The 72,089-nt window shown below is 44.1% G+C and overlaps 2 protein-coding genes across 2 annotated transcripts; one reads left to right on the forward strand and one right to left on the reverse strand.

Annotated features, from left to right (window-relative positions):
* Positions 1-475: 475 nt before the first annotated feature.
* On the reverse strand, positions 476-39,072 carry PIK3CG (phosphatidylinositol-4,5-bisphosphate 3-kinase catalytic subunit gamma). Its single transcript, XM_070947819.1, has 11 exons — positions 38,992-39,072; positions 20,049-22,043; positions 17,416-17,481; positions 14,121-14,346; positions 13,050-13,153; positions 12,137-12,283; positions 9,900-9,990; positions 6,650-6,780; positions 4,841-4,952; positions 2,984-3,141; positions 476-764 (listed from the first exon to the last, which is right to left on the reverse strand). Exons 2-11 carry the CDS (start codon positions 22,029-22,031, stop codon positions 483-485), a joined length of 3,300 nt encoding a protein of 1,099 aa, XP_070803920.1. The 5' UTR covers positions 22,032-22,043; positions 38,992-39,072; the 3' UTR covers positions 476-482.
* Positions 39,073-51,993: 12,921 nt separating this feature from the next.
* On the forward strand, positions 51,994-54,969 carry CCDC71L (coiled-coil domain containing 71 like). The gene has a single exon (XM_070947629.1). The coding sequence runs from the start codon at positions 52,910-52,912 to the stop codon at positions 53,675-53,677; it is 768 nt and encodes a 255-aa protein (XP_070803730.1). The 5' UTR covers positions 51,994-52,909; the 3' UTR covers positions 53,678-54,969.
* The last annotated feature ends 17,120 nt before the right edge of the window (positions 54,970-72,089 follow it).

The following is a 72,089-nucleotide window of genomic DNA, read 5'->3' on the forward strand; positions in this document are numbered from 1 at the left end:
GAAATCTTTTGAGTTAACTTCAGAGCAGTGGTGGGATTTAGCCGGTTTGAGCCAGTTCGGGAGAACCGGTAGTTAAATTGCTGGCTGGCCTTGCCCGTTTCTGCCCTGCCCCTTCCCGGAGTCCCCACGCACCCCTTTTTGGCTCCCAGGTAATTGCAGGGAGGCCTCCTACACCCAAAACTGGGCACTGAGGGGCAGCACATCCCCCCGCGGCCCATTTTTGCTCCCAAGGGGTGCAGGAGGCCGAGTTCTGCCTGTCACACCCCCTGGCCACGCCCACCAAGCATGCCCACGAAACTGGTAGTAACAAATTTTGAATCCCACCATTACTTCAGAGGATTTGTCGTGTTTGAGGAGCTGGGTCAGAACAAAAGATGGTGAAATGGGACAGAGCTCACTTAACAACTGCCTCGCTTAGCAACTGAAATTTTGGGCTCCAGGGTGGTCGTACGTCGAGGACGACCTGTACCGTCATACCATGTTTAGGCAGAATGCTTTTCAACGCCCTGTTTGATTCCGAGCACAAGATGGAGGAACCAGTTGAACTGCACAGTCCAGCCTTTGTCCCGACAAACTTCGATCTGATCTAGAAAATACTTCTTAGCATCCTCTTCGTGTTTGCCGACCGTCAGCGCATCGCGGATGTATTCGATGTCCTCCTTGCTGGTCAGCTGGGGCATCCCCGTCATCAGCATCATCGAAAAGAGGATGATGAGGAGATTGGTGTGTTTCCGAAGAGCAAGGTAAGCCCGCACGCAAATATCCTGCAGAACAAACAAAACACCCAAGGCAAATTGGAATGGAATGGAATAGAAATAGAAAATATAGAATGGAATGGAATGGAATGGAATGGAATGGGATGGGATGGGATGGGATGGGATGGGATGGGATGGGATGGGATAGGATAGGATAGGATAGGATAGGATAGGATAGGATAGGATAGGATAGGATAGGATAGGATAGGATAGGATAGAAAAGAAAATATGGAATGGAATGGAATGGAATAGAATAGAATAGAATAGAATAGAATAGAATAGAATAGAATAGAATAGAATAGAATAGAATAGAATAGAATAGAATAGAATAGAAAATATGGAATGGAATGGAATGGAATGGAATGGAATGGAATGGAATAGAATAGAAAATATGGAATGGAATGGAATGGAATGGAATAGAATAGAATAGAATAGAATAGAATAGAATAGAATAGAATAGAATAGAATAGAATAGAATAGAATAGAATAGAAAATATGGAATGGAATGGAATAGAATAGAAAATATGGAATGGAATGGAATGGAATGGAATGGAATGGAATGGAATAGAATAGAATAGAATAGAATAGAATAGAATAGAATAGAATAGAATAGAATAGAATAGAATAGAAAAAATGGAATGGAATGGAATGGAATAGAATAGAATAGAAAATATAGAATGGAATGGAATGGAATGGAATGGAATGGAATGGAATGGAATGGAATAGAATAGAATAGAATTCACTTAACAACTATTATACTAACTTAACAGCTGCAGTGATTCACTTAACAATCATGGCAAAATAGGTTGTTAAATGGGGCGAAACTCACTTCAATTTCTCCCTTACCAACAGAGATTTGGGGCTCAATTGTGTTCGTAATTCGAGGACCACCTGTCTCCCATTATTCCTTTTGAAATCTCAAACAAGATGTCTCGTGCTTATGAAAAGAAGCCTCCGAAAACAACCTGCCTCTTTCAAAAACAATATTTTTTTAATCCCATGAATGAGATTATATAACATTTTAACTTTCTGTCAGGTGACATCACCGAGGTGTCAGGCCTGGAAGCCATCTTTTGTGTTGGGCCTTCAGGCCTGTCACATTTACTACTGTGGGAAATTGGGAGGCGGGATTGTACGGAGCGTGAGTGATATCTAGTCATAATCAAGAGGTGGGATTCACATACTGTAGCAACCGGTTCGCCCAGCATCGGAAACGTGAGAGTGCGCGTGCCGTCCGCACATGCGTGCGGCGTCAGAAAACACGGCAATTCGGTCGCGTGCTCTGTCCACGCAGGCGTGTGACATGAAACAACACAGCAATTCGCTTGCACGTTGCTGTCCGTGCATGCGTGCGGCGTCAAAAACATAGCGATAGAGGACGGGATTGCACCCGGGTGGGTGGCCCACCAATCCCACCTATACCCATTCCCATAGGTCGCCAATACCGGTTCGCCTGAACTGGTCCGAACCGGATGAAGACCACCTCTGGTCATAATAACATTCCTTTCTCAGAGAGTCAAGGACATCTTGCTCTGCACATGGGGGGATGAAACTCTGAGGCATCTTCAGTTAGGACGGTGGTTTGATTGGGCCACGCGATGGAACATGTGGGTGCTGGGCAGGGACTCGGACTTTCCTTTGGGTGGGGAAAACCTGGAAGCTTTCCGATTCGGGTTTTCCCAGATCAGGGGTGGGTTCTAAATTTTTTTACTACCGGTTCTGTGGGCATGGCTTATTTTGTGGGTGTGGCTTGGAGGTCATGTGACTAGGTGGGCGTGGCTAGCTGGTCAGAGTCATTTCTGGAAGGTCCTCGCACTTACGACCAGTCCTCGCACTTACGACCCAACTCATTTGTTTGCTTTTAACACTGATCAGCTGTAGGGCGGCCCTTTGAAGCCCCGCGGCAAGAGTTTAAACAGTTTTTTCCCCTCTAGTCATCAGCTGGGACTCAGGAGGCAGCAATAGATTGGGGGTGGGACCAAATAAAAGATAAGAATAACGTGGGGGGGGAAGGCGGGGGGGAGAACCGGTTCGGTGATGTCATATCGTCACCGCTACCGGCTCGGCCGAACCAGACCGAACCTGGAGGAACCCACCGCTGTCCCAGATGTGCCAATATGCCATCTCTAATAAAATGGAACTTTGAGGAACTTCAAGCCTCGGAGTCTTCTTTCGTTGGGTGTGTTACTTGGAACCCTGACACAAAGATTATTTGCTGGCCAGCTTACCTGAAAATTCTGAAAGCGCAGACTTGTTTTCTTTCCAGATGTCCCCATGACGAAAAGGAAATCGGGTGTTAAGACAAAAGGAACTCTTTCCTTATTAATTCCAAGGAAGCTTTTGTAATTTCCAAGTATATGGCCAAAGTCGATATGAAAGAGATTACCTTGGAAACAAAAGGGGGAAAAAAAATCCATATTATGCCGGGTAATTAAAAACACATCAAAAAGGATGACTTTTTACCAAAAAAAAAAAAAAAAAAAACTTTTTTGGGCCTTCCATCTGTATGTTTGCTTTTATAATTGAAGCTCTCCAACTTTTGTCAAAATCTGCTTTTCTTCTATAATCAAAGGACTGCATTCCTTGCCATCAGTTCTCTTCGTTCGTCTTACACAAGTCGTCCTCGATTGACAACGGTTCGTTTAGCGACCGTTCGAAGATACAACAGCACGAAGAAAATTACTGATGACAATTTTTCATACTTAAAACCAGTGGCGGGATTCAAATAATTTAACAACAGGTTCTCTGCCCTAAAGAACGGTTGGGTGGGCGTGGCCATGGTGGGCGTGGCCAGGGGGTGTGACAGGCAGCACTCTGCCTCCTGCACTTCCCTGGCAACAAAAATGGGCTGGGGGGAGGTGCTGCACCCCCCTGAGCGCTGTTTTGGGCCTAAAAGGCCTCCCTGCACTTACCTGGGAGCCAAAATGGGGTGTGTGGGGACTCAGGGGAGGGGAGGGGCCAGCCAGCAATTTAGCTACCGGTTTTCCCAAACCGGCTGAATGCCACCACTGCTTACAACCATTAGTGCATCCTCGTGGTCATGTGATCAAATTCAGATGCTTGGCAACTGACTCCTATTTATGACGGTTGCAGTGTCCCGGGGAATCACGTGAACCTCTTATGACCTTTTGACAAGCAATGGGGAAGCCAAGTTCACTTAACTGTGTTACTAACTTCACGACTGCAACGGAGAAACTGCAATGGTCGTAAGTATGAAAAACGGCCGTAAGTCATTTTCTTCAGTGCCGTTGTAACTTTGATTGTTCCTCTTTTCTATTATCCAATGTCTGCAACCGTGCGACTAACTTAACAACCGCAGCCATTCGCTTAACAACTGTGACGAGAAAGGTCGTAAAACGAGGCAAAACTCACAACTTGTCTCACTTAGCAACAGAAATTTGGAGCTCAATTGTGGTTGTAAGTTGAGGGCTACCTGTATTCTCTCTTTTCCTACACTACTTGGCCATCACACTGCTATTTGCCATGCTAACAGCAACTTCTGGAGAGGTTTCAAGGGTAGCCCCACGGACATCCCATTGCAGTACTCAAGTCAGAATATAACCAAGGCATAAATAATCAGCACCAAACCCAACCAGTTAAGGAATGATGCCTTTCTTGATGGAGTGGTGCAAATGGGCTTTTTGTCATAGACTAGACCAGGGGTGTCAAACTCAAGATCCGTGGGCCGTATCCGGCCTGTGGGGTGCTTAGATCTGGCCCGTGGGGTTGCCCTGAAAACAGCAAAGGACCGGCCCGTGGTGCCTCTGCCAGCAAAAACAGCTCAGGAGGGAAAACGGAACTCTGTTTTCACTGGCAAAGAGTTGCAGGAGGCCGTCGCAGCCGAAAACGGAGCTCGGGAGCCCGTTTTCGTTGGCAGAGGGTTGCAGGAGGCCGTCGCAGCTGGAAACGGAGGTTGGGAGCCGTTTTTGCTGGCACAGCCAGCACCGGTGCCCCCGACATGAGTGACGTTCAGCTGGCCACGCCCACCCTGGCCCCTCAAGGTCAAACACAACCCTGACGTGGCCCTCAATGAAATCGAATTTGACACCCCTGTCAACGCTGTCACTCATTCAATCAAAACGTACCTGATCCTGTGATCATAATGTTGTCGTTGTGCCTATCTCCTATGCCAAGTACGAAGGTTGCCACACAATATCCAGCACAAGAATACACAAACCGCTCCACGGCTACCTGAAACTGTTAAGGAAATGGTTCAGATTACCAGCTTTGTGCCAAACTGCAGTACAGATAGTCCTCACCTTACAACGGTTCATTTAGTGACCGTTCGAAGTTATAACTGCTGAAAAAATGAGTTTCACACTTACAACCGTTGCGGCATCCCCACGGTCACGTGATTAAAATTCAGACGCTTGTCAACTGACTCCTATTTATGACGGTTGCAGTGTGGTCCCCTTTTGCGACCGTCTGACCAGCAAAGTCAAGGGGGAAGCTGGATTCACTTAACAACCGGGTTACTAACTTAACAACTGTAACGATTCACTTAGCAACTGTGTCCAGAAAGGTCGTAAAATGGGGGGAAGGGAACTCACTTAACAAATCTTTCACTTAGCAACGTAAATTTTGGGCTCAATTGTGGTCGTACCTCGAGGACTATGGGTATATGCAAGATCAATTTAATCAAATGGTTTTGATTTCAACCAAGATTCTACCTCTTATCAAGTTGGTGCTGGCAACTCAACAACCTTCACATTCTTACATATCTGTGGATTGGATGGGCTGCTAGGGGTTCGTACGGGTTCGGGAGAACCTCTAGCTAAGATTCTGTGCAGTTCGGAGAACTCCCAAATCCCACTCCTGGCTGGCCCCGCCCATCCTGCTCCTCCCAGGAGTCCCCACGCAGCCCGTTTTGGATGCAGGTAAGTGCAGGGCACGCACGGAAGCTTAGGGATGGTGAAAAATGAGCCTACCGGAAGTTTGGGAAGGCCAGAAACGGGCCTGTTTCCAGCCTCCAGAGGGCCTCCGGAGCCTGGGGAGGCCGTTTTCGTCCTCCCGGAGGCTCAATGCAAACTTTCAGAGCCCGGGGAGGGGAAAAATGCCCCACCCGCCATGGTACAGGAGGCCGACTAGGCCACGCCCACCATGGCCACATCCACCATGGCCACGCCCACCCAGCAACTGGGCAGGGAACCCCTTGCTCAAATTTTTGAAGCCCACCCCTGGTTCTGATTGTTTTACAAATGATCAGGCAAGACAGAGGATTTACTAAAGAAAAGAAAAGCAAATGTAGAGTGTTTATCGACTCACAAGGCATAGTGAAAAGAATTTTTTTAAAAAAATGATCTAAAACAAATACAGAGCAGTGGAACATATAGATACTGGTATCCGGTATGCTAAAAGTCACTCTCTTTCTCCCTCCTTCCCTCCCTCCCTCCCTCTTCTTAAGTGAATGTTCCTATATCCATCCTGTCATTTTTTTCCCCCGAGTTCCAGATAATCCTCTTACGCTGGCTGGGGAATTCTGGGAATTGAAGTCCATATGTCTTAAGAGTTGCCAAGGTTGGACACCTCTTGAAGTACCCCGTAATGGCTTACAAAGAAATAATACTTTTTCAAACAGAAATAATAGCAATAGCAGCACTGGTGGAATTCAATTTTTTTTTTTACTACTGGTTCTGTGGGCGTGGTGTGGCTTGGTGGGTGTGGCAGGGGAAGGATATTGCAAAATCCCCATTCCCTCCCCACTCCTGGGGGAAGGATATTGCAAAATCTCCATTCCCACTCCACTCTGGGGCCAGCCAGAGGTGGTTCTCAGAACTACTCAAAATTTCTGCTACCGGTTCCCCGAACTGCTCAAAATTTCCGCTACCGGTTCTCCAGAACCTGTCAGAACCTGCTGGATTTCACCCCTGAGTAGCAGTAATAGGAACACGTACCTTTTCTTCAATTACACACTTCTCCTTAAGCCACTGGTTTAGTATTTCGTCTTTAAAGGCCCCAGTGTTCCCAACTGTGCTTTGCTGGATTTTGGCAATTGTATTAGCATCCTTTACAATTTCAATCATTCCTGTTTAAAAAGAAAAGAATGTAAGGTTTGAACCAATAGCATCACTGCAGGGTGGAAGAATCACGCCATTTCTTTCTCTTCTTCCTCCCCTTCCAGATGTGCTACTGTCAGTTTTATAAAATAGACCAGACTAAGATAGTGAAAATAGATCAGGACGACAGGTAGGCCTATCTTCGAGACCGCCTTCTACCGCATAGCTCCCAGCAACCGGTAAGATCCCACAGAGTTGGTCTCCTCCGGGTCCCGTCAGCTAAACAATGCCGGCTGGCGGGCCTGCAGGGGAGGGCCTTCTCTGTGGCTGTCCCGGCTTTCTGGAACCAATTACCTCCTGAAATCCGGACCGCCCCCACCCTATTGGCCTTCTGGAAAGTGGTGAAGACCTGGCTCTTCCGGCAGGCCTGGGGGCATTGATCTCGCTGTTGCGATCTTGCGAGATCCGGCCATGAATGGTGTGAATGAGTTTTAATGTTTTAATTTTTAAATGTTTTTATAATGGTTTTTTTAAATGCATTGTAAGCCGCCCTGAGTCTTCGGAGAAAGGCGGCATATAAATTGAACTAATTGAATTGAATTGGATTGATTTACAAACACAAGTTTGGGGGGGGAGTAAAATTGAGGGGCAGGGAGGGGTACGTTCAGACTTGCAAGTTTCTATTACTATAACCTCATAACCTCATAATAAAGGTAGTGTTGCTACTCCTAGTCATTCTTGTCTAGACTACCTCGTAAGTACTGAGTCACCTTATAGGCAAAGTGAGCGGAATAGACGTTTAATAGATTGAGAGAGAGAGAGAGAGAGAGAGAGAGAGAGAGAGAGAGAGAGAGAGAGAGAGAGGCAGGCAGGCAGGCAGGCATAGGACAGGATGGATGGATGGATGAACAGATAGATGATAGATACCCTGTTTCCCCGAAAATAAGACATTCCCTGATTTTAAGCCCAATTGGGCTTTTGAGCGCTTGCGCTAAAATAAGCCCCCCCCCCCAAAAAAATTTAACCATATGCACAGCTGGTCTCCGCCATTTCCACTGGTTAGGGTTAGGGAGACAGAGTTGGAAATCAGGTAAGACAGCAAGAGGAGCCCCATCTTGCTCCATGCGCCCCAAAATAATAAGACCTCCTCAAAAATAAAGCCAAGTGCTTATTTCGGGGTTCAAAAATATATAAGACAGAATCTTATTTTCGGGAAAACACGGTAGATAGATAGATAGATGATAGATAGATAGATAGATAGATAGATAGATAGATAGATAGATAGATAGAGTAGATGATACATATATAGATACTGGAGAGAGAGAGAGAGAGAGAGAGAGAGAGAGAGAGAGAGAGAGAGAGAGAGATTAGAGAGAGAGAGAGAGAGATTAGATAGAGAGAGAGAGAGAGATGAAAGAGAGAGAGAGAGATAGACAGACAGACAGATAGAAGTGTGTGTCTGTGTGTGTGAGAGAGAGTGACAGAGACAGACACACACAGAGAGAGAGAGAGATAGACAGACAGACAGACAGACAGACAGATCTTCCCCCAGGGAAGATGCTATCTAGATGACTTCGGGCCAATTACTCTCTTTCAACTCAATCCAGCTCACAGGACGTTAGATAAACTGCCTTGAAAACTCAGAATAAAAAATAAATAAATATGCTGTCTGTGACAACATCCTTCCGCCACAGCTGTGGCCCTAGCTGAAATATCACCTCAAGGAGGAAGAGACGAGGGAACATGTCGCAATTCATCACTCAGAACATGAGCAATGGTGTAATTATGTCCCCATAATGCCGGGATGGGAAACCATGACCCCTTGAGGACCTGTGGACTTCAACTCCCAGAATTCCTGAGCCAGCCAGCCATGTTGGCTCAGGAATTCTGGGAGATGAAGTCCATAGGTCGTAAAGGGGCCATAGCGGCCCACCCCTTTCATAATGTAAATTCAGTTATACTGAAATGAAAAAAGAAATGGAGACACAAAGTGAAAGATTTAATTTCTCCAGAGCAATAGGAAATAAACCAGTCAGGCACCAAGTTAATTTTTTTGGGGGGGTTTAAATACCCCAAGTGTGTCATTCAGGTCAAATGAGAAGCTGACAAGATTAATTGTCATGTGTCATGTCTCGTTATTTATATTTACTTAAATGAAGAGAGCTCCATATAAGACTGACATATTTTGTGAGATGGCTACCTATGCAATCCACAAATCCAAAATCTCTGGGTACCCCAAAAATGAAGAAGTTATTACTATGAATGTTCAGTGAAGCTTCTTTAGAGAAAATACTTCAGATATAAAAAAGTAAAGGTTCCCCTCGCACATATGTGCTAGTCGTTCCCGACTCTAGGGGGCAGTGCTCATCTCCGTTTCAAAGCCGAAGAGCCAGCGCTGTCCGAAGACGTCTCCGTGGTCATGTGGCCGGCATGACTAAATGCCAAAGGCGCACGGAACGCTGTTCCCTTCCCACCAAAGGTGGTCCCTATTTTTCTACTTGCATTTTTTACGTGCTTTCGAACTGCTAGGTTGGCAGAAGCTGGGACAAAGTAACGGGAGCTCACCCCGTTATGCGGCACTAGGGATTCGAACCGCTGAACAGCCGACCTTTCGATCGACAAGCTCAGTGTCTTAGCCACTGAGCCACCGCGTCCATAGTCTACTATACTTCAGATATAAAAAAGCCGAAAAAAAGCTTGACTTTCATCACATCAAAATATTTCAACTCCTGTGGGAACTGAGCCTAAAATTTATGTTGCTAAGTGAGACATTAAGTGAGTTTTGCCCCATTTTACGACCTTTCTAGCCACAGTGGCTAAGTAAAATCACTGCAGTTGTTAAGTTAGGAACCCGGTTGTTAAGTGAATCTGGCTTTCTCCATTGACTTTGCTCATCAGAAGGTCGCAAAAGGGGATCACATGAACCCGGAGACTGCAACGGTCATAAATATGAGTCAACTGCCAAATGTCTGAATTTTGAGCACGTGACCACGGGGAGGCTGCAACAATTGTTAAGTGTAAAAAATGGTCATAAGTCGCTTTTTTTTTTCCAGAGCCGCTGTAACTTCAAACGGTCCTTAAACGAATGATTATAAATTCTGGACCAAGTTGTGATTTTTAAAAGCTCTGCTTCGGACAAATACATTACCTATTTTATTCCCTGTAGAAATACATCCGTAGGGTAATAAACATAAATCTAAGGACTCTTCTTCCCATATTGACTCCATGATTCGAAGTATCTAGTAGAAAGAAAAGGCAAACCACATCAGGGGACTGTCAGATCTGCCATCGCATCGCTTCAGCTCTACTTTGCTTTGATGGCGGCCTGCCATAAACTACGGGGAGGGGCAGGGGTGGGCTTCAAAAATTTGAGCAAGGGGTTCTCTGCCCGGTTGCTGGGTGGGCATGGCCATGATGGGCGTGGCCTAGTTGGCCTACTGCACCATGGAGGGGGATGTGTTTTTGCCCTCCCCAGGCTCTGGAGGTTTTCCTCGAGCCTCCGAGAGGGTGAAAATGGCCTCCCCAGGCTCCGGAGGCCCTCTGGAGGCTGGAAACAGGCCCGTTTCTGGCCTTCCCGAATTTTCGGTAGGCCCATTTTTCTCCCTGAGCCTCCGCGCATGCCCTGCACTTACCTGCATCTAAAGGGGGCCGTGTGGGGACTTCTGGGATGGGCGGGGTGGGATGGGCGGGGCCAGCCCGGAGTGGGATTTGGGGGTTCTCCGAACTGCACAGAATCTTAGCTAGAGGTTCTCCCGAACCCCCAGCAGCCTACCCCTGGGGAGGGAGGAAGGAAGGATACTGGGAGGGAGGATGTCAGGAACCAGAAATGCCAACCTCAGACAACTGTTGAAAGGTCCAGGGACATAGGCATAGGAACGGAAGGAAAATGTCCGCCCAATAGCAAGAACACCCAGGAGAATGGGAAATTATTCAGTTTACCCGGGAAACTTTCAGATCTGGCTTTTCTTACAGTGTAACCACTTGACTTCAGTTAAAATATATCTTTCATTATGAATGGAGTAAAGGGTCTTTTTTTTCTAAATGCCCAAGCTGGTCCAACAGGAGCTATTTTTGTCTTTTAAAAAAATCTTAGAAACATTCATATGAATTCAATACGTTATTTCAAATCAAATTCTTCATTACAGGACAGTGACATGGACTCACTAAACTTACTACCGTGTTTCCCCAAAAATAAGACCCTGTCTTATATTTTTTTTGAACCCTGGAATAAGCGCTTGGCCTTATTGCCATGCGCTCAAAAGCCCGATTGGGCTTATTATCAGGGGAATGTCTTATTTTGGGGGAAACAGGGTAAATGAAAGCTACAGAGTTGAGCTGCCAAACAGAACGCACAAAATCAAACAAGCAAGTTATTTCCTTATGACCCTGCCCAGGGACCCTGTCTGAAGGAGATGGATGGTTAAGAAATAGGAAATATAAATAATAAATAATATAAATATATAGTAAGTAAATACAATTCCTGCAGGCAGAATGAAAATGACAGCCTCCGTTAGCACGGGGATGATCGGGGAGTGAGTTTGATGCAGTCCAAACATCTGGCAGGCCCTGGGCTCTGAATTATACTATATAAATGTTGCAAAACAATCTTGACAAGACAAATAACAGAAGCAGCTTGTGAAGCAGAATTCAAAAAGAAAAAAAATCCGGTTCACTAAAACGCATAAACATCCTGCCTTCTATGCTCGTTTCCGTCACCTTCATCTCGGTGAATGAGATAAAAGGTTTGTTGAGTGACAAAAGAAGAGATGAAGTGTGCTTTCTATCACTAAGCTGAACATCTGGACACATCCATATAATTTCAATGGGTAGAAATAAGGAATGAAATGCTCCCAGTTTGGACCGGATCGCCCGATCCAGTGGCAATGGCGGTGGGTGATTCGGAGAACCGGTAGCAAAAATCCCTGCCCTCACCCCCGCCTAGCTGAGCCACGCGATCATCAGAGGCTTTTTTTTTTTTACTTTTAAAAGCATTTTTTCTTTGGCCGAAAAAATGCTTTTAAAAGTAAAAAAAAAAAGCCTCTGATGATCGCGCGGCTCAGCTGGGATCGTCAGAGCCTTTTAAAAGCATTTTTTCTACAACTTCTTTGGCCGAAAAGGTTGTAGAAAAAAATGCTTTTAAAAAGCTCTGACGATCCCAGCTGAGTTGCCTGATCGTCAGAGGCTTTTTTTCTTTAAAAAAAAAAAAGCCACCACAGGCGCCCCCCAACACAAGGGACGTCAAGATGGCCACGTCCCCCCTGCTTCCTGCCCCCCGAGATCAAACACAGCCCTGATGCGGCCCTCAATGAAATCAAGTTTTGACAACTCTGTCTGAGAAGTTCTCCTATCTCACTCGCTTCCCTCAGTGTGTTGTATATATATTACCTGTAAAATGAGCATATCCTGTCTCAGATCATCACCATGTTTGAAGATGATGCCGATGGTTTCGCTGGACAGAGAGGTTGGATCCGCGCATTTGAATTCTAGCCACAGAGGTTTTTTCTTGGAGGCCATTACTTTACATTTTTCGATCTGCGAGAAAAGAGGGACACTTATAACTACACTGTTCACCGCCGGAATTGACATCTCATGATTAAAGGCCAGGACCGAACATCTCCAGATAGTCCTCGACGTATGACCACAATTGAGCCCAACATTTCTGTTGCTAAGCGAGACATTTAACTTGAGTTTTTCCCCCCATTTTACGACATTCCTTGCCCAAGTTGCTAATTGAAACGCTGCAGTCGATAAATTAGTAACCCAGTTGTGAAGTGAATCTGGTTTCCCCATTGATTTTGCCCATCAGAAGGGAGGCAAAAGGGAATGACGTGACCCCGGGACACTGCAACAGTCATAAGTACATGCCAGTTGCCAAGCTTCTGGATTTTGATCACGTGACCACAGGGATGCTGCAATGGTTGCGAGTGTGAAAAACGGTCCTACGTCACTTTTTTCAGGGCCGCTGTGACTTTGAAAGGCCACTTAAATGAACCGTTGTAATTCGAGGACTACCTGCAGTCTCAAACCGAATGAAATTAAAAATGTGAAACACGGAGTTTGAAATCCATCTTCTTGAGATCAACCTCATCCCTTACGGATACATCAGTGGTGAAATCTAAAATTTGTTACTACTAGTTCGGTGGGCGTGGCTTGGTGGGAGGGGTAATGTGACTGGGTGGGCGTGGCCAATTTTTTTTTTTTTATCTTTTAAAACCATTTTTTCTACAACCTCTTCGCCTCTAATCCCACTGACCCTCATTCATCCGACTTTGCTAAAAGAGAAGGAAATTATATTTACCACCAGTGCTCCTGCTTTCAGTCCGGGATCATAGGGAACTCTAAAACATTCTGGAAACCGGTTGTCCTGTAGCCTCTCGAGTTTTTGTTTGAGCTGCGCGATGACTAAAAAAAATGAGAGTGGGGGGGGGGAAAGTTTTTTTAAAAAAAATCAGAAACATAATTTAATTAGAATGAAACTGGGTGAGGAATTGCTGGTACATCCCCCATTTCTCCTTTAGGACAGCGGTCACCAAGCTCAGAGGGTACCAAGGACCCCACAGTCTTCTCCCTCCTCCTCCTTCTCTTTCTCCGTTCTGCAAACCCCACTCCCTTCTAGCACTGATGATGTTACCTAGTTTGGTAACAAAACGTCTGCGAGAAAACCACCAAGCTCAGAGAGCACCAAGGACTCTACAGTCCTCCTTCCTTCCTTCCTTCCTTCCTTCCTTCCTTCCTTCCTTCCTTCCTTCCTTCCTCCCTCCCTCCCACCCTCCCTTCTTTCCAACCTCCCTGCCTTCTAGCACTGATGATATTACATAGTTGGGTCATGAAACGTCTGCAAGAAAACCCCCAAGCTCAGAGAGCACCAAGGACCCCAGAGTTCAACCCTGAGCTACACCACAGTCCCCTCCCTCCTCTATTCCACAAACCCTACTCCCTCGTAGCACTGATGATGTTAGGTAGTTTGGTAATAAAACATCTGCAAGAAAACAAGCAAGCTCAGAGAGCACCAAGAGTCTCAAAATCGTCGTCGCCATCCTCCTCCTCCTCCTCCTCCTCCTCCTCTACTTGACAAACCCTTCTCCCTTCTAGCACTGCTGATGTTACCTAGTTTGGTAACAAAACGTCTGCGAGAAAACCACCAAGCTCAGAGAGCACCAAGGACCCCAGAGTTCAACCCTGAGCTACCGATAAAGTCTCTTCTATGAGGATCTTTTTAGGGTTTTTTTTTTTAAATCTGATTCGCAACCGACGCATCTGGAAACCACAACTCTGATGCAAAGATACCACGGACTTTGCTGCCGGCGACTAAAAACGAGGGAGGCGAACGCCTGAGATCTGAAACGACGCTTCTCAAGACATCGCCTACCTTGAGGGGTGACGTCGTACTTCTCTGCAGAAATGGTTTTGATCTCCCTGGTGACCTTGTGCAGCAGCTCCGTCACTTGGACCTGCCTGAGGAAGTCCTTCAGCATCGCTCTGCCACAACCTCTCAGATACGCTTCTAAGATCACGGCAAACCTCTGCTGGTAGTGCATGGATTGAGCAATCTCGCTTCTCAAAAACCAGAACAGGAAGTGTCCGATCCGCTTGTTCTATGAATGGAAAGGGTAGCATCTAAGACGGGTTCTTAAAGAGATCTGATCTAGATTAGATCTAAAACCAGAAATATTCTTGTCGGGGGTTTTACCAGCAAAGTACAATAAAAAGGAATACATATTTAATTTTACGTCTGTTAAAAGCAGCGAGAATTGCTTTTGCACAACAGTGGGAAAATGAAGAACAGATGAAAGTGTAATTAAAAAAATATATATTAGAATGTGCAGAGATGGATAGATTAACACTTAAAATTAAGGAGAAGGAAGAAGCAGAATATTTTTGAACATGGGATTCGTTTTACCAATGGTTAGCTAACAGAAACAAAAGTTAGAAACTTAAAAAGTTTAAGAGAATGACTAATTATACAATGAAGGTTTATTAGTATGGATAAGCAATTTTTTTTTTTTAAATTTGATTTATATGCCGCCCTTCTCCGGAGACTCAGGGCGGCTTACAATGTGTTAAGCAATAGCCTTCATACTTTTGTATATTTATACAAAGTCATCTTATTGCCCCCATAATCTGGGTCCTCATTTTACCTACCTTAGAAAGGATGGAAGGCTGAGTCAACCGTCAATATTATGATGATGATGTGATTATTATCAATGGTATGAATATTATTGCTGTTATTACTATTATTATTTCTCATAAATATCTGTACCCAGACAACAGACTGTTCATGTAGATATTGAATTTTTATGTTTACTAAAAAAAATGTATAAATAATATATACCCTGTTTCCCTGAAAATAAGACCTCCCCTGATAATAAGCCCAATCGGGCTTTTGAGCACATGTGCTAAAATAAGCCCCCCCTGAAAATATGCCCTCCCCAAAAATATTTAAATGCAGAGCTGGAAATCAGGTAAGACGGCAAGAGGAGCTCCATCTTGCTCCATGCGCCCCAAAATAATAAGATCTTGTGCTTATTTCGGGGTTCAAGAAAATATAAGACAGGGTCTTATTTTCGGGGAAACATGGTATATACATATATACATATACATACACATATACATACACACACACACAGACACACACACATATAAAAGAGATCTGATTTTGCAAATCAGAAACATAGTACAAACAGTTCTCAACTTACAACCACAATTGTATCGAAGCTTTCCTGTGGTTAAGTGAAGCGACATCTGTTAAGTGAGTTTCGCCTCCCTTTACGAACTTTGTGGTTAAAGGCAGGGGTGGGTTCTAAAAATTTTTACTACCGGTTCTGTGGGCGTAGCTTATTTTGTGGGCGTGGCTTGATGGTCATGTGACAATTCTTTAGGATTTAGCAGAGGTAGTGGTTTACCAGGCTTTTAACTGCTTGCAGAGCTGTACCGGTCTACCCATTTATTTTTGCAGGCACTGGTCTACTCATGTATTTTTGCAGGCACCGGTCTACCACCAAACTGCCTTTGAAGCCCCGCGGCAAGAGTTTAAACAGTTTTTCCTTATAGCCCATCAGCTGGGACTCAGGAGGCAGCAATAGATTGGGGGTGGGGCCAAATAAAAGGTAAGAATAACGCGCGGGGGCAGGGGGGCAGAACCGGTTGGGTGACGTCATATCATCACTGCTACCGGCTTGGCCGAACCGGGCTGAACCAGGAAGAACCCACCACTGGTTAAGGGAATGACTGCAAGTGTTAAATTAATTATACGGTTGTTAAGTGAATCTGGCTTCCCCATTGACTGCTTGTCAGAAGGTTGCAAAAGGGGATCGCATGACCCCTAGGGACACTGCGACCGTCATAAATATGAATCAACGGCCAAGAGCCTCAATTTTTGATTACGGGGCCACAGGGATACTACAAAGGTTTCAAGTGTGGAAAACGGTCATAAGTCACATTTTTCAGCACCGTTGTAACTTCGAATGGTCACCACATGAACTGTCGTAAGTTGGGGATTACCTGTATCATAGAATCATAAGGCTGGAAGGGACTTTGGAGGTCTTCTAGTCCAACCCAACTAAAGTCAAGAAACAAGCTGACTTTTGTGCATGAATTACTACCAAGTCGGTGTTTCAGCCTTGGTCTACCATTTCAGTCAAACATGAAAAATCAAACTCTACTCTTTGACTTTACAAAGCAACTCTTATGGTCCTGCCTCATGTTAGCACTCCGTCTGACGTCCCAAAGGTGCTTTTTTCAGAAGGCCACTGGACTTTCTTGTTTTTCTTTTGAAGACGTTTCACTTCTCATCCAAGAAGCTTCTTCAGCTCTGACTGGACAGTGGGGAACGGAAGGATTTATATTCCTTGCAGAAAAGCTGGTCATTTGCATCCTTTTTAGAGAGTCTGTTCTGCCCCAGCTACGGACCCCAAAAAACGCAGCACGCACAAAGTCTGTACAAACCTTAGTTTACTAAACTAAATCAGTCTTTTTCAAACAATGGCTGTTAATTATCTTTCTTAACTGCCTACAAGAATGCAAAGAATAAATAATCGTAATTTTACTATGGTTGTCAGAAAGCCCAGAGGCAATTTGCAGAGAACTAAGATCAAGATGCGAAGGAGAGTGAACGAACTTGTTCCCTGCAAATTGCCTCAGTTGTCATCCTTCCTTAAATAGGCTAAGGGAGTGGCCAATTAGCCCCAAGCCTTACTCTCGAGGAGACCTCCACCTGAGGAGCCACTCCTGCCTTTTGGCAGTTCTGCGCGCCCGTGCATCGAGAAGAGGCTCCTCCTCTTCTTCCTCTTCACTTAAGGGAGCTTCTGGAGGTTCTGAAGGCCCTGGCTGAATCCCCGCCTCTGGCACCACATCTTCTCCAGCCTCCTCACTGTCCGACTTGAGTGCCAGCTGCACAGGCTGCTGGCGCAGCACTACACCAGCCTCCTCGCTGTTGGAATCAGCTACTGGCTGCACAGGCTGCTGACGGGCTACACCAAAGTCATTGAGGCCGCTTGGAGATTTGTCTGTGTCCTCAGGATCACCTGAGTAGTGCAAATGGATGTGGAGATTTCTTGGGGTTCACTACACACTACTTGAAAAAGCACTTTTGGGACAACCATGACCTGAATGACTGAGACACTCCATAGATGCGCCATCTGATTTAAATCTTTTCCAATACTTACCCTCAAACCACGCTTTAGAAGAAATCGAGCGAGGGCGCTGTCATGGTAAGGCTCAAATTTGACTGCCTGAAATAAAAGGGGGAAAAAAAGAAAAATAAGCACGAACAACGCTTTACTTTAATTTTGGGGGGTTCTTATCTGGAATTTCTCCTAGCGCATCATGGGATTCGTTTTTAATTTCCTGCCTATCTTTTTTTTTATTTTTTTAAAGCCTTGTGCAAACTAAGAAATTGAACGTGGACCAGCAAAACACCTGAAGAAAAGTGTAAACTTCATCGCTTCAGCCTCGAGACGCCATGTAGCTGATAAACCTCAGGAGATGCAAGTGATATGTTTTGTATGAATTTTAGGCAACTTCGGGTAGACACTTATATTTTTTCCCCCCCTCTTAAAATGACTGTCTCCAGGAGGCTTAAATAGTGTATCTCGAGCATTGTGTGAAGGACACACAATACAATAAAGGTAAAGGTTTCCCTCGCACATACGTGCTAGTCGTTCCCGACTCTAGGGGGCAGTGCTTATCTCCGTTTCAAAGCCGAAGAGCCAGCGCTGTCCGAAGACGTCTCCGTGGTCATGTGGCCGGCATGACTCAACGCTGGAGGCGCACAGAATGCTGTTACCTCCCCACCAAAGGGGGTCCCTATTTTTCTACTTGTATTTTTTACGTGCTTTCAAACTGCTAGGTTGGCAGAAGCTGGGACAAGTCACGGGAGCTCACCCCATGACGCAGCACTAGGGATTCGAACTGTTGAACTGCCGACCCTTCGATCAACAAGCTCGGCGTCTTAGCCATTGAGCCACACTACGTCCCTATACACAATAAAATAGGCATTGCTATTTGACAACACCAATTGCGAATACTGGAGATGTAACAAGGAATAAAAACTGATTTCCCACACATGCCATACCCAACATCTAACAGGATTAGATGCAATTCCCTTTTGCAAATGGCCTATTATTTGAGCAAGTTCTCCACAGTCGAAGGCGAATATACGTATCCCAGGATAATGTTGCAGGATCCAATCTGGGCCAGTCACCGGTTTTGACTTCCGAGCTTTCGGACTCACACTGGAGCCCATCCTCAGGGAACTTTCTCTCTAGCGGACGGTGTCTCTCTTTAGTAAAGCTTAAATCTTAATAGTTACGTACAGCAGTGCCAAAATTGTGGAAACATTTTAGGAAAAGTGTATTTTTCTAAAACTAGCTAATAACGCCACTTTTTTTTTTTGAGTAGTACCATAAAATTATATATCAATGGAAAGATAATTTAATCAAGAATGTAATGCAATAACTTTTATGAGGGATTTGCTATTAGAATAGCAGTTACGGTATAAAGAAGAAAAGTGAAACACGTAGAAAAAATGAGATATACAAAAATGATCCCCATAGAAAAAATGGGATATACAAAAATTATCCCCATGTTAGTCAATACTTAGTTGGGTAACCTTTATACGGCCTTACAACGTCTTCCCATGGAGTGAACCAAGTCTTTTAGTTCTGCAGCTGTTATAATGTGAAACCAAGATTGAACGATGGCTTCTATTAACTGGGTTTTATTGCTGGGTCGCTTCTGACTAACAAGTTTCTTTGTTTATGCACAACACTGGAAAGCAGAGAGAATACCTTTGGAAGGAGAAGTAATTAAAAAAAAAATTAGATTGTGCAGAAATGAATAGATTGACTTTGATGATTAACGAAAGAGAAGATTCAAATACTTTTAAGATATGGAATCAATTTTACTATTGGTTAGAAAAGAGAGACAAATAAGTAAATTAATAGTTATGTATAAAAATGCGATAATCAGAATATTTTGTGAGTGATGAATTGTTGTAATTGATTCGATGAGAACGAAGACAGAAGAAATAACAAAAAGAAGAAAGATTGGAGACAACACCGAGATGTCACACGGAAGGAATGACTGATGTATTAAATGTTTGTTTTGTTTTTTAAAAATTTTTTTTTTTAAAGTTTCTTTAATCGGCTCCATAGATTTTCAATTGGGTTCAGGTCTGGGCTATTCCCAGGCCATTCCAGCAGTGGAATAGGATTATCTTGAAACTCAAAAAAAAATTGGGGTTATTAGCCATCAAATCTCAAAAATACACTTTTCCCAAAAGGTTTCCACAATTTTGGCCACTACTGTATGCACAGTCGTGTGTCTTTTTGCTATTAACTTCATCTCTGGATGAAGGTCCCTCTGGAACGACCTACCCCCAGAGATACGCACGATACCAGACCTCCGGACTTTTCGTCGGGCCCTAAAAACACATCTTTTTCACTTAGCCGGGCTGGCTTGATCCCATCCCTTCGGTTTTAATTTGTAATTGGTTTTAACCCGGGCTGTTTTAAATGGATAGCCAAAATTATTTAATGTTTTTTAAACTGCTTTTAAATTTTATATGTTATGTTTTACCACGGCTGTTTACCGCCCTGAGTCCTGTTGGAGAAGGGCGGTATACAAATTAAATAAAATAAATAAATAAATAAAATCTATCTTCTTTATTTCTCTTTTTTTAAAAAATAAAATAAAATCAAACCCAGATTATCAACTCTGGCAACTTCTGATAATCCCATCCAAGTACTAACCAAGATTTGGATCCTCTAAAGACACCAGAAATGTCCCTCTATCTTACCTGTACCAGCTGCAAGAGGTAATGGAGAACATCGTCATCTTCTAAGCCTTCCAACTTCTGCACCGCCATCGTTCTCACGGTTTCATCCGAGAAGTTGCAATCCAGAAGCTGGATGGGCAAGCCGACATCCAGAGCGCTCTGGTCCCACGCCTCTCGCTTCGCTAGCAGTTGGTAAGTTTCGGCGACTTGTTCCTGCTGGCCCCATTTCACCGAGCTAAGCAATTTAGGGTAGCCCTTGGGGTGCTTTATGCTTTCGTACCTGAAATGCCACAATAATTCCTTGTCTTCGGGGGTGAGCGGGTTGAACAGATCGGTAGCTATGATCTCCTCCAGCTGTTTCCGCAACTGGTTTGGCATTTCAACTCTAGCTCTGTCCCCCTGGGAATCGGACGCTATCTTGTGTTTCGGCAAGGCGATGGGGTGACAGTACTTGTCCAAAACGATCGAAATGGCCATTGAGTTTTCTTTATCCGGATTAGTGGCCGAGGTCAGTTTATCCGCATTGATGCTTCCTTGCTCTTCCCCCTTGCCCGGGATTTTCCACATGTGAAGGACGTAGTCTCCCGTTCTGAGCAGGGAGCGGTGGTCTATCAGCAAAAGGTTGACGTAGTAAAGAAGCTGAGTTTTGTATTTGGGGTCGGAAGAGGGCGAGTCGTGAGGGTGGAGGTTACCCTTGGCGGATGGCGCGGGAGTTTTGCCGCAATAGATCTGCAGGGTGAGCAAGGCTCCTTTCGGAAGGTCCTTGATCTTGATGTCAAACTCAAGCCAAACGTTCCACAGAACCTCTTCGGTGAAGGGCTTAGCGGTTGTTCTCCTCTGGGAAAGGAGCTGTTGGCCGTGTTGAATGTTAGCCTCCACAAAGACGGTCAGGTCCGTGTTTCTCGGTAAGACGGGGATATCCATGCCGATGATCTTGACTCTGAATTTACGGTTGCAATCCCACAAAGATATGGTGAACACCCTTTCATGGTCTTTCCCGTGGATTGTGAGCTGCTCGTGATATCCCGAAACTCCGGTGCAATCGTCAACCAAGGGCCATTCTTCTTTCTGAACTTCATCCTGGTTCGGGTCCGGTGGTTCATCTAAGAGCAGATGGATTTCATCCCCCTTTTTCAGACACTGTCTTATCCAGTGGAAGTTTTTGATGGGTGTCTCGCCTACAATGTACTCATCCCTGCCACTCACTCGCAGGACAAAATCCTGCTCGCTGTAGTCTTCAGGAATGTTCATCAAGGACTTCTTCTTCGCCATTTTTGTGAAGAAGCTCTGGAGGATGACGTCCGGCATGTCGTCCACCGCCACTTTAATCTTCTGGCTGGTGGTCCCTCTGTGGATGTTGAGAAAAATATTATTGTGGACAATTCTACTCAGTAAATATTCCGGAAGTGGCTTGGATGTAGTCCAAACAGGCATGGAATACAATTTTGGATCTCGGCAGGAGACTTCAATCGTCCGCGGAGTGACCAGCCTACGGCGGGCAAACTCGAGCTCGTCGTCGTGCACGTTGCTCACGTCAGTGACGTCGTAGCCAATCAAATAATTGAGCCGCTTTTGGAACTCTTGCACTTCCTCGGAGGGGTTGGGCTTCTCCACCACGTGGATCTTGCCCACTTTCTTCTGCAAGACTTTCCAATATAAAATACAATCCAGGGTCTGTATGATCTGGTGCTTGTCGTAGATTTCGTACCACTGGCCCTTCTTCTGATACAGGAGGAGAAATTGATCCGGCGTGATCTTGCGGAAGAGGTCTGAGGTCTGGTGGCCTTCCACTGCCCGCATCCAGACTTGGGCTTTCATCTGCTCCACCGTGCAGTTGGTAGGGATGTCAAGTACGATGCTGGTTGCGGGGAAAACAAACTCGATAGAGATGAGTTCCGTTGACGACAACGTGTTGGCTGTACAGTAGGGCTTCATCCTCCTCCTCCTGCGTCGCTTGTTGTCATCTCTCATAACCACAGCTTGATCGCTGCTCTCCAACTCCATGCCACAGGCAGTCTAGGAAAATCCAACACAATGCCAGGTTATTTCTTTTCCCATGGAGCGGGAAGTCTCCGCTAAGTTTATGTTAAATACAATCTCAAAAATTGTGTGTTATTTTGTTTTTTTTTTACACACATCTAATGAAAGCTAAGGGATGCAGTGGCTCAGTGGCTAAGGCACTAAGCTTGTCGATTGAAAGATCGGCAGTTCAGCGGTTTGAATCCCTAGTGCTGCGTAACGGGGTGAGCTCCCGTTACTTGTCCCAGCTTCTGCCAACCTAGCAGTTTGAAAAAATACAAGTAGAAAAATATGGACCACCTTTGGTGGGAAGGTAACAGCGTTCTGTGCGCCTTTGGTGTTTAGTCATGCCGGCCATATGACCACAAAGACGTCTTCGGACAGTGCTGGCTCTTCAGCTTTGAAAAAGAGATGAGCACTGCCCCCTAGAGTTGGGAACGACTAGCACATATGTGCAAGGGGAACCTTTACCTTTACCTAATGAAAGCTAATCGAACAGAAGGGAAGCCCTTTTTGAAAGCTTTTGCTTTCCTTCCATTGATGATAATTTAAATAAATAAATAAAGATAATAGCAAGCTCTAAGCAAAGAGCAGTCCAAATACCGTATTTTTCAGAGTATAAGACGCACTGGAGTATAAGACACACCTTACTTTTTGGGGAGGAAAATAGGGGGAAAAAATTCTGCCTACCAGGTATTCATCTGGTTAGCCTGGTCAGCTTCAGCACATTAGTTCGCTGGTTTTGAGCATGCCCTTGTTGGGGCTAAAAAAACAGCTTCTAAAACACAGCTGATCGTCGGAGGGAGCAGCACTGAGAAAAGTAGGCGAAGCGCGGAAGATCACTTTGCTCGCAAGCACCGCGTTGGGGCTGAAAAACAGCTTCAAAAACACAGCTGATCATCGGAGGGAGCGCCAGTGACTAAAGCAGGCAAAGCGCGGAAGGGATAAGAGAAGAAAGCAGCTGTTCCGGGTAGCCATTTTGGGCACCGCGCGTCTCGTTTTCAGCCTCCGAACGCGTCGTGTTTTCAGGCAGCGATTGGCAGCAATGTGCTTTGGTGATCCCTGCATCCTTGAGGGGCTCTAAACGGAGTGTTTGGAGGCTGAAAACGTGACACATGGAGCCCAAAAACACAAGCCATTGTCAGTGGCAATCTCAGCAGCCAGGAAGAGGACGCGAGGAGGCTGAAGGGTGGGGGCCAGCGGGTGGGCGGGGTTACATTTGGAGTATAAGACGCACCCAAATTTTCAGCCTCTTTTAGGGGGGGAAGTATCTTATAATCCGAAAAATATGGTACATTCTGTATTAAGCATAGCTTCTGTAAATAATGTTAACTGCCCCCAAAAGGCAATGGCTAAAATACGAACAGTGGTTGATCTGTGGCTGCTGGTATTTTCTACAGTTTGGTTGTTTTGTTGCAGACATTTCATTACCAAACTAGGTAACATCATCAGTGCTAGTAAGGAGTGGGATTTTCTCTCATTTTATATTCTAGTGCTGTGTTCCCCAACCTTGGGGGGGGGAGAGGGGATCCGGACCACGTGAGTGACGGTTCAACATGCATGTGCACATGCACAGCTGAACTCACGCGAGCAGTGGGCCATTGCACATGTATATGTGCACGCAGCTCGACTTGCCCCACTTTGAGCTGCACACGTGTGTATATCTGTATGCGCCAGCCTGGCAATCGCGTGAGTTGATCTGCGCGTGCACGCACTGGCCTGCCACTCTGGGTTGCAGGAGGCCATCACAGCCAAAAATGAAGCTTGCGAGCCCATTTTTGCTGGCAGAGGCTCGGGCCAACACAGGCGTCTCCGACATGAGTGACATCGAGCTGGCCACGCCTACCCTGGCCATGCCCCCCCAACCCCACACCCCCAAGGTCAAACACAACTCTTATGGGGCCCTCAATGAAATCCAGTTTGACACCAATGCTCTACTATATGCCCAGATGTTGTCTGTATAGGAGAGTGGAAAAAATGTTCCGCTCTGGGTCATGTGACCTGGAAAGGGAGGGCTTAGAATGCCGCGATCACCAACATTCTGAGCCTCTGCCCAGCCGCCTCTCCTGTGGCAGTACAAGTATTTCCCCCCACAAAGCCTGAAATCTGACCTCATTCCCATCAATCCGCCCAGAGAATGTTGCTTCTTCTATTCTAATTTTCAGACTTTTGCATTGACAGAGTAACTTTTTTTTTTTTAATTTGATTTATATGCCGCCCTTCTCCGGAGACTCAGGGCGACTTACAATGCGCTAAGCAATAGCCTTCATTCTTTTGTATATTTATACAAAGTCAGTTTATTGCCCCCACAAACTGGGTCCTCAATTTACCTACCTTAGAAAGGATGGAAGGCTGAGTCAACCTTGAGCCTTGGCGAGATTCGAACCTGCAGTAATTGCAGGCAGCTGGTCTTAATAACCAGCTTAATAACAGGGTGCCTTAGACCACTGTACTACCAAGGCTCTTTTATATTTATATTTTATATTTATTTACTTATTTATTTGCTTATTAAACTTATGTGGTGCCCGTCTTGGCTAGAGGCGATTCTAGGCAGCTTACAATTGGACTTCCTTTGCACACAACAATATGCTTCCCTCAATTTTATGTTTGTACCACAGTCTAAGCAATTCATGAGAAAATTCTACATTTTTCTCTGCAGCGTTTTGGGAAATGAAAAAGAAAGCCTTTTAAAAAAAATCTGCTTTACTAAACCCAACTGCGTGCACTTAAATTTGGATTAAACTCAAAGAAAGGACGAAGCCATGTTTAACCTATTATATAATCATCATTCATCATCATCATCAACCACAATCGTTTCCAAATATTTAAGTAGACGCTGTTTTGTGGAGGTATGTTTAAAATCTGAAGCACTTTAAAAACGATTTGGGTTTAACATGGCGTTTGCTCTTTAAATGTTATTTCTCTATTATCTTTTTTTTAATTCCACATTTTTCTCTGTAGCATTTTGGGGAACTAGATGAATGTTATAGAAAAGAAAGAATTTTTAGATTTCTATTTTACAGAGTCCAACTGTATGCCCTTAAATCTGGGTTCAACTCAAGAGATTCGTGCTAATCCAGAAAGACAGGCTGTTTTTAATATTTTATGATGATGATGTAATATTTTGTCATCCTCCTCATCCATTTCCAAATACTAAACAGACACTGTTTCTGTTTAAAATCTGAAGCGTTTTAAAGCATTGGTATTTAAAGAATGAATGTTTAAAACACACCGCTTGCTCTCTAAACGTTATGTCTTTTATTTTAGTTTTTTGAACAAAATTTCAAAGCCAGCATCTCTGCCAGTTTGCAAAGAGAGGAGAAAAATTATCTGGGGGAGCGAAAACTGCATGGGAATAACAAGAGTATTTTTATATAATGAAAATAATTAACAGCTGTCTTCCTAGATTAAATCAAAACTCATCCACCTGTGCACGCCAGCAGCTCATATGCAGAGAACTTCCAATGTGTTTCAAAGAACATACATTTTAGATCACCCCTGACCAATGAGAAGTGTTTAAAAATTGTCTTATAATTTCCATTTTTCCCACCATACATAGGTAAAATGAAGGTTACAAGCCATTTTGATCCGTTTCTCCTTAATGAATAAGGACTAGGCTGCTTATTTTTCCCAACAAAACTTTTGATGCTTTTTTTTCCTAACAAATTCTTCCCCCATATTTTATCTCCTGAAAGTTTCAAGATGAACAATTTCAGGATGCCAGCAACGATTGAGTAGAAACGGTTAATTTTCCCCACGATCCAACGAAAGCAAACGATGGAACTATTTTAATGAGAGATTTTACCTGGCTGGGAAACAGGAACTGAATTTCTGCCGAAACCTCATTTGTATAGTTTTGAATCCTGCTTTATTTTAAAATGGCAACAACTCACAACCACGGAAAGTGGCTCCTTCGGGGTGAGATGTTCTGTTTTTCTGGCTTTCTTTCATCAGTCGAGGCAACGGAAGTCTTCGGGTAACCAGGAAGGAAGTTTTAACCCACTCGGCTATAAACAAGATCGTTGGCTTTAAAAATTGTGTGTGGGGTTTTTTTAAAAAATGCTTTTCCTGTTAGAACTGTCAAACAGTCCCTGGCTGTAGTTGCAATCATTACAAAAAAAAAAATAAAAGAGGAACGTATGGCTGAAAATATATAGGCGGAACCATGCCTCAAAAGTTGCTCAAGAAAGAAAGAAAAAAAAGAAAACTCATTCATTCAGCTTGGATGAAAATAGTAGGCAGTTTTTACAACCTCTTCGGCTGAAAAAATGCTTTTAAAAATAATAAAAAAAAGCCTCTGATGATCACGTGGCTTAGCTGGGATCGTCAGAGGCTTTTAAGAGCATTTTTTCTACAACTCTTCGGCCGAAGAGTTTGCAGAAAAAAAATGCTTTTAAAAGCCTCTGACGATCCCAGCTAAGTTGCCTGATTTCCAGAGCCTTAAAAGGCATTTTTTTTACAACTTCCTCGGCTGAAGAGGTTGTAGAAAAAATGCTTTTAAAAGTTAAAAAAAAAAAAAGTTGGCCACGCCCACCCAGTCACATAACCCCCCACCAAGCCACGCCCACAGAACCGGTAGTAACAAATTTTACATTTCACCGCTGCTTTACGCATACCAATTACAGTGGCACCTTGGTACTCAACTGTTTTGAAACTCATTCAATTTGTTACTCAACACATTTTGACGGGAAAATATTTGTCCTGGTACTCGTTGTTTGTTTGGTACTTGATGCACAAGCTACAATTTGTCGGGTGTCAGCTGCCTTGTGACTCACTACCTTATTTCTTACAGGGGGGGGGGGGAAATTGTTTGGTACTCAGAGTTTTTGTTATTCATCTCGCCTCCCTGAACCAATTAACCATCTGTATTTTATTGGATGCTTTCATTTCTATTTAAGCAGACTTTTTCACCAGTCCCAGGTTTTAAGGCGTCACAATATATATATTTAAAAACAAAATTTCCAAACTCAGAGCTGGAAGAAAGTCCGGCTTCAAGAACCCGATATCCAAATTATGCCAGTTTTGAATATGCAAATGTTTCCCACTTTAATTTAATTTAATTAATTCAATTTATATGCTGCCCCTCTCCAAAGACTCAGGGCGGCTCACAATGCATTTTAAAAAATCATTATAAAAAAACATTTAAAAACTAAAAACATTAAAAACTCATTCACGCCATTCATGGCCAGATCTAAAGAAGCACATTATTCTGGGATATGTAAAAAAAAAAAAAAAACATCTTCCGGGAATTGGTCCTTGAATGGATGATGAACAATGGAGCAAAGTTCAAAAGATTACAACAGTGAAGCATTCATGGACTAAACGCAAAATTTATGCTTTTCTCACCAAGGCCTTTTAAACGCTGAACTGTTTTACGTCAAATTCAACCCATCCAGAGCTTAACTGTAGCGTTTCCTTAAGAGTTTGAGCTGTTCATCCAATTAATTTTCAGCGGATCGATCTATAAACGGAGTAGTGAGTAATCACACTGAACTGAACCTACAAGGTTGACAATTCCTCAAATGCGTGGGCTTTGGGGGAATAAAAAGACGGTTATTTATTTTATTGATTTATTTGATTTATTTGATTTCTATACCGCCCTTCTCCAACAGGACTCAGGGCGGTGAACAGCCGAGATAAAACATAGCATATAAAATTTAAAAACAGTTTAAAAGATATTAAATAATTTCGGCCCACAATTTGTTCATTTTACCTATTTTTTTTATCAGTGTTGTACAGGAGCCCATAAGCCAGAGAATGAATCTGGATGAAAAATGAAAAACGTACCCAACTATAAATTTTAGCCTCGATACATGTTCACTTCAGTGGATGAAAACTAATCAAGGGGTTATCCAATCTAGAATGAAGATGATTTCCTAAAAGTGAGACCAATTAACTAATGGAAGGGCTTGCCTTCAGAAGTTGTGGCTGCTCCATCACTGGAGGCTTTTAAGAAGAGATTGGACCACCGTTTGACTGCAATGGTATAGGGCCGTGATGGCGACCCTAGGGCACGCGTGCCACGGGTAGCATGTGGAGCCCTATCTGCCGGCACGCGAGCAGTTGCTCTAGCTCAGCTCCAGCGCGCATGTGCTACGCCGGCCAGCTGATTTTTGGCTGGCCCAGCTCACGCTGCCCTTCCCCTCCCAGGAGTCTCCACGCGGCCCGTTTTGGATGCCAGGTAAGTACAGGGCTTAAGCGGAGGCTCTGGGAGGGAGTTTTTGATCTCCGGAGGGCCTCCGGGTGGGGGGAGAGGCCGTTTTTGCCTTCCCCAGGGTCCAAGAAAGCATTTGGAGCCTGGGGAGGGTGCAAAAAACAGGGCTTCCAGGCCCACCGGAAGTCAGGAAACGGGCCATTTCTGGCTTCCAAAGGGCCTCCGGGTGGGGGGAAGCCATTTTCGCACTCCCCAGGCTCCAAGAAAGCCTCTGGAGCTTGGGGAGGGTGAAAAATGGGCCTACTGGAAGTCTGGAAACGGGCCGTTTCCAGCCTCCGGAGACTTCAGGGAGGCCTGCTAGGCCCAAAACGGGGCACGGTGGGGGTGGGTCGTGCTTGCATGCATGGGGAGCGCGCAGGGGTTGCGTGTGCATGCACGGGGGGCATGGAATTATGGGTGTGGGCACGTGCGCACATGACAGACACCCCCGTGTTTCCCCCGCTTTCGGCACGCGACGGCAAAAAGGTTAGCCATCACTGGGATTGGGTCTCCTGCTCGAGCTGGGGGGATTGGACTAGAAGACCTTCAAGGTGCCTGGAGGCTGTGCGGGCCTGGATGGGGAGGAACAGGCTCCGACTCAACCCCTCCAAGACCGAGTGGCTGTGGCTTCCGGCGTCTCGACATAGCCAGCTCGTGCCATCGCTGGTTATTGGGGGCGAATCACTGGCCCCCACGGAGAGGGCTCGCAACTTGGGCGTCCTCCTGGATGCACGGCTGTCTTTAGAAGAGCATATGACGGCCGTGGTCAGAGGGGCTTTTTATCAGGTCCGCCTGATACGCCAGTTGCGTCCCTTTCTGGATCGGGACTCTCTACGCACGGTCACTCAGGCACTCGCCACTTCCCGCCTGGACTACTGCAATGCTCTCTACATGGGGCTCCCCTTGGGGTGCACCCGGAGGCTCCAGCTGGTCCAGAATGCGGCCGCACGGGGGATTATGGGAGCGACGGGGCGCTCCCATGTGACACCTCTCCTGCACGAGCTGCACTGGCTCCCGGTGGTCTTCCGGGTGCGCTTCAAGGTGTTGGTGACCACCTTTAAAGCGCTCCATGGCTTAAGGCTGGGGTATCTACGAGACCGCCTTCTGCCGCAAATAGTCTCCCACCGGCCAGTACGCTCTCACAGAGAGGGCTTCCTCAGGGTGCCATCCACCAGACAATGTCAGCTGGCAATCCCCAGGGGGAGAGCCTTCTCTGTGGCGGCACCCGCCCTCTGGAACGACCTCCCCCTAGAGATACGCACGATACCAGACCTCCGGACTTTTCGTCGGGCCCTGAAAACTCATTTATTTCACCTAGCCGGGTTGGCTTGATCCCATCCGTTTTGGTTTTAATTTGAAATTGGTTTTAATTGGGTCGTTTTAAATTGTGGGCCGAAATAATTTAATTACCTTTTAAACTGTTTTTTAAATTTTGTATGCTCTGTTTTATCTCGGCTGTTCACCGCCCTGAGTCCTGCTGGAGAAGGGCGGTATACAAATCAAATCAAATCAAATAAATAAATAAATAAATAAATAAGGTCCCTTCCAAGCCAGTTATTCTGTTAAATGTTCTGATTCAGCTGCTCAAAGCTTTCATTGTAAAATACTGTGTGGTCAGACTTATCAAGACAAAGAACGCTTCACAAACTGTTGTAGCGTGCAGAGAAATGGTTGCAAGTCACACAAAGCTTTTTTTTTAATACAGTGGTGAAACATCTGGAAGAATCAGGGAGCTCAACGTACAATGCTAGGAGTCAGGGACTACCCAACCAATCTGTAAAAGCATTCCAATCCCCAGTTCCTATGAATGCTAGGAAGTATCTGAGATACTTCTCTCCGTATCGGTATTGTGAAGAAACGAAGGAACAAGCCATTTGTACATTAGGCTGTTTCAATTAAGACATTGGAAAGCCCAGGACAAAAGCTGATCGTTTCACTCTTGCTCAACTTAAAGAGTGTAGCAATTTGTGTTGGCAAAGCAGATCAAAACAACAACCCTCCAGAAGTTAGAAAAAGTTCAGAATCAGGGGTGAAATGCTCCCGGTTCAGACCGGATCACCCGATCCGGTAGCGATGGTGGTGGGTGGTTCGGAGAACCGGTAGCAAAAATCCCTGTGCCTCCCCTCACCATGCCCAGCTGAGTCGCACGATCATCAGAGGCTTTCTTTTTTTTTACTTTTAAAAGCATTTTTTCTACAACCTCTTCCGACGAAAAAATGCTTTTAAAAGTAAAAAAAAAAAAAAAGCCTCTGATGATCGCGCAGCTCAGCTGGGATCGTCAGAGGCTTTTCAAAGCATTTTTTTTCTGCAACCTCTTGGCCGAAGAGGTGGTAAAAAAAATGCTTTGAAAAGTCTCTGATGATCCTAGCTGAGTTGCCTGATCGGCAGAGAGGCATTTTTTAAAAAGCCTCTCTGACGATCCCAGCTGAGTTGCCTGATCGGCAGAGGCTTTTCAAAGCATTAGAAAAAATGCTCTGAAAAGTTAAAAAAAAAAAGTTGCCACGCCCACCCAGTCACATTAAACCCCCCCCCACCAAGCCACACCCACAGAACCGGTAGTAACAAATTTGACATTTCACCCCTGTTCAGAATACGATAGCACCAAGAGAACCTGGGTTGACGGGACTTGAGATGGGGCGCTAGCAGTGGTGAAATCTGAACCGGGGTTTACTACCGGTTCGCTGGCTGTGCATATGCAGTGCACACCACGCACCGAATGCAAGGTGCACGCACGCAGTGCACGCCAAAAGGAGGCATGCGGCAAGTAGAACAGCGCGCGAGGGGGCGTGATCAGCTGTGGTGCACAATCTTTTTTCCCCCCAGTCTTTTCCCAGCTAAGCAGCAGCGCCTCTGACGTTTGCGCTGCTTAGCTGGGCATGGGCGGCCGGGGGGCGGGGGGGTGTAGGAATTTTTGCTACCAGTTCTCCAAACCACCCGCCGCCATCGCTACCGGATCCGGCGATCCGGTCCGAACCAGGAGCATTTCACCCCTGGATGCTAGCCAAAAAAAGGTTCACTCTGTGAATCTTACCCTGTCAACGGTAACTCAGATTGGCATTAATATAACCCGATTTTTCAAAAGGCGATAAAAATTGTGCCAGTTTTTGCCGAAGCAGACGTAGGTTGCTCTACAGCATTCTGCAAAAGGGGGAAATGTCCTTGAGATTAATGACTCTACCGGAGGCTACATCTTATGTATGTATCGGATTTTTTTTTTAACAACGGGACGGAAGTGGTTTTCGATTTGTCCTTTCTTTTTTTGTTTTGCTTTCCAGATGAGCCTTAAACGAAGTTGCCAGACGGCAACACGCTGACACAACAACAAGGGTGGAGAACCGAGCAGATTTCATCATTCTTATTGGCAGAGTCTTGGCTGGAAGGTGAGCTCATTCCATGCTTGGTGATATGCTGTCCTCCCAGTCTTTCTCCACCCAACCTCCAGGCTTCTGTTTTGTCACTTCTTCTCCAGAAGCCTTCATTCAATCAACAAGATCCCCACGCCACGCCCACAGAAGCGGTAGTAAAAAACATTTGAAACCCACAAGGGTATGAATACCTGAGTCCACAAAGAACCTCATCATAGAGCAAGCAGCCTTGGGAACACTCCCATGGTCAGGCACTGTTCTGCCCCAGCTACGGACCCCAAAGAACGCAGCACACACAAACTCTATGCAAAACTTATTTTACTCAAATAACTTAGTCTTTATCAACCAAAGGCTGTTAATAAACTGTCTTAACAGCCTACCAGAATTCTAAGTTAGGTAATCTAGTCTTACTAGAGTTGGCAGAAAGCCCAGAAGCAATTTTGCAGAGAATCCAGACGCGAAGGAAAGTGAACTAAAGTTGTTCCCTACAGCTTGCTGCAAGTGGCGTTCCTCCTTAAATAGGCTAAGGGAGTGGCCAGTTAGCCCCAAGCCTTACTCTCAAGGAGACCTCCTCCTGAGGAGCCACTCCTGCCTTTTGGCAGCTCTGCGCGCCCGTGCATCGAGAAGAGGCTCCTCCTCTTCATCCTGTTCAGTTAAAGGAGCTTCTGGAGGTTCTGAAGGCCCTGGCTGAATCCCTGCCTCTGGCACCACATCTTCTCCAGCCTCCTCACTGTCCGACTCGAGCGCCAGCTGCACAGGCTGATTGTCGGAATCAGCTACAATCTGCACAGGCCGCTGACGGGCCACAACAGACACAAAGAATCAGGATCATATGTTAAGTTGCCGTTCAGAAGGTTTATTACTCAAGCCAAACACACAAATCTAGTCAACTAAAGTTCAATACTAAATTGGTGCCCGATTAGGGTCAGGAGAATTCAAGAGGGTTAAGATTTAGACCTTTGTGGCAACGTAACAACTCTAGGCTACTGACTCGCTTAACTCCCTCCCCTGCTCTTCTCCTACACCCGTGATGGCGAATCTATGGCACGCGTGCCAAAGATGGCATGCAAATCCCTTTCTGTGGGCATGCGCACCATCGCCAGATACTCTTCTGGTTTCCAGCATGCACATGCATGCCAGCCATCTGGTCTTCCTGGGCGTCAGAGCGAAGGAAAATGGCCTGAAAGCGGCCAAAAATGAGGCCATTTTTCAGGCATTTCTGGGCCATTTTCAGGTCGTTTTTCTGGGCCATTTTCAGGCCATTTTCAGGCTGTTTTTGGCCCCCAAACGGCCTGAAAACGGCTGGAAAACGGCCCAGAAAATGGCCTGAAAACAGTCCAAAAAACAGGGATGTGCCCGCCAGTCAGCCAGTCTTCTGGTTTCCAGCCTGCACATGCACGCCAACCATCTGGTCTTCCTGGGCACCGGAGAGCAGGAAAATGGCCTGAAAACAGCCAAAAATGAGGCAATTTTTCAGGCATTTCTGGGCCGTTTTCAGGTCGTTTTTCTGGGCCATTTTCAGGCCATTTTCAGGCTGTTTTTGGCCCCCAAACGGCCTGAAAACGGCTGGAAAACGGCCCAGAAAATGGCCTGCAAACAGTCCAAAGAACAGGCATGTGCCCGCCAGCCAGCCAGTCTTCGGATTTCCCGTGCTCCGGCATGCGCACATGCACGCACATGCATGCACGTTCCGGTTTGGGCACTCGGTCCCAAAAAGATTTGCCATCACTGTCTACACCCATATATCTAGCAACAAGTCCCAAGAGTTCAGAAATGGACCCTACCGAGCAGTTGGCTGGATGACATAGTAGCAGGATGTCTCACTAGTCCCTGTTGTCCAGCTTAACACAGAAGGATTCACACACTGTCCGTTCTGGAGCAAAGACTCTGCTAAAGGTCTCTCTCCCCCACCATCTCTGCTCCCTTTCCTTAGAGTCGAGGCTCCCGAAAGACCTGAAACCCAGTTTAGAAAGTCAAAGTGGCCTAGAAACAAACTTCTTGGTTTCAATAGGGAAGTAAATAGCCACTGTAATTTTCCAGGTTGTTTATCTGAATCTACATCCATGGAATTGCCTGGTGGCCTCCACTCCAAGTATGTCTGAGCTTCCACAGATTAGCCAAAAATCAGCTCAGGGCTGCCACCTAGTGGGGCTCTCCTGCTTGGCGGTTGCAGCCACCTTCTTTGGAATCATTTTTTTTTTAAGGGGAGATTAAATGACGGCCTGTTATATCACCAGTTCACTTTTATCGTCACCTATGAATGCCAGAACAAAAAAGCAGGGCTAATTTAACAAGCATTTGTGGAATTGCAGCCTGCAACCTTGGTAAAGGTTTGGAAGTCTTCCGTTCAAATAAAAACCAGATCCAGCCGTGTTTACGATCGTCATCCAGATTAGATCCACTTTTCTGCAAAGACAAATTTAACTCCCCGCCTAGGAATCAACAACAGCCAGCGCCCCACTTTTACAGTTTAACCCTACCCAAATAACACAAAGGTTAGCTCATCATTTTTCCTTTCTGTTTGCCTCTCTGGCCAACCACCCCTGCCCCCCCCCCCACACACAGACCACTGCCTCATTGATGGCTAGCCTCTTATCCCTTCCCTCTTTATTTATTTAAAGATGTGTATCTGTTACAATAACCTTCGGGGCTGCTTACGCCTCTTAGTTATACACAGTGAGAAGTGTAGAGACAAGTTAAGTAGCAGGGGGCAGAAGGGGTGAAATCCAGCAGGTTCTGGAAAACCGGTAGCGGAAATTTTGAGTAGTTCGGAGAACCGGTAAATACCACCTCTGGCTGGCCCCAGAGTGGGGTGGGAATGGAGATTTTGCAATATCCTTCCCCCAGGAGTGGGGAGGGAATGGGCATTTTGCAGTATCCTTCCCCTGGAGTTGGGACGGAATGGAGATTTGGCAGTATCCTTTCCCTGGAGTGGGGTGGGAATGGAGATTTTGCAGTATCCTTCCCCTGGAGTGAAGTGGGAATGGAGATTTTGCAGTATCCTTCCCCTGGAGTGGGGAGGGAATGGGGATTTTGCAGTATCCTTCCCCTGGGAGTGGGGAGGGAATGGGGATTTTGCAATATCCTTCCCCCAGGAGTGGGGAGGGAAGGGGATTTTGCAATATCCTTCCCCCAAGAGTGGGGAGGGAATGGGAATTTTTGCAGTATCCTTTCCCTGGAGTGGGGAGGGAATGGGGATTTAGCAGTATCCTTCCCCTGGAGTGGGGAGGGAATGGGGATTTTGCAGTATCCTTCCCCTAGGAGTGGGGAGGGAATGGCGATTTTTGCAGTATCCTTTCCCTGGAGTGGGGAGGGAATGGGGATTTAGCAGTATCCTTCCCCTGGAGTTGGGAGGGAATGGAGATTTTGCAGTATCCTTCCCCTGGAGTGGGGAGGGAATGGAGATTTGGCAGTATCCTTCTCCTGGAGTGGGGTGGGAATGGAGATTTGGCAGTATCCTTCCCCTGCCACGCCCACCAAGCCACGCCCACAGAACTGGTAGTAAAAATAAAATTGGATTTCACCACTGGTGGGCAGGCAGCTAAACCTAATCCGGTGATTTAAAAAAAACAAAAAAGCAGAGAAAACAACTTAAATACACAGGGAAGTTTGTTTGGAAAGAAATTCAGGACAGGGCTGTACCACAAAAGTCTCTTAACCACAGAGGTGGGGCAGCTAAAGGAGGATGTCTCCAACAGAGATCAAACAGTGGACAATTTTGCATAGCAAATACTGCCTGGGTACACAATTAACGCACCAATAAGCAATCCACTATCCACACCAAGTCTGGTTCCAACAATAAAATAAATAAAACGAATACAACTTCTGAATTCTTTTTCAACTGTTGAGGGTTGGTTTCCTCCAATCTGTAAAATAAAACTATGTGGATCATTTTACTAGGCCAAAGAAACAATATTTACATCCAAGGTGGGAAAGAGAAACGGGTTTGAAGCAGGGGTGAAATTCAACATTTTTTCCTACCGGTTCTGTGGGCATGGCTTGGTGGGCATGGCAGGGGAAGGATACTGCAAAATCCCCATTCCCTCCCCATTCCTGGGGGAAGGATACTGCAAAATCCCCATTCCCATTCCACTCCAGGGGGAAGGATACTGCAAAAGCCGCCCAGAGTCCCTTTTTTTTTTTTTTTAAATTTGATTTATATGCCGCCCTTCTCCGAAGACTCAGGGAGGCTTACAATGTGCTCAGCAATAGGGAGTTGGGAGTTGGGCGGCATAGAAATGCGACAAAATAAATAAATAAATAAAATAACATTCCCATTCCCACCCCACTCCAGGGGGAAGGATATTGCAAAATCCCCATTCCCTCCCCACTCCTGCAAAATCCCCATTCCCTCCCCACTCCTGGGGGAAGGATACTGCAAAATCCCCATTCTCACCCCACTCCTGGGGGAAGGATACTGCAAAATCCCCATTCCCTCCCTACGCCTGCAGAATCCCCATTCCCTCCCCACTCCTGCAAAATCCCCATTCCCACCCCACTCCAGGGGAAGGATACTGCAAAATCCCCATTCCCTCCCCATTCCTGGGGGAAAGATATTGCAAAATCCCCATTCCCTCCCCACTCCTGCAAAATCCCCATTCCCACCCCACTCCAGGGGAAGGATACTGCAAAATCCCCATTCTTACCCCACTCTGGGGCCAGCCAGAGGTGGTATTTGCCGGTTCTCCCAACTACTCAAAATTTCTGCTACCGGTTCTCCAGAATCTGTGAGAACCTGCTGGATTTCACCCCGGTTTAAAGCCATTTCAAGTGTCAGTGATAAAAACAACACGCACCTACACATTGACACAAAACCCAGGGAGTCCTTGGCTTACGACCACAAATGAGTGCAACGTTTCTGTTGTTAAGCGAGAAATTGGATAAGTTAGTTTTGCCTCCTTTTATGGCCTTTCTCGCCACGGTTTTGAATCCCTGCCCTTGTTAAATTAGTCACACCGTTATTAAGTGAATCTGGCTTCCCCGTTGACTTGGCTTGGCTTGTCAGAAGGTCACAAAAAGGGATCGCTGACACCCGGGACACTGCAGCCGTCATAAATATGAATCAGTGGCCAAGAACTTGAATTTTGATCATGTGACTGTGGGGATGCTGTAACAGTCGTAAGTGGGGAAAACCGTCAAAAGTAACTTTTCTCAGTGCTATTGTAGCTATCCACGGTCACTAAACAAAGTGTTGTAAGTCAAGGACTATCTGTATAATAATGTAAGGATCAAAGGCCCACCAAGAAATTCTATCACTGTCATCAGGCAGTTGCCAAAACAAGTCCACAATTCAGATATAAATCCAAAATGTCCAAATCGTGGGTGTTTAAATGTATGGCCAACCCATACCGACAACCTCTTCCTCCATACCGACTTTTCCAAATTCTTCTTTTAAAGATATCAGCCTACCGAGGCCAATCCTACAGCTAATTTGCCTGTGGCGAGTCACCTATTATTTAATTTCACCGTATAATACCACATTTCAAAACTGTAAGCAAAGCAGGGACTGCTATCCTCTTCCTTTTTCCAGGACAAGTGCACAAAATCAGCCCCGAATCCTATAACACTCGGTAATTATTGACAGTTGCCCTGTTCACTTTCTCAGCGACACCCCTGCAAAGTAGGACAGAGCCTCTCCCTTAGGACGCAGATGAAGGTGGGTGCAGCTAAAAATTATTCAAAGCCCCGGGACCCTAAAATATCCTCTTGGATATGAGAAATGGCTTGAATGTTGACGGGGCAATAATAAATTGATTATTTATTTAATAAATTATTAAATTTATTTATTTACTAAGAATTTTGGAATGTCAGAGATTACTGCGACTCAGTGGAAATAATATTGTTCACGCCAGCATTTTTTTTGTCTTCTTCTTATATAATGCACACATATACACGTCTTTGTGGGTGCACCTGCATGCAGAAGGCAGTTGTCTAAACTTGCACCCACTTGTAAATCTTTATGGCAACATTATGGAAGTGTGCGCCTTATTTGTCTGTCTGTCTATCAAATTTATATCTATCTGTCTATGAAATTTATCTATAAAATTTATATCTGTGTCTATCAAATTTATCTCTATCACATATCTATCTATCATCTATGTCTGTCTGTCTGTAATATCTATCAAATTTATCTATCGAATTTATATGTATCAAATTTATCTATCACTTATATGTCTGTCTTATCAAATTTATCTCTATCACATATCTATCATCTATGTCTGTCTCTGTCAATCTATCAAATTTATCTCTGTCACATATCTATCATCTATGTCTGTCTGTCTGTCTGTCAATCTATCTAATTTATCTATCAAATTTATATCTATCTAGCAAATTTATCTATCATTTATGTCTGTCTGTCTTATCAAATTTATCTCTGTCACATATCTATCATCTATGTCTGTCTGTCAATCTATCAAATTTATCTATCAAATTTATATCTATCAAATTTTTCTATCAAATTTATGTCTATTTATCAAATGTATCTCTATCACATATCTATCTATCTATCATGTCTGTCTGTCTATCAAATTTATATCGATGTCTATCTATCAAATTTATCTATCAAACTTATGTCTGTCTATCTAGCAAATTTATATCTATCATCTGTGTCTATCAAATTGATATCTATCAAATCTATCAAATTGATATCTATCTGTCAAATTGATATCTATCAAATTGATATCTATCAAATTGATATCTATCTGTCAAATTTATATTATCTATCAAATTTATACATTAAATATATCTATCAAATTTATGTCTATCAAATTTATGTCTATCAAATTGAGATCTATCTGTCAAATTGAGATCTATCTGTCAAATTTATATTATCTGTCTGTCGGTCGGTCTGTCTAATTTATTGACAACCCCCCCCCCCCAAATTTACTGCAGAGTAACTTTAACGCCTCCGTGAGGGGTGTGTGTGTGTGTGTGTGTGTGTGTGTGTGTGTGTAAATTGTGTTTACCCCACAGGGGCGGCTCACTCAAACTTTCACAGCCCCCCCTCCGCCCCCCCAAAAAAACCCTCTCCAGATCCAAAAATCCCCGGTTGCAGCTACCAAGGACGGTCCCCGACGTCCACCCCACGCCAACGAGATTCCCATTTCCCCGTGGGCCATTCCGAAGCCCACCTTCATACACACATACACACACACACACACACACACACACCCTAAACCGCTTATAAACAAACAAAGGAAAGCGGGTCAAAGCAGAGTTAGGCTTCCCAAAAGTTGCGCTCCGTGTCCAAAGGAAGCGAGGGGAGGGAAATCCCCCACGAGTGTTTCCCCCCCCCCCCACACTTCGGAAAGCAAAACTTCTCCTGAGGCGCTGAGAATCCCCGGGAGCTGCCTTCCCAAGCCGACCCCCCTCCTCGTCCCGGACTTACGTCCACGCGGAGCGGCGGAGGAGCTGCTGCTGCTGCCTTTCCTCCGGGCGCCGGAGGGTCTTTTTTCCCAAGCGGGGTCCCCCTCCGGAGTCCTCTTCCCGGCTTCCCCGCCTCGGCACCTGCCCCAACAGCTGACTGCAGGCCTCGCCCAGCTGGCTGGCTGGGGAGGAGGAAGCGCAGGCGGAGCGAGCTGGGGCGGCGATTGGAGTACTCCCCAGTTGCAGCAAATCTCAGTTCAGGCGGACTTTTCTCATTTTCTTTAGCGGCCATGTCCAACTTTGAAGGGGTTTGGATCTAGGACGGGTAGTTTAATGAAGAGAAGGACTAGGGGAGACATGATAGCACTGTTCCAATATTTGAGAGTTGCCACAAAGAAGAGGGAGTCAAGCTGTTCTGCAAAGCACCTGAGGCAGTGGTGGGATTCAAATAATTTAACAACTGGTTCTCTGCCCTGGGTGGGTGAGTGGGCATGGCCAGAGGGTGTGACAGGCAGCCCTCAGCCTCTTGCCCCCCTCTAGGAGTGAAAATGGTGCCCACGGCACGCTGCACCCCCACACCCCATTTTGGGCCCAGGAGGCCTCCCTGCAGCCTCCTGGGAGTGAAAATGGGCCAGTGGTGGGCGCCACCCCCCTCCATGCCCCGTTTTGGGCCTAGGGGGCCTCCCTGCACTTACCTGTGAGCCAAAATGGGGCGCATGGGGACTCCTGGAAGGGGCGGGGAATGGAGGGGCAGAGCCAGCCAGAATTTAACTACCGGTTCTCCCGAACCGGCTCAATCCCACCGCTGACCTGAGGGCAGGACAAGAAGCGATGGGTGGAAACTAATCAAGGAGAAGGACTAGGGGAGACATGATAGCAGTGTTCCAATATTTGAGAGTTGCCACAAAGAAGAGAGAGTCAAGCTATTCTCCAAAGCACCTGAGGCAGTGATGGGATTCAAATCATTTATCAACTGGTTCTCTGCCCTAATGACCGGATGGGTGGGCATGGCCAGAGGGTGTGACAGGCAGCCCTCGGCCTCTTGCCCCCCTCTAGGAGTGAAAATGGTGCCCACGGTGGGGGCACGCTGCACCCCCACACCCCATTTTGGGCCCAGGTGGCCTCCCTGCAGCCTCCTGGGAGTGAAAATGGGCCAGTGGTGGGCACCACCACCCCCCATGCCCCGTTTTGGGCCTAGGGGGCCTCCCTGCACTTACCTGGGAGCCAAAATGGGGCTCATGGGGACTCCTGGAAAGGGCGGGAAATGGAGGGGCAGAGCCAGCCAGAATTTAACTACCGGTTCTCCCGAACCGGCTGAATCCCACCGCTGACCTGAGGGCAGGACAAGAAGCGATGGGTGGAAACTAATCAAGGAGAAGGACTAGGGGAGACATGATAGCAGTGTTCCAATATTTGAGAGTTGCCACAAAGAAGAGGGAGTCAAGCTATTCTCCAAAGCACCTGAGGCAGTGGTGGGATTCAAATCATTTATCAACTGGTTCTCTGCCCTAATGACTGGATGGGTGGGCATGGCCAGAGGGTGTGACAGGCAGCCCTCGGCCTCTTGCCCCCCTCTGGGAGTGAAAATGGTGCCCACGGTGGGGGCACGCTGCACCCCCACACCCCATTTTGGGCCCAGGAGGCCTCCCTGCAGCCTCCTGGGAGTGAAAATGGGCCAGTGGTGGGCGCCACCCCCCCCATGCCCCGTTTTGGGCCTAGGGGGCCTCCCTGCACTTACCTGTGAGCCAAAATGGGGCGCATGGGGACTCCTGGAAGGGGCGGGGAATGGAGGGGCAGAGCCAGCCAGAATTTAACTACCGGTTCTCCCGAACCGGCTGAATCCCACCGCTGACCTGAGGGCAGGACAAGAAGCAATGGGTGGAAACTAATCAAGGAGAGAAGCAACTTAGAACTAAGGAGAAATTTCCTGACAGTGAGAACAATTCACCAGTGGAACAACTTGCCTCCAGAAGTTGGGAATGCTCCAACACTGGAGGTTTTTAAGAAGAGATTGGACAACCATTTTTCTGAAATGGTACATGGTTTCCTGCTTTGAGCAGGGAGTTGGGACTAGAAGACTTCAAAGGTTCCTTCCAGGCCCAGCTCTATTCTGATTGGTTGAGAATTTAAATAAAACAACAAAGATTAAAGAATGGTATTTAAATGCACAAGAGTGTCAAAGATTAATAAAAGTGAAGGATCTTCTGTTGGTATTGGATGAAGCTGCTTTAATCAAAATTAACCATGCACGAAAAGCCAATCCATATAAAGCATAGGAAATACAGCAGGTTATTTCTTCGCTGGGTATGTTATTTCTAAAAATAATTTCGTACGTCTTGCAATCTTAAACAAGGGCACTGAATCAATGGAAAACGACGTTGTGATTTCCACGGCGTTGAACGATTGCTTTTCAACGGCGTATTTATCTTAGACCTATTTTTTAAAAAATAACGTATAACGCCGTTTCCAGTCTCTTTGCAGCTTCACTTTTGACATTGTTTGTCACAAGGCGGTAAGCTGCCAATTTGTCTAACAAGGCTTCCTAAAGACATAATCTAAAATGGAGTTATTGAGCTGCTATACAAATCGCCAAATTCCTGGCAGGAAAAAAAAAGGGGTTTTGAAAGCAACAATAAAGATTTGATTTGAACTGAATTGAATTGATCTCTCTTTTTCCTCCCTCCCTCTCTCTCTTTCCATATCTGTATCTACGCCTACTGTATAGTCTTCAGATGTTTTAATATTCTCAATTCTTAAATTCAGTCATGAGTTTAAGAAGAACTCATTGTCCTTATCTTATCTGAAATGAAATGCAAATCACTGAAATCTGTGGACCTTAAGAATGAACCTATGACTCATTCTTCAGCAAATCTTTAATCCTATCAAAGGATTTATGGAGAACCTCAACCCAAACATTGCCTCTTTTTACATTTAAAAAAAACCCATGTTCCATCAGATCAAACTCAAGGCCAAATGTCTTCATCTCTACGACATTTTCTTGAGAATAGCTTAGAAGTGATTCACCATTGCCTTCTTCTTCTACGATGTTTGTTTGTTAAGCTTCTCAAACATTCCTGGTATTTCTTGGCAAGTCTTCTTCTACTCAAATGTTAACCAGGTTTGACTTGGCTTAGATTTCTTCTTTTTTTTTTTAACTCGGCCAACATCAGATATCTGCTGGCTTCTAGTTGTGTTTTTAGCAGGTTTAGGGAGTGATTATATTGGAGGCTGTGCTAAAGTTTGCTAGGAAGAAAGAAGAACAAACTATTGCAAAGTTCCCTGTGAGAATTTGAATATATATAATTAAAGTTTAAGAACCTCTTTCTTTCCATATTAATCTCTCCCTTCCTTTTGATATTAATCTCTCCCTTCCTTCCTAAGTGGTTTATAGAGTCAGCGTGTTGCCCCCAACAATCTGGGTCCTCATTTTACCGACCTTGGAAGGATGGAAAGCTGAGTCAACCTTGAGCAGGTCAGGGTCGAACTGCTGGCAGTGGGCAGAATTAGCCTGCAATACAGCATTTTCACCACTGTGCCACCACGGCTATAATTGAATTGCCCATAGAAAAAAGGGCACTTAAACTATTACAGTAATCACAATAGCTGCAGTTAGTTGGTTGGTTGTATTTGCAGATGATCAAATGCAATACTTTTGAAACAACTGACATTTTTTTAAGACGATAAGATACATAGGCCTGACCATGTGCGATCTAAAAGAGGCATTTCCTTCTTTAGAAAATACATCTTTAAGCACAATCCTGGTCTTGGGGCAATGACCAAACAAGCACCCAATTATCTACCAATAGATCTGTATTGGCATTGGACTCTTCCTAATGGTGTTCGTTCAATAAAGGAGAATATTTGTAGCTCAGGGGTCCTTGGTGCTCTCTGAGCTTGCTTGTTTTCTTACAGACGTTTCATTACCATACTAGGTAACACCATCAGTGCTAGAAGGGAGTGTGGTTTGCTCTGAGTTTATATTCTGGTGACTTGCCTGTCTGTGTGGGTGTGGATGGTCTTTTTTCTTGAAAAAAAAAAGTTTTTATTTTATGATCAAACAAATATACAATATAGGCAATCATTCAATGTATCATCAATATACCTCTCCTTATCACTTATCATTTAATAGAACATTTTTACTTATCTGTTTAAACATTTATAAACCCAGCCTTCAACCCCCCCTTCCCACCCACCACCCACCCCACCCCCGACTTCCCAGAACAAAAACAGGGTATAAATTTTACCAAACATACGCTAAAATATGCTAACTTAATGCAAGATTTAAAACTCCCTAGACCCCTTAACTCCCCTTCTACAGATTATTCATCAGCCTCCCTTTTTTATAGACTCAAAATAACATATAATCCTTTAACCCTAAGAGTTTTAAAAACATTAACAAACTCTAATAGATCATTCAAACCCTAAAAATCTCGTAATACATCTGTAAAATATTCTTAGTTCATTTACCTAATCATTTTACTCTTCCTCCTACTTTTATTCTCAAAATTCAAATATTTTAAAAATCTTAATGCAACAATAAGTAAACCTTAATTAATCATTAATTGAATTTCTATATTTTCTTAATTCATTTACTTAATCATTGTAAGGGTATGGATTAAGAGATTTTTTGGTTGGGCTGTTTACCGATGGCACTTTGGCAGTTTCTTGATTGGGGGTATTGTTTACTTAATCATGGTCTGTAGTTGACCTTGGAGTTAATCTATGCTGATCTGGGTGCTGGTTACAAGTGGAAAGATGCTGAAGTCTTTTGGGCTGGTTGATTGGCTCTTTTGCATATGCAGAAGAGGGTTTGTTCATTCAGGCATCCCGTATGTTTCTTTCCTACGGAAGAAAGTTCTAGAAGTAATCCTCATTTAGCGAGTGCCTCATTTAGTGACTCTCTGTAAGGACAAAGGTGATGATTTTGGACCTTTCCAACTCTGCAGTTTGCATTCTGTGGGCTTAAAGTTATGAGTATAGAGGTCAGCTCTTGACTTTTTTTCATTAAAAATCATCAGACAGTGACATCTACAGGACAGGTAGAAAATAAATAATGAGCCCTATTTAGCTATTGTATCTGTCAGAATGTAAAAAAAATCTCTGTAAATATCCAGCTTTTATTTTATTTTATTTTATTTTATTTTATTTTATTTTATTTTATTATTTAAAATTTATTTGTCATATAAAGATTACAAATCCAAGCGAGCAAAATGAAAAAAATTAAAAAGGGACAGGGACAATCACTGGTTATTATGCTTACGCCCCACCCCCCCTTAAGGGCTTCTTAAATTTGGAGTAGGGTCCTCGGAAGTGAAGTTAAAATTAAAACTGCGAAAGTTAGTAATTGAGACAGTTCAATAGGGTAAGGCAGTGATGGCAAACTTTTTCGGCACCAAGTGCCAAAAAGGGAGCGTGCACGCTTGTCAGGACCTCAACCCGGAAGAGGAGCTGCCAAGGGCACATGCGTGTGCCCACAAATGAACGTCCGGTTTCCAGCACGAACATGTGCACCAGTTAGCTAGTCTTCCAGGTTTCTGGCACGCATGTGTGCGCGATGATTAGCTTGCCAGCGTGCATGCCCATGCAGGAAAATGCTGATCATTGCGCGCGCATGCATGTCAGAAATCCAGAAGAAGCTAAATATGATTAATTGAAAATGTTAAAAGAAATTTATAAATACAGTTAAAGATATGTTTTAAGCAAGAACCATGTCTCAATGTTAAAATGTCATGAATGTCTTGAAAAAGGATACAGAAAAATAAGATTATGTGAAAATGCAATGTATAGATGGATGGAAACAACAAAGAAAGGTTTAAGTAGAGATTGATAATTAAACCAACTATGAATATGCTGTGTTTAACAGCCAAAAACTTATAATATGCTGTGTTGAACAGCCAAATAAAATGATTATGCTGTGTAACAGCCAAAACAAAACTGAATATGCTGTGTAACGGCCAAAAAAACAAAAATGAATATGCTGTGTTTAACAGCCAAAAAATGGAATATGCTGTGTAACAGCCAAAAAATAAAAAAGGATATGCTGTGTTCAACAGCCAAAACAAATGTTTATGCTGTGTTTAACAGCCAAAAAATGGAATATGCTGTGTAACAGCCAAAAAATAAAAAAGGATATGTTGTGTTCAACAGCCAAAACAAATGGTTATGCTATGTTTAACAGCCAAGAAATAAAAATGATTGGTTTAACAACTAAGATAAAGACAATAACGCTGGGGTTTTTTTTTAGGAAAATATAAAATGAGGTGGGATAATTAAAGTGAGGAGGTATATGTTGAGAGTGATAGTTAAGATAAAATGAATAAGTTAGGTTTAATACTAGAAATAAAGAGTATAAATTTTGAGTTTAATAGTTAGAAATAAAATGGGTATGTTGAAATTAAATATTTTTGGAACGTTTAATATAATTGTATGATTTATATTGTTAAAATATGTCCATCTAAGCAAGTGAAAGACAAAAAAGGATTGGTAATTGGTTAGGATTTAAGATTTAAGTAACGGGTTTTTGGGGATAATGGCATAGTTACATAGACAGATTTGAAGGAAATACTTGTTTAAAATATTTAGTTGTGTTAATTGGAAAAATAAGATTTGTTAATGATCTGCTTTAATATGTGACCGGAGCAAAAGCTTCGTTTTGAAAAGATGTGTTTTATGTTTTTGTTTTAAAATTAAAAAATATATATTAAAAAAAAAAAGAAATCCAAAAGAGGAACGGGCGATGCCACGCGTGTCAGGCGACATGGCTCCGTGTGCCACTTTGGGCATGCATGCCATAGGTTCACCATCACAAGGGTAAGGTATTCCAGATTTCAACAAGTCTGTTAACAAAAATTGGATTTTTTTTTTTACCATCAAGTTTAAAATGGTTGTTTGCACCATTACATTACAATTAAAACTAAAATAAGTCATTTACAGGTAAAACACTGTAAACTGTGGCTTAACACTTTTTAAAAATGTTTTTAATAGCTTTGTCATTGTTCTTTTAATTTTGGGGCCAAACATATATATATATATATATATATATATATATATATATATATATCTTTTTAAATTGGTTTTAATGTTTGTATTTATGTTTTTACTTTGGCTGTACACCGCCCTGAGTCCTTCGGGAGAAGGGCGGTATATAAATTTGAAAAATAAATAAATAAATAAATAAAACAATACTATGTACAACTTCGTATATAATAGCTAAGCCTGACCGCAAGTGTCGCAGTTCTAAGCTATCCAAACCAAGAATTTCAAGCCAGTACGTAGCATAAGGTAATCTACATATTTTGCACAGAAGAGTGCAAAACTTTTCTTGTCAAATCGTTTTGAACTCACTCGATTGTATTAACGTCCGATATGTGGTAAGGATTCCAAACAATGTTTTAACATTGGCCTAACACAGGGGTCGGCAACTTTAACCACTCAAAGGTCCTAACCGGAAGCCCCCCATTCAATTCTGGAGCTGACCAGAAGTCCGGTTCCCCCACCATAGAGTCTCCTCCTAGTATGGCATCCTTTTTCCTCTACCCGTCCTAACCAAAAGCCCTATCAATTGTGGAGCCAACTGGCGACAGGGAGCCGCAGCAGAGGGATGAAAGAGCCACATGCGGCTCCAGAGCCGCAGATTGCTGACCCCTGGCCTAACATATGTTTTGTAAGCTCTAGCGAGCAATACAATATTTCCAAAAATATTTCCAAAAATATTGTATTCTTAAAAAAAAAAAAAAAAAAGCCACCCACTTCGTAGAATTAAATTAATTAGTACTGTACCTGCAACTTTACATTTTGGTCTTTCTTGTTTATTTTAACCCCTTCAAATCCAAATCTTTTTTTTTTTTATTGAAAGAGTTTTAAAACAAACACATTTTCCCCACAACCCCCCCCTCCCAACCCCCCCTCCCCCTCCCCGACTTCCCAGAGCAGAACACAAGGTATTTCTATTGACCTTTAACAATAAACTAAATTGCATAACCAATCATTAAACTAACACCCCTAAAAAAAAATTTCTTAACCCCCCATATATAAAATCCTATTCTTAAACATAATACTTCTAATATCACTTATATAACGCTTATACAAATAAAAGAAATCATTCATAAGCTATTTGATATTTTTTGGTCTGATACTTATTTTGTATATAATCAATCCATCTTCTCCAGTCCTGTATGTACCTTTCTTGTGTATGATCCTTCAGATATGCTGAAATTTTAGCCATTTCAGCTAAATTAGTTACTTTCAATATCCAGTCATCAATAGTAGGCAAAAAGTCCTTCTTCTTCAAATCCAAATCTTTACTGGGTTACTTTATTTTGATAATGAGAGTAAACCTATTAAAAGAACCAGTAGTTATTTTTCAAGCAATAGTATTGGAGTTGATCAAAGAGAAAAAAATGAATCAAAATTTGTACATAATAATAAATTTCTAGTAACTGCAAGGTGCTTTTTTTAATTTCCTCAAAAAGAAGGGAGAGATTAATATGGAAAGGAAGAAGTTCTTAAACTGTAATTGTATATATTCAAATTCTCACAGGGAACTTTGCAATGGTTTGTTCTTCTTTCTTCCTAGCAAACTTTAGCACAGCCTCCAATATAATCACTCCCTAAACCTGCTAAGAACACAACTAGAAGCCAGCAGTTATCTGATGTTGGCTGAGTTTAAAAAAAAAATCTAAGCCAAGTCAAACCTGGTTAACATTTGAGTGGAAAGAAATACCAGGAATATTTGAGAAGTTTAACAAACATTGTGGAAGAAGAAGGCAATGGTGAATCACTTCTATGTTATTCTCAAGAAAATGTCATAGAGATGAAGACACTTGGCCTTGAGTTTGATTTGATGGAACATGGATTTTTATTTAAATGCAAAAAGATGCAATGTTTGTGTTGAGGTTCTCCATAAATCCTTTGATAGGATTAAAGATTTGCTGAAGAATGAGTCATACCTTTATCCTTAGGGCCCATATGTTCCAATGGTTTGCATGGAATTTCAGATAAGATAAAGACAATGAGTTCTTCTTAAACTCATGATTGAGTTTAAGAATTGGGAATATTAAAACATCTGAAGACTATACAGTAGATGTAGATACAGATATGGAAAGAGAGAGAAGGAGGGAGGGAGAGAGAGAGAGAATCTCCACATCATTTAAAACCGAAGGATTGTTTTATTTACATTTAGTCTCCATTTTTCAATTATTTCCAAAGTAATTTTTAAGAGATATCTCTGTCTTCTCAAATGCCTTGTTGGGTAACAATGCTGAATATAGGTTTAATACGTTGCACGTTTTAAGATTATATTTCGATATGTTGTCAAATGTTGTGTTGTTTTTGGCTCATTGTTTATCTCTGTGTGTGGGTATGGACAGTAATTGGCCAAAAGTCCCATACTTTTTGTTAGTCTTATCCTCCACAAATTTATCTAATTCTTTTTGAAAATCGTTCTTCCATAAATTAATCACAATTTCCAAAAATTAATCGCAATTTCCAGAAATTAACAGCAGTTTCCAGAAATTCATCACGATTTCCAAAAACTCATCACAATTTCCAAAGAATTAATTGAGAAACATAATGAAATGGCAGTTCCTTTATCTTGAACCAGCTGCCAATTGTTATTGTTAGATAACCCTCATGTTCTGTCCTTTTGAGACAATAATTCCATGCCAACCATACTTTTGTTATCTTTATCAATCTCACTTTTCTTCTAGATTAGGCAGCCCATAGTAATTATTCGCTGTTGGGCCCCAAAGATAATAGAAAGAATGAATTGTAGGCTACCTATCTAGTTCAACCTTCTGCTCTCTGCAAAAATCGACTAAACCCAATCCTGTTGAGAACCTACAATTTAGCAGAGGCCACCAATGAACCAGACAGAAGATTCCACTGCTTAACAGCTCCTGCAAGAAGAAATTCCCAGCCTGAATTTGCATTCTTTTCATTTCAACAATTTTACTATTATTTTTAACTGAGAATAAGTTCAACAGGTTGCAGGGACAGGGTCTTTTTTAAAGAAACTTGTAGGCATTATCTTATCTCCCCTAGTTTTCTTTCTTTCTTTTTTACAGGCTGAAGGTTTTATTGAATCCATAATTCATAAGTTATAAGGATGCAAGGATCTGCTTTGTAACCCCTTATTTAACGAAGTACCCAGATAATGTTTCTTTATTCTATGTTCAGCTGTTATTATCAAACCAGGATGATTCATTTTTTTAAAGAGAGCCAAAATATGCTACAATTGCTTGTAAAACCAGTCACATATTGATTGCTTTGATAACTTAACATAAACTATGCCACAGTAGTTGTTTTTTTTAAAAAATAAGCTATGAACTTGTTGAATTCTGGTGGCCGTAATAAAATTAATATCTTTGCAAGTTGAAGTATGTCCATCTCCTTTTGTCAGGTGCAAAAGACCAGGGCCACATGTGACAATTCAATTAAACTGATTTATTGCTAAAACCCTATGCACAGCAATATTTTTCATTTAGCACTTGCTACGGAGTTAGAGAAGGCTCAATGAAGTTCAAGGGAGGTTGGGCTTTCTTTCCCTTGTGACTATGTAAGGATTCTAGCTGATTCCTCTTTTCACTCTGCCCCTCGGTTTTGCCATTCCTTCTCCCAAACCATTCCTTCCAGACTCTTTACCATCCTAGTAGCGAGTCTTCTGGACCTGTTCCAGTTTCTCAATGTCTTTGCCTGGTTAATTGTCTTCATTGTTAGGAAGTTTCTCCTTAAATCCCTCCCAACGTCCTAAGAATTGTGGATCGATTACAAGCTGGAAAAGAAGAGTGTTACTGGCTTCCCATCCAGATCTCCCCAACACTACGGAGCTCAAGAGAGCCACTCCATAACCCCACATTCCCGTTCTCTCAGGGAGGGCCTCTCCAAAAACATTTGGCAGCAGAACAAGACGTAATGGGTAGAAAACAACCAAAGAAAGATCCAACTTGAAACTGAGGAAAAATTTCCTGCCAGAACAATCAACTAGTAGAAGCGCTTGCCTCACAGAGTCGTGGTTGCTCCATCACTTGGAGGTTTTCAAGAAAAGATTGGCCAACCATTTATCTGGGATGGCATATAAGGTCTCCTGTCTTGAGCAGGGGGTTGGATTAGAAGACCTCCAAAGTCCCTTCCAGCCCTACGATTCTATGTTATAATCTCAGTAAGGGCAGGTTGAACTTTCTTGTAACCTTGATTTCCTGGTATGGACTACCTATCTAGTGGAGTTAACAGGCGCACAAAGTTATTAGGCCGCACCTAAGAAAGATCTTCCTGAGGAATGAAGACACATTGGATGAGATCCTGGCCTTCAATGGATCCAGTAAAGGGATCCAGCCAAGGAAAGACCTGAATTGATTTTTTGGGGGGGTCAGTCCATGAAACACCAAAGAGCTTCAAGTTTATGACTTTAAACATGGGGCTGAATACACATCATAGAAGCAGTCTTCTAATTTGGAGTTAACGAAGTATCTCCTCAGATGTTCCCCCACAACTGAGATATTGAGTTATCTGGGAAAGGAAATGCTACGTTTTAGTAGCATGGATTGCAATTTCCACAGCCTCAATTCCAAATTGTACACGGCCTAGAGTAGACTCTCTTAAAGTCCAAGAGTTAATTTATAACCCGCCAAAGAGCTGTCGGAATTGATAAGCCTGAGTTGTAATCCTAAGGACACGCTGTACCTACGTCCTGTGCCAGAGCCTTTCGCAACAAAGGTTGCCTGCGTTCTCCGAAATAATCCGATTCAACTAGGGTGGGTCTTCTACGTGAATTAGCTGGACATCCAAAGCACCTACAATTTACTTTGGATTGGTTGCCCTTCAGTCTTAGATGGTTCTCTCAGTAGAAAGTGCCATGGATTAGAGCTGGGGTCTCCAGACTTGGCAACTTTAAGACTTGTGGACTTCAACTCCCAGAACTCCCTTAAGATCTGGAAGTCCACAAGTCTTAAAGTAGCTAAGTTTGGAGACCTAGCTGGGGAATTCTGGGAGTTGAAGCCCACAAGTCTTAAAAGTTGCCAAGTTTGGAGACCTAGCTGGGGAATTCTGGGAGTTGAAGTCCACAAGTCTTAAAAAGTTCCAAGTTTGGAAACCTAGCTGGGGAATTCTGGGAGTTGAAGTCCACAAGTCTTAAGGTAGTCAAGTTTGGAGACTAGCTGGGGAATTCTGGGAGTTGAAATTAATAAGTCTTAAAAGTTCCACGTTTTGAGACCTAGCTGGGGAATTCTGGGAGTTGAAGTCCACAAGTCTTAAAAGTTGCCAAGTTTGGAGACTCTGGAGTAGAATGAGCATAAAACCTCCAGGTTGACTTCAAAGCAAATCTTTCCAACGTCCTAGGAACTGTGGATTGGATTATAAACCGGGAAAGAAGAGCCTTATTGGTTCCCCAACCAGATCTCCCCAACATTGTGATAACCCGGACCTCCGCGCTTTCCGAAAGGCCCTGAAGACTTATTTATTCCAACAAGCTGACCCAGCTTAAATGGTTTTAATGGGGTTTTTAAATTTTCGATTTTATTGATTCTGGGTTTTAAATTGGGAACTTTTCGATTTTGCAGATCTGGGATTTTAAATTGGAAATGCCGAAGATTTAATTTATTTTAGTTTTTTTCTTAACTTTTGTACTATATGTGTTTTAAGTTTGGCGAGAAGGGCGGTATATAAATTGAATAAATAAATAAATAAATAAATAAACAAATAAATAAATAAATAAATAAATAATAAAACCCAAGAGGAAAAAGCCATTCCATAACCCCACATTCCCCTTCTGGTGGCTTCCTTTGGAGAGGGAAGAAGGTAGGCTGAGGAAACAAGGCCACTTCTAACAGCAAGCAAACCTTACTCCTCGGAGTTTCCGAGGGGGTTCTGCTACTCCAGGGGCGGGGCTTCTTGATCGTGACGCAATTCAAACCAACCAATCCACTCCAGCCAAGACTTTGGAGAGGCAGTGAGATTTTTAGCAACCTCCCCCCACCCACATAACTAGGGGGGCTTTAAAAAGGAGCTCCATTTTGTGCCGGCCGTCCCGGGGGGGAGGAGGTGTGTGTGTGTGTGTTGAGGGGGGAAAGTTGTGTGTGCTTGTGTGCCCCGATCGTCCCAGCCGTTTCCCCCCCACCCACCCCACCCCGCCCTGTTGGCAGCGCAAGAGAAGTTGCAGCGCCTGGCCAGAGAAAGCGAAAGAGGAAAAAGCAAGTGAGGAAGAAGAAGAAGAGGAGGAAGAAGAAGAAGAGGAGGAGGAGGAAGAAGAGGAGAAAGGAGAAAAAAGAGGAGGAGGAGGAGAAAAAAGAGGAGGAAGGAGAAGAAGAGAAGAAAGGGGAGGAGGAGAAAGGATAAAAAAGGAGGAGGAGGAAGAAGTAGAGGAGGAGGAGAAAAAGAGAAAAAAGAGGAGGAAGGAGAAGAGGAGGAGGAGAAAGGAGAAGAGGAGGAGGAGAAAGGATAAAAAAGGAGGAGGAGGAAGAAGTAGAGGAGGAGGAGGAGAAAAAGAGAAAAAAGAGGAAGAGGAGGAGAAGAAAGGAGAAGAGGAGGAAGAGAAAGAGGAGGTGGAGAAAAAAGAGGAGGAAGGAGAAAAAAGGAAGAAGTAGAGAAGGAGGAAGAAGAGGAGGAGAAAGGAGAAAAAAGAGGAGGAGGAGGAAGAAGAAGAGGAGGAGGGGAAAGAAGTAGAGAAGGAGGAGGAGGAGAAAGGAGAAAAAAGAGGAGGAGGAGGAGAAAGGAGAAGAAGGGGAGGAGAAAAAAAGAGGAGGAGGAGAAAGAAAAAAGGAGGGGGAGGAGGAAGTAGAGAAGGAGGAAGAAGTAGAGGAGGAGGAGGAGGAGGAGAAAAAAGAGGAGGAGGAGGAGGAGAAAGAAGAGCTGATATCGCTGGAGCTGCTGGGCGGCCGGTGGCGGCGCTGGAGAGGACGCGAGCCAGCAGCACCAGCGGCCGCCGCCGTCGTGGCGCTAGAGCGAGGATGAAGCCCGCGGCCGAAGAAGAAGGAGGAGGAGGAGGAGGAGACGGTAAGGCGGCAGGCTTGGCTCCCATCCCGGCCGCCCCCGCCTCCCGCCCGGCGCCGTCGGAGAAAGTGGTCCACTCGCGCTCCCAGAGCCTTTTCTGCAACGGCACCAAAGCGCTGGGCGACGCCTTGAAGCAGCTGGTGCCCCGCTCGACGGCCTTCATGAGCTCCGACGCCGAGCTCTGGGACTTCCTCTGCAGCCTCAAGCACGAGTTCTCGCCGGTCATCCTCCGGAGCAAGGACGTCTACGGTTACGCCTCTTGCAGGGCCGTCGTGCCGGACCTGCCCCGGGGTTGGGGAGCCCAGGAAGGCCGGGCTGGCAGCAGCAGCAGCAGAAGCGGCGGCAGGAGAGGAGGAGCCGCCCCTGCAGCAGCGGCAGCCACCGCCGCCAACAACAAGGGGAAGCGCCCGCCGACCGACGCCAAGAGCCGCCGAGGAGGAGGAGGAGGCGGTGGAAGCGCCAAGCGAGCGGCCAAGAAGCGCAAAGTGGACGGGGCGCCTCCCGAGCTCCGGGCTTGCGACGAGCGGTCAGAGCCGCCCCGACGGCTCCCGGAGGCGCTTCCCGAGCCTCTTGCGATCCTCTACCCTCCTCCGGTGAAAGTGCGCGGCGACATCTGGAAGAAGCGCAACTTGGAAGCGGCCCGGCGTCGAGCCCAACGCCTCTTGCGGGTCAACTTGGAACCCGTGGTGAGGTTGCGCCGGATCCCGGGATCGACTTGCTGCTGAGGATCGGCTTAGTCCCCTTCTTCTTCTTGCCCGGGGAAGAAAGAGAGAGAAAGAGAAAAAGAAAGAGAGAAAAAGAGAGAGACACCCCATTCAGACGACCTTAGGAGACACGCGTCCAGCCGCCTGTTTTTTGCAAGTCCTGTTTTGGACTGGTCCTTTTTTTAAAAAAAGAATTGTTATTATTTTAAATACACTGCACTTTAAAAAAAAAAAAGGGGGGCCAAGATGGGCTGGTCTCCTTCGTGGTTTGCTTCGAGATAAAAAAAACCTGGGATTGGGGGTCGTCTGGATGGAGGGGTGGAAAAAGAAGAAAAGATGCAAATTTTTCTGAAAGTCTCTTTTGGACTTTCGCTTTCTTTCCCGTTGGGCTACCTCACTTTTCTTAAGGAAGCACTGTTAATTTTCTTCCTTTTTTTTTTTTCCTTTTCCTTCCAAAGAACTTGGTTTGCCCAACTGCAATAAAACCTGGATTGTTGCTTTTTTTTTTTTTCCCCTCCTTTTTTTCCTGTGACTCTGATGAATTTGACCTTTTGTACTATATTGCACTATATACTCAGGGTTGTTTGAATGTGGGAAGGGTTTTCCAGGTTTTTGGGGGGGAGGGCGGGTTGGGATGATGACGCATCAGCTTTGACCAAGGACAGAAAACTTTAAAGACTGATCTCCTAGTGCAAAATATTTCATTACTGTTTCCAAACACACACAGCCTTTGTATTATTATTATTTTTATTATTATTATTGTAATTTGGACTTGATAAAAGACACCGTTTTTGATATGGTCACGTGATTTTTGTAGCTGATAAAAAAGTTTTATAGTTGGAATGAATTCCTGTTTAACGGCTTCGAGAGACGCGTGGTATTAGATACACACTCAATTTTATATTGATTTTTTTTTTTTTTTTGCTTTAGAGAAGCTCCTATCGACTGAAGTAAAAAAAAACAATAAAATAAAATTTAAAATTGGAATGTGCGTTTGTAACATGGTTTAGGTTTGCGTGGAGTTTGCCATTTTGGATGGATGTTTAAAGCACTGTTGATATGCTCGCCTCCTGCAATGTTTTGTGTTTTTTGGGAAGGATGCTAAACAGGGATAAACCTGGTTAATACAGGTAGTCCTCGGGTTAGACCACAATTGAGAGAGAGAGGAGAGAGAGATGATAGATAGAAAAATTATAGATAGATGATAGATAATACATAGAGATAAAGATGATAGATAATGTTTGGTAGATGGTAGATTGATAGATGATAATGATTAATAGATGATAGATAGAAAAATGATAGATGATAATATGTAGATGATAATTATTGATAGATGGTTGATAGATTGATGATAATGATTGATAGACAGAAAAATGATAGATGATAGATAATATATAGAGATGATAGATAATTATTGATAGATGGTTGATAGATTGATAGATGATAATGACTGATAGATGATAGATAATATATAGAGATAGAGTTATAATGATTGATAGATGGTAGGTAGGTATTTAGAATTTAGAATAGATGATAGATAATATAGAGATAGAGCTGATAGATAATGATAGATGGTAGATAGATTGATAGATAATGATTGATAGATAGAAAAATGATAGATGATAGATAATATATAGAGAGATGATAGATACATAATATATAAAGTTATAGATAATGATTGATAGATGGTTGGTTGGTAGGTAGATAGATGATAGATAATATATAGAGATAGAGATGGTAGATAATTATTGATAGATGGTTGATAGGTTGATAGATAATAATTGATAGAAAAATGATAGATAGATAATATAGAGATGATAGATAATGATTGACAGATGATAGATAATATATAGAGATGATAGATAATGGATAGAAAAATGATGATAGATAATATAGAGAGAGATGATAGATAATGATTGATAGATGGTAGGTAGATAGATAGATTAGATAGATAGATGATAGATAATATATAGAGATAGAGATGATAGATAATCATTGATAGATAATCGTATAGATGGCCCCAAATTTCAGTTGCTAAGTTAAGGGAATTTTGCCACATTTTATGACCTTTTTTGCTACAGCTGTTAAGTGGATCACTTCAGTTGTTAAGTTAGTAACATGGTTGTTAAGTGAATCTAGCTTTCCCATTGATTTTGCTCATAAATATCATTTGATCTGGAAGCCTGCAATTGTCATAAATATGAGTCAGTTGCTAAGCATCCAGATTTTGATCATGTGACCACGGGGATGCTGCAAAGGTCACAAGTGTGAACAGCGGTCATAGGTCACTTTTTCCTGGGCCGTTACTTCCAACGGGTATGAAACGAATGGTTTAGGAGTCCCTGTAACTAGGATATCTGAGGGTGGTATACCAAAGGGAGAACTCCAAAGGGAGCGAAAATGATTCGGCCTTCCATCCTTCCGAGGTTGGTAAAATGAGGACCCAGATTATTGGAGGCAATAGGCTGACTCTGTAAACCGCTTTAGAGAGGGACTGTAAGGATATGAAGTGGTATATAAGTGCTATTGCTAGTGGTATTTCTGGGGGGAAAAAACTGCATGATAATGACTGGGATGGAATCGCTGTGGTGGATCAGGAGAGATCCAATCTAGAACTAAGGAGAAATATCAGTGGAACAATTTGCCTCCAGAAGTTGTGGGTTCTTCAACACTGGAGGTTTTTAAAAAGAGTTTGGACGACCATTTGTCTGGGGTACCAATAGCACTTAGACTTATATACCACTTCACAGTGCTTTACAGCCCTCTCTAAGCGGTTTACAGAGTCGGCCTATTGCCCTCAACAATTTGGGTCCTCATTTTACCCACCTCGGAAGGATGGAAGGCTGAGTCAACCTTGAGCTGGTCAAGATCGAACTGCTAGCAGTGGGCAGACTTAACCTGCAATACTGCATTCTAACCACTGCACCACCAGAAAGGAGAATGAGAAAGGGAATTGGAAGGAAGGAAGGAAGGGCAATAGACTTATATACCACTTCACAGCCCTCTCTAAGCGGTTTACAAAGTCAGCATATTGTCCCCCCAACAATTTTGAGTCCTCATTTTACCCACCTCGGAAGGATGGAAGGCTGAGTCAACCTGGTATGGTATAGGGCCGTGATGACGAACCTATGGCACGCATGCTACAGGTGGCACATGTAGCCATATTGGTGGGCATATGAGCTCAACTGTTATTGTTGAGCACCCTGTTATTAACACAGCTGCCTGCAATTTACTGCTGGTTCGAATCTCTCCAAGGCTCAAGGTTGACTCAGCCTTCCATCCTTTCTAAGGTAGGTGAAATGAGGACCCAGTTTGTGGGGGCAATAAGCTGACTTTGTATAAATATACAAAAGAATGAAGGCTATTGCTTAACGCATGGTAAGCCGCCCTGAGTCTCCGGAGAAGGGCGGCATATAAATCAAATTAAAAAAAAAAAAAAACCAGCTGATTTTCGGGCCTTCTGGGCCCACCTGCAATAGGGAAACAGGCTGTTTCCCACCTCCGGAGGGCCTGGTTGGGGTGGGGAAGGCCCATTTTTTGCTCTCCTCATGCTCCAGAGCCTTTCTGGGAGCCAGGGGGGCCGAAAACGGCCCGTTTGCCAGCTTCTGGTTCCACAGGAAGTTGGCAAATGGGCTATTTTCGGCCTCCGGGGCGGGGAGGCTGTTTTTGCCCTCCCCAGGCTCCTAGAAAGGCTCTGAAGCCTGGTGAGAGCAAAGAAACGGGCCTACTGGGCCCACTGTGCCAAAAGCGGGAGGGGAGTGCAAGGGGCTATCGCACAGCAGGACACACAGAATTATGGGTGTGGGCATCCGCGCGACCCCCCCCACGCGACCCTTGCTTTTGGCACACAATGGCAAAAAGATTCGCCATCACTGGTATACGGTCTACCAGGAAGTTGGACTAGAAGACTTCTATGCACTACTTAAAAGATCTAGATATCGGTGTTCGTTTTCCCATGAATTAATTACCCCTGGTTGCTCCAGATAATGTGGCTTTGGGCCTATTCTTGTGGATGGGGACTGTTGCTACTATCTAAATCCAAATTGGTAGAGGCGCCTGCTGTAGCATGTCTAATAACAGCTCAAGAAAGAACATGATCAGCAAAGCAATTTCTCCTGAAGACTTGGACTGACAATTTTTTTTTTTTTTTTAGCACAGCTGCCATTTGAGGAAGCGCTAAACAGCTACAATAAAAAGATGTCAAATGATAAAATGGAATCCAGACCGGGCAAATGAATAGATCTTTCTTGGATAAAACTTGTTTTTCACGCTTTCCTTTTAACTCTTATGAAGGATTCTTCAATTAGTGTGGATATTTGCCAAAGATGTGGAAACTAAGTTAATGGGCCTGGGAATATCTGAAATGGAGAACGATCCCTTTTGGATCCCTCCTGATCCAGTATCTTGTGACATCTATTTTGTAACTGCCAATGGGCAAAAACCCATGAGCCACGAAGTCATTGGTATTGTAGTTTTTCCAGACTATCAAATTACCTCGCTCCCAATGAGAAAAAAAAAGGGAAATCCTAAATTTTTTTCTCTTGATACTCCTGTAATAGCAAGATTACAAGTAGTCCTCGATTTATGACCACACTTGAGCCCAAAATGTCTGTGGCTAAGCAAGAGAGTTAAGTGAGTTTTGTTCCATTTTACGACCTTTCTGGCCACAGTTAAGTGAATGTCTGCGGCTAGTAACACAGTTGTTAAAAAGAATCTGGCATCCCCATTGATGTCAATTAATTACCCTGTTTCCCCCAAAATAAGACGTCCCCTGATAATAAGCCCAATCGGGCTTTTGAGCACATGGCAATAAGGCCAAGCGCTTAGTTCAGCGTTCAAAAAAATATAAGACGGGGTCTTATTTTCAGGGAGACACGGTAATAGGGGTTCAGAAATTTAAATTCTGTTTCCTAAGAGCCCAGGCTAGAACCGATCGTAACCAATTTTCTGAAAAGATGCCTACCAAAGGAACAGAAAGGTGAGATTACAGGTAGCTCTCGACTTAAAACCATTATTCCTTAAGCAGGTCACTTACGTGACTGACTGATTTTATGACCATTTTTGTGGAAGTCATTAAATAATCCATTTTCATTGATGGGTTTGTTTTGTTTTTTTGCCGATAAACTGTAAATAAATGCCAGAAATTAGCGAAAAGTGCCAAAACTTAAGTCATGTGACTGCAGGACTGTATATGGCAATAGCACTTAGACTTATATGCAGCTTTACAGTCCTCTCTAAGCAGTTTATAGAGTCAGCCTATTGGCCCCAGCAATCTGGGGTCCTCATTTTACTGACTTCGGAAGGATGAGAGGCGGAATCAACCGTGAGTTGGTCAGGATTGAACTGCTGGCAGTCGGCAGAATTAGCCTGCAATGCTGCATTCTAACCACTGCGCCACCATGGCTCCTCGTGTTCCATATGAATAACAAAGATTCCTAGCAAGGCAGTTTTGAATTTCTGTGGCTCTTGTGTGGGTCTCTGTGGATCTATTCCTTGTACTCCAACCTCTTCGTCTTATAGAGGCAACAATTCCTTGACTTTGTGCACGCTGAGAGGTTCCACCTTCATATTCAGAGATTCAGATTTACCTGGCTACCTTCTTCCAGCTTGAACAAATAATCCAGCGTTACAAAATTATTTCAACCTGTTAGGATTGTCTGCTTCTAGGACTCTAAACAGGATTGGGTTTTCCGTTGCAGAGGGATAAGATGCCAATTTTCTACCGTTAATGTAACCTGTAGTACTGAAGCACATGTCCGCCTACAAAATTATTCTACGGATCACCCAATTTCATTCCAGACTCTACTTGCCAAGTCTTTCTCATTAGACTTTGAGAGCTACTCAAGATCACACAGGGAGTCCTCGACTTACAACAGTTCATTTAGTGACCGTTCAAAGTTACAACTGTCAACTCGCAAAGCATCCCTGGCCTGCTCTCAAGTTGCCATAGGCCATTTAAGCTCACACCTACTGCTTCGGTGACTCCATCCAGCCACCTCGTTTTTTGCCGTCCTCTTCTTCTTTTGCCCTCAATCTTTCCCAGCATTAGGCTCTTCTCCAGGGAGTCCTTCCTTCTCATTAGGTGGCCATTTGAATTTCCTCTTCAGGATCTGGCCTTCTAAAAAGCAGTCAGGGTTGACTTCCTCTAGGACTGACCGGTTGGATGGCCTTACAGTCCAAGGGACTCGCAGGAGTCTTCTCCAGCACCAGAGTTCAAAGGCCTCCATTCTTTGGCGCTCAGCCTTCCTTATGGTCCAACTTTCACAGCCATCCATTGCAACTGGGAAAACCATCGCCTTGACTATATGCACTTTTGTTGGCAGGGTGATATCTCTAATTTTTAGTATGCTGTCTAAGTTTGCCGTACCTTTCCTCCCCAGGAGCAAGCGTCTTTTAATTTCTTGGCTGCAGTTCCCATCTGCGGTGATCTTGGAGCCCAGGAAAATAAAATCTGTCACTACCTCCGTTTATTCCCCATCTATTTGCCAGGAATTGAGAGGGCAGGATGCCATTGATCTTAGTTTTCTTAATATTGAGTTTCAAGGCAACTTTTGCACTCTCCTTCTTCACTCACATCAAGAGGATCTTTAGTTCCTCTTCGCTTTCTGCTATTAAAGCAGATGATTGTTGGTCTGATGTTAATCTTAGAATTAATCTATGCTCATTTAGTGCTCATTGCTGGTGTGGGGAAGTGTTTTGGTCCTTTTATTCCCTTATTGGCTTATTGATTATCTCTTTTGCATAGATTAATTCCAAGATTAACATCAGAACAACAATCAAGTAAACAATACCCCAAATCAAAGAACTGCCAAATTGTAAATAGTCCAACCAAAGAACTTCCAATACCCCTTCTGGGCAAGCCACTTAGAATATAAATTGAGAGCAAACCCCACTCCTTACTAGCACTGATATTGTTACCTAGTTTGGGTAAGGAAACGTTGGCAAGAAAACAACCAAGCTCAGAGAGCACCAAGGACACCCGCCCCCGTTTCTACTCCATAGTTGGATTTACACAATATATTAATCCAAAATATTCATAGAACACAGTTTTGAATCAAAGATGTGCACATCCGGTCTATGATATACAATGTACAGGTCCAAAAACTAGTTTGTGGTAAGGACAAGGACATCAATCGCCAAAGGAAACCAAGATTTTAGCCCTCTGCTTTCAGGAAGCATCTTTTCGGCTGAATATGTTTTGCATCATCTTTTAGCATCAGTTTTGTGACCTAGGCTTCCTGAGTCATTAAAACACACGAGTAGTCCCAAAAACCTCTTTTATTGCAATAGCTGTGAATTACGTTCATTCACAGCTGAGTCCCAATTAGTTGCAAAAAATCCTTTGGGAGAAGTCCTTCAGGATAATCACCAACCTTTATCTCGCCTGACACTCTGCCAAAGACTTACTTGGCAAAGCCACACGGAGTCCAGAATCAAAAAGAGATGCCAACTGGGAACAGAGTTAACAACGTTGCTTTCCTGCAAAGATCCCACGTGCCTTTGCTCCTCTTTTAAGCCTTACGGGAGGGGCCGATCATCTCCAGGCCTTACTCCCAAGTCGTCCCTTTTGTTTTAACTGTTCGTGCCTTCTGGCAACTCTGTGCATGCGCACAGTAGGAACAGGCTCCTCCTGGTTCTCTGCCTCTCTGAAGGCTTCGGAGTCAGCACATGACTCCCAGATGGCCCTGGCCCCATCTCTGCATCCGACGCAGAGCCCTCGTCCGGGCCTTCAGGACTCCAGGACTGGCCCATGTTCCTCCCCAGCCTCCTCACTGTCCGACTCCGCTGCCAGCTCCGCAGGCTGCTGACAGACCACAACAATCAGTTCCTGGGAGTGGGATTCACAAAATCAAGGTAGACTCTGATCTCCTAGATACATTTGGTTAATTCATGGCTTGTTGGAGAAGCTGCAACTGATTAGTTTCAAACATTATGCTTTTTTATAAACTATTGTTTAACTTTATTTTCATTTTTCACTTTATTGTTACGTTCATCTGAATAGCGTTGATACCAAAATGATAACATCTACAAATATTTGGTTTGGGAGGATCTTTATCCGAAGAACTACTTTCAAATGCTAAGTAACAGCCCAAAGTACTATTTGGTAATAATAAATAGAAAGATCTCCTATTATTTTCACTTAAAGTTTTCAACAGAATTGCCCAATTCTTTACAAATGTTTACAAGATTCTTCAGAGCCTTTACACGGAGATCGTTGTTCAATTATCGAAATATTTCTTGGTACTGTTTCATGAATTCTTTTAAGTCATTAAGGCAGAAAATACATATTTTCTATCAGCCCATCTTCACGGCCTGCGTCAAGAATTTCCTTTGGGTAAGCTGACACATGCAAGAAAAATGTGCCATATGCTACAGATGTGTTTAGTGGCCTTGAGAGATACTTTAACTCGCAATGTTCATTAGCGGATGAAAAACAAAATTCAAGGACTTTTGGTTTAGCTGCAAAAAGATGATTTGTTTGTTTTTTTCCAAGGCTATCCGCCATGGCTTCCTCGGATCCTGTTTGACTCGCTCATCTAAAAGGCTTTCGTTCATTGTTAATATTAGCATCTTTTAGATGCTGTAAGGCTATTTTTTTTTTTAAAGCATTCACCTACTTTAAAAGATCCGTGTGCCTCTTCTGATTATACAAAACAGGTCTTCCTTAAATGCATTTCTACTGAACTTTTTATAGAAGTCAATCCATTTGGAATGATTAGGCTCAGTGATGATCTTCAAATTTTTTAGCAAGGGGTTCTCTGCCCGGTTGTTGGGTGGGCGTGGCCATGGTGGGCATGGCCTAGTCGGCCTCTTGCACCATGGCGGGGGGGGGGTTTGCCCTCCTTCGGTTCCGGAGGCTTTTCTCAAGCCTCCAGGAGGGCGAAAACAGCCTCCCCAGGTTTCGGAGGCCCTCTGGAACTTCTGGCCCATTTCCAGCCTTCCTGAACTTCTGGCAGACCCACTTTTCGCCCTCCCCGAGCTTCCGCATGTGCCCTGCACTTACCTGCATCCAAAACGGGCTGCATGGGGACTCCTGGGAGGGGCAGGGTGGGGTGGGTGGAGCCAGCCAGGAGTGGGATTTGAGGGTTCTCCGAACTGTACAGAATCTTAGCGAGATGTTCTCCCAAACCCCTGCGAATCCCCAGGGGCCCACCCCTGATTAGGCTTCTGTTTTTAACCCCAAGTCTAAAATAATCTGCACTATTTAAGGAGAAAGGATTAGGAGACTACCCATATGTTCTTTAGTGAAAGGATATAACTCAAAATCACCTTCTCTAAAGGTCATTAATTTCTACAGTACGGATAAATATCTATGGAGATTCTCAACCATCCAGGACATGGTTGTTCCAAAGGTGTGTGTTTTTCCCCAAAAGGCAACTGGACTTTCTCAGCTTTTTTATCTGAAAAGGTTTCGCTTCTCATTCAAGAAGCTTCTTCAGTTCTGATTAAAGAAATTTTTTGGGTGAGGAGCAAAATGTTTTTAAAGAGGAAAAAAAAAAAACTAAGGAAGTCCAGTTGCCTTTTGGAAAAAGCACCATTGGTACCATACGGATAGATAGATCAATCATTCAATGTCAGCTATTTATTTATTTTGTATGGATATTTATAGAATTCATCCTTGGTTAAATGAGGGCCGCTACTGGCAGTTAAATAATGCAGCATTTTTTGGATCGCTGTTATGCATTTTCATTTAGGTGACAGTTATGTTCTGTACCAACTGCGGTCTCCAATATGAGTCTCATGTAGAATTTGTGACATGGGTCTGTGACTATACTGAGGATAGGTTTGGTCTGATAAAAATTAGTAATTCTATTGAAAAGTTATCAGGGCATGGAGCACTGCATGACACATGATGACACTTCCTTCCAGGAAATCAAGTCTCTCTTGAGTCAAATTTGAGTAGTGATGACTGCATGGAAATGTCTATGGTATATCTTTTTTCTATATCTATATAGATATATATAAAAGGGTGTATGTATGTATGTATGTTCCAGCATAATTCTGGAACGGCTCGAGCAATTTCAACCAAACTTGGTACACAGATGACTTACCCTCTGGAAACAAATACTGGGTGGAGGGGGGGGGGGCGTAAGACACCCTTGTGTGTGTGTCTGTGTCTGTGTTCCAGCATAACTGTGGAACGCCTGGGCTGGTAAAGAGACTGAGTGTGGTGTCCTAGAGCGGCGTGCGCATACGCAGAAGTGTTTTGATGACGTCGGGGTCGATGGGTGAAGCCTCCTGCTGGTTTTACTACCGGTTCTCTAGAACCGGTGTGAACTGGGGCCAACCCACCACTGCATTGGACTAGAAGACCTCCAAGGTCCCTTCCAACTCTGTTATTCTGTCTGAAGTCACAAGACCAGAACCAGTCTTGTGAATCAACTGGCCTTGTGATTCAGTCTTGTGATTCAATCAGTCCTGTGATGCAATTCCTGTGAGTCACAAGACCAACCAAACAGCCTATATAAACGAAGAAGATACCTCGCCCAAAAAAACCCGCTGAAGATGTTACCTAGTTTGGCAACGAAATGTCCAAATGTCCAGGAGCTAAGCAGCAATTTCAGAGGATGAACCTCCGCCTAGGTATATTATATTATTAATATACCTCGGCCTCTGTATATTACACGGCCTATTGTTGCTTTCTTCCACCAGATTTTCTCAATGGTCGAACTTCACCAACAACCTTCAACTTTTCCTGGTCCTTCCCCATCCATCTATTAAGTAGGTCCCACCTTACTCAACTTTTCAAAATCAGCCAGGGTTAGTTCGGGGTTGCTGCTAACCACGATGCATTCACAACAAGTCTGGTTTTAGGGAAACTCCCTTTTTTTTTACTACATAAAACTGTATCTGGCATGGATTCTGTTCTTCCCTATTGCCAGGAGACATCAAAATCCTCCATTTATTTTGCATTTTTATTTGCTCAAGCAAAAGTTTACAAAAGTGCAATCCGTTACAATGACAGTTAAGAAAAACAGAAGGTTCTACTTTGATTCGGCAGAAGTGCTTTGCTTGCTTAACTATTGCCTATTGCAATAGAGAGCTTTCAAGGACCTTCAGTCTTGTAGAGACTGGGCAGCCATTTGTCTGAAATGATGTAGGTCCGTGACGGCGAACCTATGCACACGTGTCTCTGCGGGCACACCAGCTGTTGCCCCGGCCCAGCTACACTGCGCATGTGCGCGTGCCTCCCTCCAGCCAGCTGCATGAGGGGGCACATGGGGGGACACACATACGTGCATTCACAGGAGGGCAAGGCGCATGGCTGGGGGGGCACTCGCATTGCATTTTGGGGGTTCGCGTGCACACCCCCTGCGCCCCATTTTGGGCCTGGAACATCTCCTGCACCAACCTGGAAACCAAAATGGGGCACGGGGGAGCTGGGGCGCATGCATGGGGAACCCACACGCATGCACGGAGGCGGGGCGCATGACCAGGGGGGCTCGCATTGCATTTGTGGGGTTCGGGCACACACACGTGCATTTGCGCGCACATGTTTTGGCCGCTCGGCACCAAAAAGGTTAACCATCACTGGTATAAGTTTTCCTGCCTGAGCAAGGGGTTGGACTAGGAGACCTCCAAGGTTCCTTCCAAATCTATTATTCTGTTAAAGAAGCAAGACAATTTAATACCAGAAGACAAGCTGCCCATAAAATAAACCGGATAAAAAGAATATGATGGCGTTTTGAATTGTGGCCTGTTTAAGCTGACTTGTATTTATATTTCTAGAAATAGATATTCAGAGAAGGTTCATTTGGTCCTATGACCTTTTCACAGCATCTTTAGGTTTACAATTTAAGCTGACTGATCAAGGACAGGCTCCGAAAAGGGACTCTTTTAATTTAATATTCATATTTAAATTAGTGGGACATTTATACCAGGAAATAAAAAGGCATCTCTTGAACGATATGCATTAAAGATTTTTATATGATGCAGTGAGCTCCAGAGCTGGAAATCTAGCCAAGTGATATGCAAATGATTGATGAAAAAATAAATCATGTTAGGTTTTTGACTTAGATTTTCTTGAAAGTTTGGTACAGGTAGTTCTCGACTTACAACAGTGACCGTTCGAAGTTACAACAGCACTGAAAAAGTGACTTATGACCGTTTTTCACACTTATGACTGTTGTAGCGTTCCCCATGGTCATATGATTTACATTCGAAAGCTTGGCAACTGGTTCATATTTATGATGTATGAATGACATATATATATGATCATTGTTGTTGTTGTTAGTTGCAAAGTTTTTTTTTAATTTGATTTATATGCCGCCCTTCTCCAGAGATCAGGGCGGCTTACAGTGCGTTAAGCAATAGCCTTCATACTTTTGTATATTTTATACAAAAAGTCAGCTTATTGCCCCCAAACTGAGATTTTGTTACGCTAGAAGAAGGCAAAGGGGATCTAGAAGAATATGGACAGGTAACGTAAATGCTTCACTTTCCTTTGTGAGCTCAAGGGAATGGGGATGATTTTTTTTTATTATTTATTTATATGCCACCCTTCTCCGGAGACTCAGGGCGGCTTACAATGCGTTAAGCAATAGCCTTCATACTTTTGTATATTTTATACAAAGTCAGCTTATTGCCCCCACAAACTGGGTCCTCAATTTACCTACCTTAGAAAGGATGGAAGGCTGAGTCAACCTTGAGCCTGGCAAGATTCGAACTTACTTTAATTGCAGACAGCTGGTGTTAAATTACAGTGCCTTGTCTGCAGAGCTATCCAGGCTCCTGGATAGTTGTGTCTGACCCATCGCGACCAGTAGTGGTTTCAATTTCGACCGCTGCTGGTTTGCTCATGAGTGCATGCGTGCATGTGATGCTTCTGCGCATACACAGAGATATCCGGGTGGGTGGGTGGAGCCTCCCACCACCGCCGCTACAGATTCGCCTGATCCGGGGCAAACTGGTAGCAACCCACCACTGATCGCGACCCCATGGACAACGTTCCTCTAAATATGATCATATTTATCATCATATTTATGACAGTTACAGGGTGCTGGAGTCATGCGATCCCCATTTGCGGCCTTCTGACAAGCAAAGTCCATGGGGAATCCAAATTCACTTAACAACCATGTTACTAAGTTAGCAGCCACAGCGATTTATGTAACAACTTTAACAATAAAAGTGGTAAAATGGGGCAAAATTCACTTAACAAATGTCTCACTTAGCAAAAGAAATTTTGGGCTCAATTCGTGGTCGTAAGTCGAAGACTACCTGTATATAGAAGGAATGGAGCCACAGTAATTGGAGAATCACTAAAAAGAGGGTAGAGATACTAACTACCCCACCATTTACCCCATTAAGTGAATCACCTAACTCCTGTGGCGAAATCCGCATGCGGGCCCCCAAGCTCCGTTTTCGCTGGCAGAGGGCTGCAGGAGGCCGTCGTGGCCAAAAACGGACGTCGACCTGGCCACACACCCCTGGCCTCTGAGGTCAAACACAACTCTGAGGCAGCCCTCAATGAAATCGAGTTTGACGTCCACGCCCTTCAAATGGGTAGAAAGATTTATTGCAAACTTAAGCTGTCTACAAGAATCTGAACTACTAACAGTCCAAGTAAATTAGCGGTAGATAAGAGTCAATGGAATTCAAGATTGGTTGCTCTTAGATCTCCTGTGAGTGCGAAGGGACTCCAGACTGATGACATATTTGACCCAGGGGTGAAATCCAGCAGGTTCTGACAGGTTCTGGAGAACTGGTAGCGGAGAACTGGTAGTAGAAATTTTGAGTAGTTCAGAGAACCGGCAAATACCACCTCTGGCTGGCCCCAGAGTAGGGAGGGAATGGAGATTTTGCCTGCCCACTAAGCCACGACCACCAAGCCACACCACGCCCACCAAGCCACGCCCACAGAACTGTAATAAAAAAATTTGGATTTCACCACTGATTTGACCCCTCCCTCGGGCTCAGCCTGGTCAGTTCCTACGGAGCAGTGGTGGTAATTATCTTAAAAATGGAGTGTTTTTTTTCTGGAGATCTCCAACTGTAGTAGGTTCTATGGGTTTGCCTTCCTTCCTATTACGAGGGTGGAATTGTGGGAGCAACCTCAAATGGGTAAGAAGAGGATCTGGAATCTATTCAGCGAAAACTAAGACAACACCGAAAGAAAAACACTTCCTGAAATGAATAAATGTCAGGAAGATGAGTAATCCAAGAGTTGACGCTGCTTGCCGTTTTACAGGGATCCTTGCAGAGGATTCCTCCCTTTCCTACTTCTCAGTACTCGGGAATGGATTGCTCATAAGCTTTGAGCTCATTTACTTCGTTAGTAACTCTTTGAGATGATTAATTTCAGTGGAACTAATAAATGTGGTCCGTACAGAGAATAAGCACCTCGCAGTTCTCTATCAGAACATACTTGAGGAGTAAAGTAATATACATGATGCTGTGGCTATATTTACATTTATTAGTCAGCTTGGGCTTCTTGATCCAATGGCAAACATTTTTAATGCTGAGTATATTTCAACAGCTTGCCCTGATTGCAGCTACTAAAAACAGAGCATCTGTCAGGAATTGTCGTCCCCACCCCCATGTGAGATTGGTCCCAACCAGGGGTCGGTTCTACTTACCTTTACTACTGGTTCGCAATGGGATCACATGCACAGAAGGCCAATGACGACATCCGGGGCAGTGGGCGGGGCCTCCTGCCAGTTTTACTACCGGTTCTTGCGAACCGGTCCGAACCAGGGGGCAACCCATCACTGGCCCCGACCCTCAATGGAGGTGGTTAATTGAGTAATACCAGATCCCTCCCCACTCCACCCCCTAAGATGGATGGAAAACAAACAAACAGTATTCCCACCATTGTCATGAATACAGTGGAGTTAACAGGATTAAGTATAGTGAGAAGAAAGCCAATCTTTCTTCTGTACATATGAAGAAATGTTGCAGGAATTGGGCATGTCTAGTTCAATGAAAAGAAGGACTATGGGTGACGTGATAGCAGTGCTCCATGTTCTGCCCCAGCTACGGATCCCAAAGAACACAGGACACACAAAGTTTGTACAAAACTTAATTTACTAAAATAACTCAGTCTTTTTCAAAACAAAGGCTGTTAATAAACTTTCTTAACAGCCTACAAGAAACCAAAGATAAAGCAATCACAATCTTACAGAGGTTGGCAGAAAGCCCAGAAGCAATTTGCAGAGAATCCAGACGCAAAGGAGAGTGAACTAAAGTTGATCCCTACAAATTGCTTCAGTCAGCATTCCTCCTTAAATAGGCTAAGGGAGTGGCCAATTAGCCCCAAGCCTTACTCTCAAGGAGACCTCCTCCTGAGGAGCCACTCCTGCCTTTTGGCAGCTCTGCGCGCCCGTGCATCGAGAAGAGGTTCCTCCTCTTTGTCCTCTTCACTTAAAGGAGCTTCTGGAGGTTCTGAAGGCCCTGGCTGAATCCCGGCCTCTGGCACCACATCTTCTCCAGCCTCCTCACTGTCTGACTTGAGTGCCAGCTGCACAGGCTGCTGGCGCATCACCACACCAGCTTCCTCGCTGTCAGAATCAGCTACAATCCGCACAGGCCACTGACGGGCCACAACACTCTAGTATATGAAACATCGGGATTAAGACCTGACCCTTCAGGACATAATAGGATTAACCCACTACCATTTAGCAGAAGACACAGAGCTCACTACATTGCACAATCTCCTAAGGACATTGTATCATTTTTGGCAAACTTCAACCAAACGTAGCTCAGACAAACACTTAGGATTTGTACTTTGCCTATAGAGCCAATTATGAACCCTACATAACCCCTACATGCAGGGGTGGGTTCTACTTACCTTTACTGCTGGTTTGCAATGGGGCCGTGCGCACGCACCCTTCTGCGCATGTGCAGAAGCTTCCCGATGACATCCGGGTCAGCAGGAGGAGGCTCCCGCTAGTTTTAATACCAGTTCTTGCGAACCGGTCCAAACTGGGGGCAACCCACCACTGCCTACATGGTTCCGTGGGAATCTGACAATAGCCAATAGGAATAGGAAGTTCAAGTGCAAAGCCCAAAGAAGGTATAAAAGCCACCCACTCTCAAGTCCATGTGGTCAGCTGCCCAGAACCTCAAACCCATGTGGTTCTGCTTCATCATTAAACCATCTTTCCAAGCAGCCTCCAGCCTCCATTTTGTCTCCAGTGCCTTTCTCCCGGCTTGGAACTCAGCCAGATGGATTTTTCTTCCAACAGCATAAAACCCATCAGCAAAATGGAGATAGAAAGGCCTAGGTTGAACCTAAAGCAGCCCTGGGTTGGATCAAGCTACAGTTCACAAACAGAATAACAGAGTTGGAAGGGACCTTGGAGGTCTTCTACAAACATCCATACCTGCCTATCCTGGGTCTTCAGGAAGGACTCGATACGTAGACAAAAAATGCCAAGTCCAGCCTGAACATCTGGCTGACTGTGCAACCAACCTGTTGTGGTCCACCAGCAACCTGTGGAGCTGGCAGCGGAGTCGGACAGTGAGGAGGCTGGAGAGGAACATGGGCCAGTCCTGGAGTCTGCGGAAGGCCCGGACGAGGGCTCTGCGTTGGAGGCAGAGATGTGGCCAGGGCCATCTGGGAGTTATGTGCGGACTCTGGAGCCCCCAGAGTCCGGCAGCAGAGAGGCAGAGGAACAGGGGGAGCCTGTTCCTAGTGCAGGCATGTGCAGAGCTGCCAGAAGGCAAGAGCAGCTAAAGCAAAAGGGATGACTCGGGAGTAAGGCCAGGGGATGATTGGCCCCTCCCATAAGGCTTAAAAGAGAAACAAAGGCCCTTGGGCCTTTTTGCAGGAAAGCAATGTTGCTAACTCTGTTTCCAGTCGGCATCTCGTTTGTTTCTGAACTTTGTGGGGCTTTGCCAAGTAAGGTCTTTGGTAGTGTGTCAAAGAATATAAAGATTGGTGATTATCCTGAAGGACTTCTTCCGATGGACTTGTTTTGCAACTAATTGGGACTCAGCTGGGAATGTACGTAATTCTCAGCTGTTATAATAAAATAGGTTTGTTTGGGACTAATTGTGTCTTGTAATGACTCAGTAAGCCTAGGTTACAACACAACCATGGTAACAACAATGAAAGTAATCACAATAGCAAATTATAACTCTCCTCCTCGTTGAATAAGCTGGAAACAGAGTGTTTAGATGTTATCAGGGGTGTTATTCACTTACTTTCCCTACCAGTTTGGAAATGTGAGTGCCCAGTTTTTTGCTCATGCGCTTTGCTGGCGCATGTGCCTTCTGCACATGCGCCCAGCCTCAAAAATATGTCTAAATAGGATGGCATAGAGCTGGAGTGGGGGGCGGGGGGGCCACCCCACCCCACCCCACCCCACCCATGATTTCCACTACCGGTTCAGGCGAATCAGTTCGAACCGGCTGAATACTACCTCTGGATGTTATGACTATTCTTGAAGATGCAAATGGATATTCATTGCAGCTGCATTTCCCAGAATGAAGGCACCCAGGAACATTTGTGCTGAATTTGTTGCTTTCACTTCATTATCTTATTACAGTAAATACAGGTAGTCCTCCTCGACTTACAACAGTTCATTTAGTGACCGTTCAAAGTTACAACGGCACTGAAAAAAAGTGACCTGTGACCGTTTTTTCACACTTACGACCGTTGCAGCATCCCCACGGTCACAGGATTTGACAACTAATTCATATTTATGACGTTTGCAGCATCCCGGAGTTATGTGATTCCCCTTTTACGACCTTCTGGCAAGCCATGTCAATGAGCAAGCCAGATTCACTTAATAACGGCGTGACGACTGCAGTGATTCACTTGACAAATGTGGCAAAAAAAGTTGTAAAATGGGGCAAAACTCACTTAACAAATGTCTCACTTAGCAATATAAATTCTGGGCTCAATTGTGGTCGTAAGTTGAGGACTACTTGTAATGTAAAATCAATGGGATAGAAATAATGCTCGTAGCAAGTTCTGTCGCGAGAGAACCCTGCTCCTCATCAATTTGCCGGCAGAGGGCAATGTTGAAGTAATTTTCCTACAATCTCCTTGCCCAAAAGGAAACTAAACACTTCTCAAGGGGAAGACAAATCGGCCATACAGTTATTAACCAACTCCTTTTTGCTTCAATAAGCAAAATTATGTCCTCTTAATTAATTGCTCCTACAGGGTACTGAAGTCCAAGTGAAAGGGTAATGCAGAAATGAAAGGATGAGGAAAATTCAAGAAAACCCTCTGCAAAAACTACACTACAGTAGTGGCCAAAATTGTGGAAACCTTTTGGGAAAAGTGTATTTTTGAGGTTTGATGGCTAATAACCCCACTTTTTTTTGGAGTTTCAAGATAATCCTATTCCACTGCTGGAATGGCCTGGGAATAGCCCAGACCTTCTTAACCCAATTGAAAATCTATGGAACCGATTGTTAGTCAGAATTGACCCAGCAATAAAACCCAGTTAATAGAAGCCATCATTCAATCTTGGTTTCACAA

Source organism: Pituophis catenifer, unplaced genomic scaffold (genome assembly GCF_029215685.1).
Source record: "Pituophis catenifer annectens isolate HBS135680 unplaced genomic scaffold, rPitCat1.0.hap2 SCAF_7, whole genome shotgun sequence".
NCBI classification, from domain to species: domain Eukaryota; kingdom Metazoa; phylum Chordata; class Lepidosauria; order Squamata; family Colubridae; genus Pituophis; species Pituophis catenifer.

Bases quoted from the DNA above. Each gene is read 5' to 3' on its own strand.
- CCDC71L (XM_070947629.1), top strand. From the start codon at position 52,910: ATGAAGCCCGCGGCCGAAGAAGAAGGAGGAGGAGGAGGAGGAGACGGT.
- PIK3CG (XM_070947819.1), bottom strand. From the start codon at position 22,031: ATGGAGTTGGAGAGCAGCGATCAAGCTGTGGTTATGAGAGATGACAAC. The intron at 17,482-20,048 runs GTAAGATAGAGG...CTTTTATTTCAG, and splicing joins ACCTCTTGCAGCTGGTACAG to GCAGTCAAATTTGAGCCTTA. The intron at 9,991-12,136 runs GTAATATATATA...TCTTTCTACTAG, and splicing joins AGGATATGCTCATTTTACAG to ATACTTCGAATCATGGAGTC.